The sequence below is a fragment of the Quercus lobata genome, chromosome 11 (genome assembly GCF_001633185.2).
Source record: "Quercus lobata isolate SW786 chromosome 11, ValleyOak3.0 Primary Assembly, whole genome shotgun sequence".
NCBI classification, from domain to species: Eukaryota; Viridiplantae; Streptophyta; class Magnoliopsida; order Fagales; family Fagaceae; genus Quercus; species Quercus lobata.
Window position 1 is genome coordinate 13,875,732 of NC_044914.1, and position 71,208 is coordinate 13,946,939.

At 32.5% G+C, this 71,208-nt stretch overlaps 6 protein-coding genes across 10 annotated transcripts in view; all 6 read left to right on the plus strand.

The window, feature by feature from the left end:
* The window catches only part of LOC115967139 (MADS-box protein FBP24), a 6,035-nt gene extending 2,133 nt beyond the window's left edge, over positions 1-3,902 (plus strand). Inside the window, exons 3-8 of the mRNA XM_031086215.1 lie at positions 1,626-1,698; positions 1,787-1,951; positions 2,188-2,229; positions 2,375-2,422; positions 2,655-2,886; positions 3,769-3,902. Of these exons, the coding sequence (XP_030942075.1) occupies positions 1,626-1,698; positions 1,787-1,951; positions 2,188-2,229; positions 2,375-2,422; positions 2,655-2,886; positions 3,769-3,773 (565 nt within the window). The 3' untranslated portion in view covers positions 3,774-3,902. The remainder of the gene's footprint in view (positions 1-1,625; positions 1,699-1,786; positions 1,952-2,187; positions 2,230-2,374; positions 2,423-2,654; positions 2,887-3,768) is intronic.
* Positions 3,903-6,426: 2,524 nt separating this feature from the next.
* Positions 6,427-17,759, plus strand: LOC115968816 (cyclin-dependent kinase D-3-like). Its single transcript, XM_031088325.1, has 8 exons — positions 6,427-6,765; positions 7,472-7,770; positions 7,858-7,966; positions 9,078-9,203; positions 10,360-10,595; positions 10,680-10,988; positions 17,164-17,295; positions 17,428-17,759. Exons 1-7 carry the CDS (start codon positions 6,661-6,663, stop codon positions 17,219-17,221), a joined length of 1,242 nt encoding a protein of 413 aa, XP_030944185.1. The 5' UTR covers positions 6,427-6,660; the 3' UTR covers positions 17,222-17,295; positions 17,428-17,759.
* A 10,996-nt stretch (positions 17,760-28,755) lies between these two features.
* On the plus strand, positions 28,756-36,099 carry LOC115968837 (coatomer subunit delta-like). The gene is made up of 12 exons (XM_031088349.1): positions 28,756-28,857; positions 29,608-29,682; positions 30,727-30,766; positions 31,198-31,421; positions 32,229-32,471; positions 32,561-32,738; positions 33,095-33,399; positions 34,002-34,200; positions 34,290-34,443; positions 34,828-34,890; positions 35,018-35,114; positions 35,750-36,099. Exons 2-12 carry the CDS (start codon positions 29,680-29,682, stop codon positions 35,837-35,839), a joined length of 1,596 nt encoding a protein of 531 aa, XP_030944209.1. The 5' UTR covers positions 28,756-28,857; positions 29,608-29,679; the 3' UTR covers positions 35,840-36,099.
* Positions 36,100-41,474: 5,375 nt separating this feature from the next.
* Positions 41,475-46,622, plus strand: LOC115966227. 3 transcript variants are annotated; one of them, XM_031085472.1, is made up of 3 exons: positions 41,475-41,631; positions 42,416-42,719; positions 46,324-46,622. In XM_031085472.1, exon 2 carries the CDS (start codon positions 42,430-42,432, stop codon positions 42,700-42,702), a length of 273 nt encoding a protein of 90 aa, XP_030941332.1. In that variant the 5' UTR covers positions 41,475-41,631; positions 42,416-42,429; the 3' UTR covers positions 42,703-42,719; positions 46,324-46,622. The 3 variants fall into 3 exon arrangements, with proteins under 3 accessions (XP_030941332.1, XP_030941334.1, XP_030941333.1); XM_031085474.1 differs by lacking the exon at positions 41,475-41,631 and adding an exon at positions 41,737-41,760; XM_031085473.1 differs by lacking the exon at positions 41,475-41,631 and adding an exon at positions 41,762-41,785.
* A 5,041-nt stretch (positions 46,623-51,663) lies between these two features.
* Positions 51,664-53,776, plus strand: LOC115967459 (pentatricopeptide repeat-containing protein At3g18020-like). The gene has a single exon (XM_031086558.1). The coding sequence runs from the start codon at positions 51,723-51,725 to the stop codon at positions 53,751-53,753; it is 2,031 nt and encodes a 676-aa protein (XP_030942418.1). The 5' UTR covers positions 51,664-51,722; the 3' UTR covers positions 53,754-53,776.
* On the plus strand, positions 52,061-55,384 carry LOC115967461. 3 transcript variants are annotated; one of them, XM_031086561.1, is made up of 3 exons: positions 52,061-52,135; positions 54,825-55,128; positions 55,272-55,384. In XM_031086561.1, the coding sequence occupies exon 2, from the start codon at positions 54,839-54,841 to the stop codon at positions 55,109-55,111; it is 273 nt and encodes a 90-aa protein (XP_030942421.1). In that variant the 5' UTR covers positions 52,061-52,135; positions 54,825-54,838; the 3' UTR covers positions 55,112-55,128; positions 55,272-55,384. The 3 variants fall into 3 exon arrangements, with proteins under 3 accessions (XP_030942421.1, XP_030942420.1, XP_030942419.1); XM_031086560.1 differs by lacking the exon at positions 52,061-52,135 and adding an exon at positions 54,066-54,152; XM_031086559.1 differs by lacking the exon at positions 52,061-52,135 and adding an exon at positions 54,157-54,244.
* Positions 55,385-71,208: the final 15,824 nt, after the last annotated feature.

Genomic DNA, 71,208 nt, shown 5'->3' on the forward strand with positions numbered 1-71,208 from the left:
GAAGAGTGAAATGAACATATAACAAATTGTGATGGGTAAAATACAAAGTGGAACATCTAAAATAGAATAGAAGATTTTTATTCTTACTCGTCACTAGAAAGATTATAATTTTTTTTAAGAATCTAGAAAGATTAGTATTTGTTTGTGGAATTGAACTAAGATTTATGATATTATTGGTTCAACTAAGGACTCATATAGTATGATATAAGAATTGATCTCCTGTACTTATTTCTTCCACTACTTTTTTCCTTAATATACTTCTTTTTAAAAGGTCAAATATAAAGAAGAAAATAAATATTTAGAGAGAGAAGGAGAGAGCAGAATTAAAGGCTTACATGTTTCAATCTAGTATTACTATTTTGTATTGTACATGTATTATAAGAACTCAATATAGGGTATATATACACACAATGATTGACCTATAGGGGCTATTGATTATGTCTTAATCAAGACATATCAATTACCCTTGATTCATGACATAATAAGGGGCTATGACTTAATTAGGTACAAAGTAAAACATAGAGGGCAAATATACTAAGTCATATAAAACATGTGCATATACTAACATCTCCTTCAAACTTAAGGTGGAATCTTAAGTTTGGAATTGTAATCTAATGAATGAAACCATGAAGGCAAATGACAGAATTAGATGTAGAATGGACCAAATCGACAAAGAATAGGCCAGATAAAAGTGTAGAATGAATTGAGAGCAATTATGATGATGGCAATGGACAAAGACGACTTATGAATGTCGACTACAAGGGCCTGAGAATGGTTGTACTAGTGAACAAGGAGTGGTTGCTATGGTTAGAGATGCCACACTTATGGCCGGAGGAACGTTGATGGATAAAGAAGTCGTGGTGATGCATGGGAGTGAGTGACAGAGATGAAGCATAAGCACAAATGAGTGACAGCCCAATTTGTGTGACTTGGAAGCCTTAAATGGGAGAAGGAATCCCAAAATTAGAATCTACACACGTACGCGTGAAAAGAAAGTTATAAAGTGCCCTATCTATAGAGAAAAGTAGATTGTGAAAGATATTTTGGGACAATAGCTAACAGTGACTAGTCCAAGCTTTAGTTAGTTTTGCTAGCCCGTATGATGGTTAGTAGTGACTGAGCCAAGTGATGCTTGATGGTGGGCTACTTGAACCCTATTGAAAATTATAGAAACTTGGCTCTAATTCCATATTAAAATAATGAAAAGAAATAATAAATTTGTAGAGAAAAGGAAAGAGCGAAAGTAATGTAGCTTACAAAATGTAGCGACCTAGAATCATACAGTAAATTAGATATAGCTCTATGTCCTCTATTGCATCCATTTCAGTAATGATAATTTCCAAATCAATAGATTTTAGACTCTAATTTGTTAAGAGTGAGACAAAGTGCAGGGCTTTCATTTGATTACTGCTATCTAGAATGTATTTTGATATTTTATTGATTCCCTTAAGACATCTGATGTCAAAATATTTCTCGTGGAAAATTGTTTTCAGATATTGCCATATTTCCATGTTAATGGCTTTTGCTCCAACCAACCCATAATACAATTATATTCAAGATCAATTTTTTTTTTTTTAATTATTATAAATATTCAAGATCAATGTTTTTTTTTTCTATTACTACAGAATGGAACATATCATAAGAAGGTACAAGATTGCAACAGGGACTGATCAAATTCCAGAAAGCAATGACCAGCTGGTACGTACATCGCATCCCAGTTGAAATAGATTATAAACATGACTAAACTACGTTAAGGTTCTAAGGTTTGTCTCTTTACTACGTGTAGGAGCAGATTCATGGTGAGTTGAAAAGGATGCAAAGAGAAACCCTGAGTCTTGAATTGAGTTTGCAACGTTACACTGGTGAGGACTTGAATTCTGTACAATTTGGAGATTTACATGAACTTGAGCAAAAGCTGGAAAACTCAGTCAACAAAGTTCGAGAAAGAATGGTATAGTGTTTTTAAATATTCTTATGGGCTTAATTAGCAAATATATATATATATAGAGACAATTTGAATCACATCATTTTATTGCTTAACATTCATTATGGAAGTTATTAAGTTCTAATTGTGTTAAAATTATACATGAAAGTGTTGCCTAATATAAGTTTGAGAAAGTTGGCTAATATTAGTGAGTGTGTTTGACATAATCTTTTTTTTTTTTTTTTTCATACTGGAAATTACAGTTCGAGCTCTTACAACAACAGATTGACAATCTTCGAAGGAAGGTAAATTGTGCAATCTGTAAAATCATCTCTCTCTCTCTCTCTCTCATACACACACGTACCATTATTATTATTATTATTGAACCTTTGTCATCTCATTACCTTCTGTTATATCTAAACATTAATAATCCTTCTTGTTCACATTTAGGGGAAAATGCTTCACGATGAAAATGAAAATTTGTACCAACTGGTGAGTGTAATTCTTATATGAGCTTATATAGAGTTGAATGCTACTTAGTTGTATCATGCATGGCCCTCGCGCATGGATTTGGCAAGAAATCCATCATTCTCTCAATCAATTAGTACTAGAGCCAAAAACATTTTTACAATGGCAGCTCTTGTTTTTTAAGCTTACTACTAGCAGACATGATGAAACTAATAAAGACTAAAATTGTTTTAATTCTTTATCATTGCAGAATCAGCTTAAGGAGAATCAGGTAGCTTTGGATCATCAGGCAGAATTGGATCAACATCAGCAAATGACCATGGTACATAAGACTGAGGATCGTCGACACGTATTGGAATCATTCCCATTCTCTGGGGAAGAGCAACCTAGTAGTGTTCTTACTCAGGCAACCTTGCCTCCACTCTTTAATCCATATCGTCTACAGCCTACTCAGCCCAACCTTCAAGATTTCAGTCTCCAACTCCCCGACTATGGTACTTCAATGTCATCATGATGAACTTATTCTCTTTAATATTTGAGTCAAGCTAGGTGGTTTATAAATTGACAAAATAGTGTTCATTTTGTTGGGCTCTAATATATATATTGAGGTGTAACTCTAAACAATGTTACACCATTCAATAACTTGTTATTGAATTAATATTTTGAAAATTCAACCGTTGAATTACATGTTCTATATGTTCTTAACATACATAGCAATTTTTATATCAATCGAATGTTATTTATCATTTGATCCATAAACTCATATTTTATGCATTATTTTAATCTACAAAAACTTGAATTTTAACAATTAATTAATGGCATGACTATTAATTTTTTATCACCTTGAAATTTGTAAGTATGGAGAATGTGTGAAGATAATGTAATCTAACAGTGGATTTGTCAATATTCGCATCCAATTAAAAAATATTGAGTGGTGTAATATTACTTAGAGTTACACCAGGTGTAACTTGAACCTAACTCTAAATATATATAATTTTAAAAAAAAATAAAATAAAAAAAAAACTTTTTTGTACTATTAGCATTAGTGGTGGAAAGTGTAATTTATAACCTATTATTTTTAAGTAGAACATGTAATTCTGAGAATTTCCCAAAGAGGTATTAGAGATTGTTAATGAAAATCTATCTTTATCCAAAGTACTGATTAAGATTTTACAAAAAGACCATCTTTCATTAGAGCAAGTACTGCAGTATTTCAGTGATCATAGATTCTTCAGTTCACAGTCCTTGCTACATCATCCATTCAATGCAATCGTTAATTTGTTTGTAAGTTGCATATTCATCTATTATTACTTACAGTCATAGATATATATATATATATATAACTAATTAAAGTTTGCATTTGCACCTTTTTGCAGTTTGACAATGACTGGTAAGAAGGCTTCTGGTTGGAGACTTGGCTTGTATCGTGTTGGCATAACATGATGCATATAATTTCCTTTTAACGTACTTATATATATAGAGAGAGAGAGAGAATAAAATGTGTTTCTGTAAGTACTTAATATGGATGTTTCTTTCTATGTTGTGTTTGTGCTATAAAGAATGATGAGGATATATGTTTGACCAATAATTAAACAAGTTTAAAACTTATTTTATTAATTTGATATCCTTTATGAGAAAAATCATATTCAAATTCCTCTTCCCCACTTCTAATAATTGAATTAAAAAATAGTTAGAACACTTTCATAAAACGCTACTTGATTAATTACCTTGTGTTTCAAACAAATATAAAGCCATCTTTTACAAGTTTAATCCATTTTTGCATGGGATTAGTTTTAAAATGTAGCTTAAACGGTTTTGTGATTTATCAAACATCCTTTAGCTTTCAATAGGATTGATTATTTTGGTTCTTCAAACCATAGCACAATCGTGTCTATACTTTTTTTGGATATTAATATTTTATACTTCCTTAAAATTAATACAAATGTAATATGTTAAGAAATGATTTTATATGTTTGAAACTAAACAAATTTAAAACTTATTTTATTATTCAGACGTTAGCTAAGTTTTGTGTTTTTGCAACTATTGGCTAAATTAAATTAGTTCAACTCTTAACTGGTTTTGAGAGTTGAACTAATTTCGATGCAGTTCGTCTAAAGCCTAAAATGATTGAGGTTTTAGCCTTTATTACATTGATTCTGTATGTGAAGAAAAAGGTTAAGAATCAGTTTCATATACAAACTGTGTTAAGAATCAATTTTACATCTTAGCTATTGAGAGGGGAAAAAAAGACAGGAATTATACAAATATTATCCATGAACTTTGAGGTTAGTGTAAATTTGGTTTTTGAACATTCAGTTTGAACAATTAACTCCTAGACATTAGTTATATAGCAAAACAATATAGAGGCTACATAATGCACTTTTTCCAATGTTTTCTTAGACCCCTATCCTGACCAACCAACAAATCACATTACTTCTGGTCCACTAGAGACATTGAGATCCAGATGATGAATTAGGCACATTGTCCTTTTAGGTTATATTGGGGTTGCCGGTATGTACCTATGCTAAATTGCAATTTATCATCTATTTTCAAAATGGTTTCCAAATCCTCAAACTATATATTTTTTTTCAAGGTTTTAAACATAGAAACAACAACAATAACAACAACAACAACAACCAAGATTTAATCCTAAATTCTTAGAGTTAATTATAGATCCTCAACAAGTGAATAATAGTCTGCCGCACTACACACATATAATATATATATATATATATATATATATTTTTTTTGTTATATCTAAAATCATACTCTCAATTCAGTTACATGTGTTTTAAACCCACACACTCCAATAAAACCATTTGTCAGCCATTTACATCATTCTTTCTTTAGACATGACATGATGGAGCATTGCGGCTGGAATGCTAAATGCTCATAGGTCAATTTTATTTGTCCTTGTGTATAGTATAAGAATATGTCAATATACCCATCAAAAAAAGAAAAAGAAAAAAAAGAATATGTCAATATAAGATACCATTCTGAGACAACCATCATGGGTGTCTAATACTTTCTCTGCGTAACCGAACTACTAAATTTAAACTCATGTTTACGGATCTTGACATAATTTTAACCCTTATTTGAGGTTCGAAATTAAAATAAAAGGTGACCTCGAACATATTAGAATTCCAATAATTTGTGGTAACACCTTAGAGCATATACATCAGTCTCACCAATTTAACATTTCAACAAAAATTTATCTAAACTTAATCGAAACAAGCGTGCATCAGCCTCACTAAATTAACTAAAGTTTTTAAAGAGAAAAATCTCATCTTTACATGTGATGAGCATATGTTCTTACTACATTAAATTTTAAATGGCTAAACAAGTAAAAGTAGAGTTTTTATTTATTTATTAGTTTAATTAAATATTTGAGGAGATTAGTGTGAATGCTCTTATACACTTTAAAAATAAATGTAAATATATGAAGTTAATCCTAATTGAAAATGTCAGCAATTGAATAATGTTAGAGTGGTGCTATGTTCACAACATTTTCATAATATTTTAACAACAAATTATAGATAATTAGTCATTATTGGTTCTAATTTGAACCTATCATTGAAATTACTTTTCTACTCTACTAATAACAACATGTAACAACCTGCCAGATATAATTTATTGTGAAAATATTATGAACATAATATTTCTCATAATGTTAAAGACACGTGTCTTCCTACACATAAACCCATACTCTACTTAAGTCTCAGCTATTAATTAGTGCATAAATTGACATAACATGCATAAATATAATCTATGTGAAGGTATTAAAATCCCATCACAGTTGACACAAGCAAAGTATTGGAAGAGATGGGAACACTATTTATTTATTTATTTATTTTTAAGAAATCTTTTTTCCATGACAATGATTTATCACAAAATAAACAAGAACAAAAGGGGAAATATATATATATATATATATATATATATATATTTATATATGTATGTATATTTATAAGAACAAAGAGTTGTCACTATTACCAAAATATCCTTAGAAAACCATAAATAGACAATAGACGTTAGCTTTACTCTTCTGTCTCTCTCTCTCTAAGCCTTCAACGGCTTTTTTTCTCTCACTATAAAGGCCCGTAATCGGAACCCTAACTTTCTCGGGTTTTCTCGAGAAAATGACGATCCACCTAGAGAGTTCTCAAATTTGAGCCCCACAAAGCTAGTTTTCCAAAATACATACCAAAAAAATTAAAAAATTAAAAAAAAAATTCGAAACTCAGAATTTTTTAAAAATAAAAATAAAAATGACGGAACTCGATTTCTCAAAGAAAGTCGCCGATAGGTATCTGAAGCGCGAAGTTCTCGGAGAAGGTACCTATGGAGTCGTCTTCAAAGCCATTGATACTAAGGTAGTACTTTCTCTCTCTAGTAATTTTTTTTTTTTGGTTAGGTTTAAGAACTGTCTGTGCTGAAGAATTTTAGTTATTCTCTGTTTGGTTTCTGAGAATTTTTTTTTTTTTTTTGGAAAAATGAAAATTTTGAGTTCTGTAAAGTTTGGTTTGATAGCTGAAAGAAGTTCAAGAAAATGAGATTTGTGAGATTTTGTGGTTTTATGCGGCTTGGATTTTTTTTTTTTATTATTATTTTTTTAAAAGTTTTGAAATTTTAAGTTAGATTGTATTTTGGGTGTGGGGGCACCAAAAAGAAAAAAACCCGGATTGAGAGAAAAAATAATTTATTTGGGGAAAGCTTAATAATCAATTTTGGATATATATATATATATATATATATATGTTTTTCAGGAGCTGAATTGACAATTAGACAGTCAAAATTGTTTACTTGAAACTTCTAACTTGTTGGGTTGAAGTTAGTTTTGTATTATTTTACGAATTTTCATCTGAACTTATGCATGCAGCCATTGAGTCTTGAACTTGTTTCTATTTGAGCTGGGGCTTATTGACAGTGTTTTACATTAAGTAAGCAATGTGCAATTATAACTTGAATGGTCTCAGCGGTTTTTGGTGTAGGTTGGATCTTAGAGAGAATATGTTAAAAATACATTTGGCTTTGAAGTAGACTTATTATAATGAATAATTTTAACCATCGAGTGTGCAGACAGGACAGACAGTTGCAATTAAAAAGATTCGGCTTGGGAAGCAAAAGGAAGGGGTAAATTTTACGGCGCTTAGAGAAATTAAACTTCTTAAAGAGCTCAAAGATCCAAATATAATTGAGTTAATCGATGCGTTCCCTCACAAGGGTAATTTGCATCTTGTGTTTGAGTTCATGGAGACAGACCTTGAAGCTGTTATCCGTGACCGGAATATATTTCTATCTCCAGCTGACATAAAATCATACCTTCAAATGACACTCAAAGGACTTGCTATTTGCCACAAGAAATGGGTTTTACATAGGTATTCTTTTTGTGCTGACAAGCTTATTTGTAATGTTGTTTACTGCTTGGCAGGATTTGTCTAAGGTGTGTGTCTTCTATTTGACAGGGATATGAAACCAAACAACTTGTTGATAGGATCTAATGGACAGCTCAAACTAGCAGATTTTGGTTTAGCACGAATATTTGGGAGCCCAGATCGCAAGTTTACACACCAGGTTTGCTTCTCAATGTATAATTGCGTGGTGATTTCCTTAATTGTTCAAGCTCTAGTATCATGAGTTTGAGATCTTTTGGGATGAATTTGTTACTAGCCCTTCAGGTACTGCCTTTGTTGAAAGAAATCATATTTGGTGTGGTGCTTAAATAATTGTGAAGTTAGCTGCAGTAGATAACAAACTTTTCCTGCTTTTAATATTGAACATTTTTCATTTGAAAGTTGGCTGTGTTCTTCTTTTGTTCATTTGAGGGATTCAAAGCAAATTTTTGATGTGTTCACTTCACATGACAAGAAAGCTGTGATTACTAAAACATTATTAGATTTTTTAAATATCTAAGTAACAATAATGCGCTAATACTGATATTATAATTAACTGTTATGAACTTTTTCCCTCTTTTTGTTAAATTACTTTTTTCCTTATTGCTATATTATGGACATTGTGCTGATCGTTGTTGTGGGTAATATTATTAGTGTTGTTGCATATGCCACTAGTACGATCAAGTTTGTGGGGAGAAAAGAGTTGATTGTTTGGGAAGTGGGAACTACAAGTAGCATGCTCATACATTGCATGGGTTAACTAAAATTCATAGGTAAAATAAGTATAGATTTCATAAATTTCATAAAAATTGCAGAATTAAAAAGTTTAATCTACTTTATGGTGTGGTGAAACTCTTTTGGGATCAAATGTCTTATTTGTATAAAATTAAGGGGTAAGGACTGTCCACATGGCATAAGGGGGAAAAAAGAGGAGGAAATATATAAAGAAAAAAAAGGAGAAGACATCCACTTGATGCAATCATAACATGTCAGACACAACTTTATTATATTGTATATGATTTTGCCATCAGACTAGCTTTCACTAGTTCTCTTATTCAGACATGAGCTTCATTGGTTGTATATTAGGGATGAGTAGAACTATGATCTTGTAAAATTTATTTTGAAACATCTGTTTTACAATGTCTAAATCACCAACCCCCCCCCCCCCCCCCCCCCCCCCGGCCCTTGTTTTATAAGTTTTTTACCTGCTATAAAGATGAAAAACTATGTATTTTTGTGATTTACCTCTAATTTTGAAATCTAATGTAATAAATCCATACTCTTATGAATAGGTCTTTGCGCGATGGTATAGAGCACCTGAGCTGTTGTTTGGTACCAAGCAATATGGCTCTGGGGTGGATGTTTGGGCTGCAGCATGCATATTTGCTGAACTTCTCCTGCGTCGACCTTTTCTGCAGGTAAATTGAAATTTTCATGCTTTCTAATTCTAACAAGTTCTTTACCTATCCAAAAAAACTAATTCTAATAAGTTCTGGCTTGTGGTTTTGATTCTTGCAAAATTTTTTGTTGGTTTAGATCTTTTACTTTAGCATCTATGCTGTTAGTATTTTGTGAGAATATATGTGTGGCTAGGTATCATATCTTATAATGTAGTTTGCATTTATGCTGATTTCTTTGTGGCTAGTTTCATATCTTTTGATAGTGTTTCCCATGCATGTACTATCGTTTGAAAGTGGATGATTGAATATCTCTTATTTATCTGTTAAAATATGTTTTTGTAAAGGGAACATGAGAAAGTTGTACATCAAATTGTGTTTGGATTGTCAAATATAAGTTTGTTTGTGCTGCTTGCAAGTTGTTTTGAGCTGATTTTTTTTTTTTTTGGGGTGTGTTTTGAGCTGATGTTCACATTGAAGGAACTGCTTCTTTATAGTCAATCTCTTTCTAGTATTGGATGAAGATTAGATACTATGTGGTCTTTGTGTTGTCAGAATTGATCACTGTACTAGATTCACTAGTAATTCTTCAATAGGCTTGCATACTGTATGATTCAATGATTGCTTTACGCAGTATCCAATGCCATTCTTTTTTTGATTTCATTTATCTTTTTAATTTTAGATTGTAACTCTTGGAGATCTTCTTGTATCCTATTTGTATCTTGGTTTGTAGTGAATTGATTACATATAAAAGAACTGTATTTTCCTTTCATACTGATGATTGTTACTTCTTTTATTTACAACTTTGCTGGTCAATTTGGCTAAAATTAACATGGGGGGTGCAAGTAGTAAAAAGGCATATGATAAACATGAAGTTGTGGAGTATAATTGCTTAGACAGTCAAAGATACGTCTGGCCAACTCCAATTAGTTGATAAAGGATCCACTGCCACAATTAGTTAGGATTTAGGCTAGTAGTGTTGAGTTTTCTGACTATCGTGACTTCCGTTATTATGTTATAAAATATTTTATTCTTCTTTAATTCAAGTGATTACTTTTTATATCTTTCATGGCTTGATCTTGTCCGCTTTTACTCTCTGCATGTGCCATCAATATTTAAAGAAATCCAGGCTTGTATTTCTGATTCTCACATCTGCTTGATTTTTAATGTTTCATAGGGATCAAGTGACATTGATCAATTGGGAAAAATCTTTGCTGCATTTGGGACTCCAACACCTTCTCAGTGGCCTGATATGGTGTACCTTCCTGATTATGTGGAGTATCAATACGTTCCTTCTCCCACTTTACGGTCACTCTTTCCAATGGCTAGTGATGATGCCCTAGATCTGTTATCGAAGATGTTTACTTATGATCCTAAATCTAGAATATCTGTGCAGCAGGCATTAGAGCATCGGTGTGTCACTTTTTCTTTACCATTCAATTGGGAGACCTATGGTTAGTTTTGGTTCTCTGCTCTCATCTATATTTTCCTATTTAGGTACTTTTCATCTGCGCCTCCACCTACAAACCCAGATAAACTCCCTAGACCTGCACCTAAGAGGGAATCTAGGGCCTCAGATTCACATGATGGCCCTACTGTCTTATCACCTCCAAGAAAGTCCAGGCGAGTGATGCCAGAACGTGATGGTTTTGAGGGAAATGCATACCAAGTAGGTAAGGTTGATGATCATGTTGGTGAAATGAGACAGGCAGCTGGTGAAAATACAAGCAGGAATGAACCAGTACCAATGTCAATAGATTTTTCTATCTTTGGAGCAAAACCTCCAAATAGACCTACCATTAACAGGTAAAAAAGCAATAATTATGATGTTATTTCATAATGGTTTTAAACCTTTGTAAGTTACTCAAATGTGCATAATCTGTAGTTATGCTTGAAGATAGACTTTAAACCTTGTATCAATATTCTTGAGATCAAAAATAGTTTGGAGACATTTTAAAGCTGAAATTGAAGAATAACACGACATTTAGTATTATTATTATTGATAAGTTACACACACATCCAGTGGGTCTTGAGCCAACTACTTTACCACCCCCACCTAGCACTTATAAGGGGAGGCAGTACCAGTTTAGCTAGAGCTCATTGGCTAGCATAACATGACATGGTTATTCATTATAAAGCCTTTAGGATATTTCTGGACGCAAAAGTCCTTTTTTTTTCTCCCGTCCCATTTTGTTGGTCCATTTTTCGGATTCCAATTTAAACATTTAACTTTAAGGTCAAAATGTAAATTGAAAAAATTAACCCTTGAAAGTTAAAAATATATTTTCACTAATTTGTTTTTAGAAAATCTCAAAATTTTCCCTTCTAGAGGTAATTTTTTGACAAGGAATAAAATTTTCTCTTATTTTCTTGAAGAATGGGAAATCCATATGACATGTGAAGATACAATCTTTGAAGCTGTAAAAGTGAGTTGCTTGGGTGATTTTTGGATCACTTTTTGATAAGTCTGATTTTGAGGGTCACTTATCTTAGGTGTAGAAAGATCCTGGTATGATCGCTAAACATGCCTTACTCATTTGGGGACAGCCGGCAGGGGTTTTGTTAGTTTTGGTTTAAAAACCTTCTATCAAGTTAATAAGTTATGATAGATTAGTTTGCTATTGTTTGATTAGGTGAGAAATTTTTAATTCTTTGATGGCATACATTAGGTAATACAACTCTTTTCAAGAATATAATTAGTTGTTATGGTATACTGATCAACAAATGCATAATGGATTTATCAAAAATAAAAATTCATAATGGGGAATAAAGGCTGTCTGAATTGCACTGTTTAGGTTATTTTTCTCAATTCTTATTGCAATTAAGCCTGGAAGGTAATGAAGAGTTATATTATTGCTTGCTGATTACAACTTACAAATTAAAACAAATAAATCTAGTACATATTGAACTATGCCTCATATTGGTACAACTATACCTCAAATGCTTGAAGAGCTTTGGACACCCTTGTTAACCAAAAAAAAAAAAAACAAAGAGCCTATACCTTAGATTGGTTGAGCTTATTAAAGGTCATCAAAAAAGTAGGAATGTTTCCATAGGTGAGGGGCTAGCTTCTAAATACGTGCATGTTAAAATTTCCAAATTGGTTGTAGCATACAAATTATGGATTGGGAAAAGTTATTAAGCCAGATTTGATTTTAATTTCCTCATTTGGCCAAATGTTGCAAAATTTACTCCATTCTTTATCCAAGCCCATTAAAAAATCAATAACAATTTTTTTTTTTTAATTCTTTAAATATATTGCTTATTTTATCCTAATATAAGGCACCCTCATTTGGACAGTTACATAAATAGTGCAGACTGTGGTGTCTGGCACTCTTTAGTTACACACATACACGCATATGTTTGTTTAAGACTATGGTGTGCATCACCTTTCTTTCTTCCCTGTTCAAGTTCTGTCTATGGGCTGGGTGGCATGAAATGATCTATGTGGCTGATCCAGTTGGTTGGCATTAAAAGCTTGGTTGAGACTGTTGAGTTCAGAGTTCTTTACTCTTCTCGTCCACCCTCCTACCCCATCCCCCCCCACCCCTTTTTTCTCTTGCCTGAGTATATTCTTCTTCATTTATTAACTTCCTTATTTGGCCATCATGGGAGATAGGCTAGATATCAAGGATAATTTGTCCAATCTTGTGCATGGGAATTTGAGAGATGTGACTTAGTCAGAAACACAAGCATAATTTCTACTTGGTTTTTAGTTTTTGAATTAATGGCGAAATATTTTAAACCTGCCATAATTTTTGAAGTTGTATTTAGATTTAAGGTAGTGTTTGGTTGGGGTGATAAGTAGGAGGATGGAAAAAACGAGAAAGAAAAGTGGGGAGAAAAAATCATTTTTGTTGTTTGGTTGAGAGTGGAAAAGGGAGTGTAAAACTGGTGGTCTGAGGTATTTTCCACCTTGGCTCACAAAAAAATTTTCTCCCTAAACCGGGGAGAAAAATGGGAGAAAAATGTGCATCAAGCTAAAGTAATTTTTACCCTTGCTACAGCTACCTGCTCACCCTTTTTTTGTCTTATTCAAACTTTGGTTTTAGTATTTTTTTTTTTTCCTTGCATTTCCTATTTAACATTTTTTTTTGTCCTATCCAACATTCATCTGCTACATCATTTTTCCCCCTACTTTTATTTTTTAAAATTATTTTATTATTTAATAGTTATTCTAAAATCTGACTTTTAAAAAAAAATATTTAACTAATTTTGTTAGCCACATTATTTTTTATTTATAAAAATGAATTGATAGAGAAAGAAGTTAAATTAAGGTAATAATTTTGATGTGTCATTTTTATAATGTGTCAAATTACTTCTTATATACCATGTAATAGGGACATAAGAGTACATTTTTACAAACTTCCTTTTTCATTTTCTCATTTATCTTCTCAACCAAACAAAGGATTTATATTAGTTTTCTATCCTTTCATTTTTTTCATCCTCCCAACCAAACACACATGATGAAAAATGAAATATTTTCTAACCTCTCACTTTTTTATCCTCTTACCATTCTCCATCTCTCCACTTTTTCATCTTCTCAACCAAACAGAGCCTTAACACGCATTTGGGTGGGTTTTTTTTTTTTTTTTTTTTTTTTTGGGGGGGGGGGGGGGTTAGAACTATTTTTTTATTTTTTATTTTTTATTGTTAAAATAAAAGCTAACCATTATCATGGTTGGTTTTTTTTTTTTTTTTTTTTTTTTTTATTTGTTAAAATAAAAGCTAACCATTATCATGGTGATTTAGCATTATAGAAGTAGCAAAGATACTGGTGAGGTTGGTTCCAAGTTGGTTAATGCCTTGTATGGCATATTCTGTCTTGACATGCAAGCCAATGAGCATTAGCTAAAATTGCACCTACTTTTCCATAGAATACGTGGAGGATGAGTTTGTGGGTTTGAAACAACCCACTGTGTGCGTGTAACTTACTAATAAAAAAATTACCTTAAACGCAAAAGCTACCTGTAATGGGGTTTTGAACAGAATCAAAAGACCAAACCTATCATTATCCATTTAAGACGAACTGTAACTGACCTGGTTGCTTTGGAATTTAAACTCATATTAGTTACGGAATAAATTAAGGTCTCATACTCATTGTGAAATTTTCTACCTGAAAGTACTACATAACAAACCAAAATTAACAAATTTAAAAAATTTACAATAAAAGGCTAGATTAATGTAAAATGTGTAAATATTGGCTTAAGATTATAAAAAAAAAAATTACACACACACACACACACAAGATAATTACCAAAATTTCAAATATATAAGTAAAGTCTAGATTAATGGAAAAAGTTTAAATAATTTTTACACTAGAATCTTAATATTAAGATTTTTTTTTTCCTCCGAAAATTTATCTACATATTATGTCCATGTTATCTGGATTATAAACTTGGAACTGAAGAATAAATGTGGATTCAACTTCGATGATTTGAATCTGACAATAAAACTTTTGCAAACCCAGATTTTGCACAAGAATAGGAGTCTTTGGAATGAATATCCCTGATTGGGATGAAGTTGGTTGGATAGGTAGAAAAAAATCTTTACCCTATTTAGAGATCTGATTTAAAAATGTTAATTTCTTGAAAACGTGCAATTTTAGTGTTTTTGTTTTATTTTCTTTCTTTGATTCCCAAGAAGAATAATGCTTTGAATATCAAAGATTTTCAGCCTATCAGCTTAGTGGGCAGTGTGTATAAGCTATTGTCTAAAATTTTGGCTAACAGATTGAGGGGTTGGTGTTGGATAAACATTTTGGAGTCGCAGTATTCTTTTGTTGGTGGCAGGCAGATTTTGGACTCGATGCTTATTGCTAACGAATGTTTAGACAGTAGACTGAAGTGTCGTACTCTAGGGGTGCTGTGTAAGTTAGACATCGAGAAAGCTTATGATCATGTGAATTGGGACTCCTTGTTTTATTTGTTGGAGAGGATGGGTTTTGGGGGTAGATGGAGGAGTTGGCTGAAGACTTGCGTCACTACTATTCGATTCTCAATTTTGGTTAATGGATCTTCTACTGGTTTCTTTGGTAGCTCTAGAGGTCTAAGACAAGGTGACCCATTGTCTCCCCTCCTCTTTCTTTTGATCATGGAGGTTTTAAGTCGTATCCTGAAGAAAACTGAGGAAGGTAGTCTCATTAAGGGTTTTCATGTGGGTCCTAATAATCATACTGGTATCTATTTCTCACCTATTATTTGCTGATGATACTATTCTCTTTTGCAACGCTTCTAGAGAGCAAATCTTTTCCATTAGGCTGGTTTTGACCTGTTTTCAAGCTTTTACTAGTTTGAAGGTGAATGTGGGGAAAAGTGAGATTGTCCTTATTGGGGAGGTGAGCAATATCTAGTCATTGGCTAATATTCTTCAATGCAGGGTGGGTAGTTTGCCTATGATTTACATGGGTATGCCACTGGGTTCTTTTGTATAAAACAACTGCTATTTGGAATCCGATTCTTGAGAGGTTGGAAAAGAAGCTTTCAGGCTGGAAGTGGCTTTACTTGTCAAAGGGTTTTAGACTCACTTTGTTAAAAAGTACCCTTTCAAGCCTTCCGACTTATTACCTTTCCCTTTTTACTATCCCTAAAGCTGTGGTGACTAGATTGGAATGTATTTAGAGGAATTTTTTGTGGGGTTCTTCAATTGAGTGTTTCAAATATCCATTGGTGGCTTGGGAAAAGGTTTGTTTACCACACGAGTTGGGTGGTTTGGGAATTCGGAATTTGGCGTTTTTTAATCAGGCCCTATTAGGGAAATGGCTGGCTTTGGAGGTATGGTCATGAAATCACTCATCTATGGCGGAGGGTCATAGCCATGAAATATGAGGAGGGGAAAGGGGGTTGGCGCTCTAGAGTTTGCAGAAGGGCTCATGGTTGTGGTTTATGGCGGAGTATTAGTGAAGGGTGGGAAAGTTTTACTAAGCATTTGTCTTTTGTAGTGGGGGATGGTTCTCGTATTCTTATTCCCTACTTCATTTCATCCAAACCTGGATTCCTAGGGGTGATGGGGGTGACAGGCTTCGTTGGGGTCTTAATGGAAGTGGGAAGCTTGACATTCAGTCTTTTTATCATAAGATTCAAAATGCAGCTCCTTCCACTTTCCCTTGGAAGGGTATTTGGAAAGTCAAGGTTCCTAAAAGGGTGGCATTTTTTATGTGGACAACAGCTCATGGTCAGATTCTAACCTTGGATAACCTTATGCTTTGTGGTCGCCTTTTGGCGAATCGTTGTTGTATGTGCTGTTGTAACGAGGAATCTGTGGATCACCTGTTACTTTTCTGTCCGATAGCTCATTCTTTGTGGACTTATATGCTTCGGTTGTTTGGGATCGATTGGGTAATGCCAGGTTCAATAGCGGACTTATTATTTTGTTGGTACCATTGGCTTGTGAAGCATAGCTCCGATATTTGGAATTTGGTTCCAGGATGTCTAATGTGGACTATTTGGACTGAACAGAATCGGCATTCTTTTGAGGATAAGAGGAAAACTGTGGTTCAATTATTAGATTTGTGCCAACGGATCCTCTTTGATTGGTCTCGGTGTTGGGGTTTTTCGGATTGTTTTATCCTTATGGAATTTCTTTCGTCTATTAGTTTTTCTTAGTGGCTGCTTGTGTCTTTTTGTTCACTACCGTGAACCCTTTGTATTTTCATGCTTTTCCCTTATTAATAATATTTTCTTCTTACTTATCAAAAAAAAAAAATTTAATAAGTATGAACCCTCAATAGCTGCTATTATCTGGGTGCTTATTGATATGATACAATATCTTTACTGGAATCCCTCTCCATCTTTTACCTGATGCCAAAATTCTAAAATCTGGAATATGTTTTTTAATTAAACAAACAAGTGGAATATGGCTTCAGAATCACCTTTTTCATGAAGTTGGAACATGCAGAATGTGTCTATGTTTGTTATGTATAGCAAACCTTGTACTTAAATGGTTGTGTTATTCTTGATTCTTTCTTTTGCTTCTTCTGCAGTGCTGACAGGACACATTTGAAAAGGAAATTAGATCTTGAATTCCAACACCCTGAGTAAGAACATTTTATATCAAGTATGCTCAAATCCTGATTTGGTCATTGTCTACTTATTGATGGGCTAGCATTTATGAGGTATGTGGTTAATCTTTCAAGGATGTTTTATTAGCTGGCTAGTCAGCATCTCATTTTCTTTATCTGCATGCATGCCTTCTATTGGCTGATTTCTGCTTGAAGATTATAAGAAGGAAGCATCCATTTTTGTAGGATTGAAGTTTTGGTGGTCAAAAATAACTGTTGAAGGAGAAAAAGGAGATGGCATGAAATAGTGGCTTCCTTGTCACTTTTAAAGGGAATTTGTACTATAGTTCATGGAAGACCAAAATTTTGGAGGAAATATATTTTTTTATAAATATCTTATTTTACTATAGTTGATGCTTGAGAATGGTAGAATTATGGTTTGAGGCAATTCAGAAAAAAACATTAATTTGAGTGTACTTTGTATTTCACTAGACGAGGAAAGTGTGATAACCAAATTTACAGTTAATTTTTTCATGAATAAGTTCTGTGAGAACCTCTAGAAATATTTTTCATGGCAAGGTGGAATCTTCTACGTATTTTTCATTTTTTGGTTGAAGAATGTGAGTTTCTGTATGTTCTAGCACTCACTGCAGGTTTTGTATCTAGTTTTTCTTTTCTGAAGGGATAATTTTCCAAATTATTTTATGATTTTATGTACCATTTATTTGTTTTTAAGATGAACGGATGACTCTGGCTTAGAGAACTGTTGGGGAAACTGGTTTTCTGGAACCCGGTGTTTTTGGTCAAAGAGAACTGTCTGGGAAATTGGTTCTCTGGATTGTGATTGTGATCTGTCCACGTGCAAGAGCCAGTTGTCCATTTTTATGTTTCTGTTAATTCAGTATAAATAAATGTACTTTGGTGAGTTCTAAGAGACCTCTTTCCTGTCGTGAAACGTGAAGGAAACTGTAATTTTTATTTATTTTTTTGGTTAGTGAAAAAGGAAAGTTGCCACTGTAAATCTCCCACTTTTTGGTTCTTGATTCCTACCTCTGTTTCATTTTCCCCCCTCTATATTCGTTTTAATATCTGCTTTTGTAAGATTAGGTGCTCATTAGACTTTTGTAGGTGTTCAAGTAATTTGTGTCATTATTGAGTTCCCCCCCCCCCCCCCCCTTTTTCTTTTGATTTTTTTTTCCCTTATAAAAAGTAGGGGAAGGGATTCAAACCTAGGGTCTTCCGGGAGATTAGGCAATGCCACTAAGCTACAAGACTATTGAGAATGATATTTATTGTGCTTTGAGCAAAGAATGGCTAAAAACTTAATGTTAAGGCCTCTAGAGTAAGAAACGAGTGCCTAAAACTTCATATCCAGACTCTCATGCAGGAATTTTTTGGCGGTGATATGAGACTGAAAAATGCACCAGGCTAACATGAAGGCCTGCCCTAAATAATAAGGCTCAGAACCAAACTATGGATCCCTGGCAATGTGTTTGATTATAGTTAAGGAAATAGAAAGGGGGTAGTCAGTTAATAATATAGGCATGCACTTCCCATCCATTTAATTGATACACGGCCTTCCAGTTCAACAATAAGCTGAAAGTTAGAAAGAAATGAAAGTTTCAGAGTTGGATTCAGAAGAAGACCAATCAAGCTTGAGTATGCTTACAGAAAAGGAAAGTATAATTTAACTTGTCTATAATCAATCCCTTCTGAAAAAGTGGAATTCTTAGCTTTTAATAGGGTTTGTACTTTGCCATTCATCTCTCTTAAAATATTGGCACAGGTGCTTTATATTCCATGTTTCAAACGTATCAGCTAATGGCTTGTGAAGATTTTTAGTTGGGACTTGGGAGATACGGTTTTGGTTAGATAGTTTAGTGTAATAACCCAATTTGGGAAAAGACCAACATAACAAATATTGGCAATTATCATTTGCTCGTTATCTCCTCGTGGTCCTACCTACATGCCACAAATTCAATGTTTCCAATTTTCCATAGAAACTTCAGTGGCTTTCCTAGGTGGTTTGGGCCTTACTTTATACTATGTGAGTTTCGTCCCAAGAAAAAGAGAGAAGATTTCAACCAGTGGCCTCCTCCTATAAGTGAGATTCTTCGTGTAACTCAACTTATTGCAATTGAAAATGTAATGAGCTGTCATGGGTTTGCTAGCATTCCAATGGTATTTGCAAGGCTACTCAAGTAACCCAATATCTTCCCCAAGAAAAAATGCACAAGGATTTGATCCATTAAATTGGACATTTTGTGTGTATAATAAGTATGACAATAGATCCATAAAGCACAAAAATGCATTATCAATAATGAGGAGCGCTAATGAAGGTCCTTGTAAATAAATATACCGACCCACAATTATTTAAATATTTTTTGGTTGAATATGACTCAGATGTCAATTGAATTTCCACAAACATGAATATAGAAGAATAGTATGCAAATCTAATATCATGAAAGGAATTTTTTTTTTTTTTTTAAATAACAAAATGATAGAAAGGCCTAGCCAATGTTGTCAATGAGACTAACATTTTAGGTAGGTTGCAAAATATATATAAATATTTTTCATCAAACCATCACTTTTATTTTATATCTTTCGGATAATTCAATTGTTACAACGAAAAATGAGATATTTGAACCCTAACATCTTTATTGGAAAAATTAGGACGATATGTAAACTTTTTACCACCTTTATATTTATATTTCCTAATCATGTTGCTTGACGTTGTCATTATGTTTTATTTGATATTAGTAGAATCCATCATCTTGTGCCATCCAAATACAGTGATCTCCACCATAGTCCAAGCGATGATCAAGCACTCGTGTATGACCATTAATATCTTATGACAAGCACCATGAATGGTCATCACCATAGATTTTTTTTTTTTTTTTTTAATCCAAACGGGAATATTCTTTTTATTTTGCAAATGGAATGTTTTTATTTGATGTTAGCGAGCACCTGTTTTCTTTTTCTTTTTTTAATTTATTAACACGATAAGATTTGAAACCCATAACGTTACTTACTCACTTTTCATGATACCTACTTTTTATCACTATGTCAAAATATCAATAAGTTTCTTTTTTATGTAAATAGATTTGAACCCAAACTCTTTTTTCAAGAACAAAAGACTTCACTGGTTGAGTAGACAAGAATTCATTGTTAATGGAAACTTGATTGAGCTTAACAAGAGCTTATTTTGCATCAAACGATGTTTATTTACTTCAAAAAAAATGAATATGTTTATTTTAACCAAAAATATTTCATTATTTAGCAAGGAAGGAAAGCTCTTTGAGGAGTTTCAGGTTTGGTTTGAAGAAGTACTGAATGATGTTGTTTCATTTGTAATTTGTGACATTTCTTAGTTTCTCTGCAATAAAATTGGAGAATACTTTTTTCATAACAAATCTTAGATAATAGGTTGTTACTAATAAGTAAGAAAGAAATTTCAGTGATGCATTCAGATTAAAACTAGTAATATTTTATCACTTAGAATTTATTGTGAACTATAGTATTTCTCATAAAATTGTGTCATTTTTCATTGAAAAAAAAAATTGTATGCCATTTTTTCTTACCAAAACATGTAATTTTTTTAATGAGAAAAAAAAGTCTCGTAAGAGACTTCTCACTCATATTTTATGGCCTTTTTTTGTGTGTGTACGTTTTGCTATCTTTACAAATAATAGGCGGAGATTAAATCTCAGATCTCTTATACAATTATCAGAGATTTTATTAGTTAAGTTAACTGTAACCCACATGACATTTGAAACTTAAGTCTCTCTTAAAGTGGTAACTTAGGGCTTGTTTGGTAGTGGCTTTTAAACAACAGTTTTCAATATTTAAACAATCATAACACTTCTGACACGTATTTTTATAATACTCAAACATATATTTCCACAACACTGAAAACTAAACAGCAATACTTAAACACTGCTATCAAATGGGCCCTGATTCTCAGAAGATCGAGTTTTACCTATGAGAAAACATGAAATTATATCATATTATATTATATCATATCATATTATATATAATAAAAGTTGAGTTTAGACGCCGCGGTTGCGCCACGTGTCTTCACTAAATTGCAGAAATTTTAATAAATTTTTGAAAATCTAATGCTTAATCAATTTTTAGGATGTACACAAAATCTTAATCAATCATTGATATTTATCAATTTTATTTAAATCACCATACCGACAACATTCATAAAAGAACAAACTCATCAATAAGAATTTCAAAAGATTACCTTCTTATGGTTTAATCATTGAGTAAAACTAAACTCTCTATGAGATTAGTTGTGTAGTGCTCCAGTAAAATATTTTCAATTCCAAGATCTTCAATTCTAAGATTGTTCTCATTTAAACTCTCGAGGTCAAATAAAAAGAATCGATCAGAAGAAAATGGCCTGATACTTGAAATCATAAGTTCATCACTGCCCATGCAGCCAAAGATGCTCTTAAAATTCACCAATGGTACAACTTTTTGAGTCAAAGATTCAGCAACACCATAATCTCCCTTTTTTTTTTTTCTTTTTCTTTTTTTGTAATCTAAAACCCTTTTTTTTTTTTTTTTTTTGATCCACGCTTTGCTTTTACATATAGGCTTTGGTTCACATGGCTTGCTTTATATATGGTTCACGTAGCTTACTCTTATAGATCTAAACAGAATTTGGTTGGAGTAAATGCAAAGCAAAAGCAATGCACATATTAGAAGTTAGAACTGGAAATGCTCTTGAAAAGAAGGTAAATATTTGTATGAGAAAATTTCATCATTATTGATCCTTCAAATTATTTGCAAGTGCAGATACAGTTGGAAGGATGATATAGCGATGACATAACAAAAAATCAATAAGTACTAAACAACTGTGGTGGATTTGGTGGTATCTTTTAAAATGTCTCTCATTATATATAACTAGTATGTAACCCGTGCTACCACACGGGAATGAATATATTATTAATCATGATTTTATTTATGTTTAAAATGCTCAGTTAAGTTTAAATTCATATTATTAATCAGAAAATTTCATTCACAAAACTTAGCAAATATGTTTTTATGATACTCCCAAGGTATTCAATTATTTTTCTTCTTTTATGACATGAAAAAGAAAAGAATCATTAAAATTTTCTTATTAAATTAGAGCAATGTTACACTATAAACATTTTTTACAATGATTGAGTTAGTAAAATCAAACGCCTTTTTGACCTTCTAGCTCGTGCCTCATCCATAACTATCTCAAATAATATACTTGTATTATCCAACCACTAACACAACATTACCGCTAAGTACTCACCATATTTGTTAATTACTTGAAAATTTATTAACTGGGAAAATACAAAGTTCTGGTAGTTTGTGATTGCTACTAAAACAAAAATGTTAAAACCTATAACGAAAAGAATATTAACTATAAGTCATGTAATTTATCAATAATAATAACAACACTATGTAAAAGAGTAGCTAACCTTTTTCAAGAAAATAAACAATTATTAATATATTATCATGGATAAATACTTACCATATTTTTCTAATCACAACATAAGTAGGGGGAAAAAATTACCTTTGTTAACAAAATAAGCAGGTACTATGGAAAATCACAACTAACTACTTGTCATATATATATATATATATATATATTTAAAAAAAATTGTAGACATCTTACGCCTTGTATGTATAGAATTCTTTAAAGGTATGACTATTTGAGAATATTTATATGCATGCATTAATCGTTAAGGGTAAGTTTGATATATATATATATATATATATATATATAATGCTAAAAATTGTAGAACTTTAAAATTTTAGATACCAAAATATTATAAAATCAACTAAAACTCAAATATCTTAAATTTCATAAATATATATTATATGTGTTAGGATTGAATTGTTAGATTTTTTTTTTATTTTTTTTATTTTTTTTATAATATTATACCACTTGACTATTTTGTATAAGATTATTATTTTTAAAATCTTTCCATTATAACGTAGATTTTCTTTATTGAATACCATAAAATATTTTTCATTTCATTTTCAAGGTCAATACTAAATACGAAAAAATAAGATAATTTTCTTGAATTCATTTTTTTGAATAAGAACTCATTTTTTTGAAAAAAAAAAATTATTTATGTTGAACCAAACATAATATTTTGGAAGTGTAGAGTGTATAGACTCTAGAGAAGCAACGTATTTAAATCATTATAGTTGCATCTTTAATCTCTACCTTACCTTTTCTTTTTTGTTTTTGGCTATTTTTCCTTTTTTGGGCAATTATCTGATCTGTGCCTTCGGTGTCAATTCCTTGAAAGCACTTGACATGTTTTGACTAAAGATGAAACGTGGATTGATGGAAATCCCACCACGTGAACACTTAGAACAATTTTCACTTCAATTGAATTTGGGATAGATGTTTATACACACTTTTTTTTCCCTTTTTTAATGCCATATAGATGTTTTGATTTTCAGATGTAAGAGCCGTTTGGTAATGTTATTCTAATAATATTATTTGTATTTTTTTTAAATATATGTGAGTGAAAAAATGTGTGAAAATATATGTAATGTTATATAAAAATTGAAAATATGTTCTTAAACTACTCTACAAAACGGGGACCTTAGACTTTACACTACAACACATATTTAGTCTACATTTATATCTCTAATAAATAGAATATGAACAACCTATCAAATAATTGACCAATAATAATAACATAAACAATAAAAAAGAGCTGACCTTTGATAAGAAAATAAGTAGCTAAAAAACCTCAGTTCGTTCGCAATAGAGTTTCCCAATTTTACGACAAGCTGGAGGGAAAAAATCACACAAAATAAGGACATGAATTGTAAAAACATAGATGACCTTTGTTAAGACAATAATCTATTTAAAGACCCTTCATCAATCAAATATTGCATATTTATAAACAGTAACTGTAATAGTAAATGAACAGTAAAAATATTGGCTTGAAACGCATGCCAAAAAAAACAAAAAACAAAAAAAGCGCACAAAAAATAAAGATGTGAAATTCTACCTTATGATTCTACCAAAAAAAAAATCTACCTTTTTTTTTTACTGAAGAAGGGAGAATTGATATATTAAAAAATGGCAAGATTACAAAAGTATAACAATAGGGTCATAAGCCACTATCCACCTAGGCTACAGGACAAGAAGCAGACTAAACACTGCCACAAACAGAACACATGACTCAAGGTAATAAATAAAACATTAAAGTTATAAAAAATTCTACCTGTTCACTTCCGTCTACTTGTTATAAAGGTAAGCTTGTTGTTTATTTTATATATATATATATATATATATATATATATATATAATTATTAATTACTGTTTACTTTTTATGGCCCATACTGTTGCCTGACCACTTAGGGGCTCTAAATTTTGAGACTTCTACTTTCAACCATACACGTGGGGGAGGTAGATGGGTAGTTGATAAATGATGTTTGGTACAATCAAAACTCTCTGTGCTTCATAAAAATGAAGGAAGAACTGGCGAAAAAATAAAGAAAGAAGAATGGGAAGAAAAAAGGTAGAAGACTTAGGATGCTGGAGATTTCTCTTCAAAAAAAAAAAAAAAAGGATGCTGGAGATTTAGAGATGAGCTAAGAAAAGTGTGAAGACTACTTATTTAGCAAGTGCCTACCCAGATGCATCTGCCAGCGGAAGTTAGTATGGTGGTAAGTTGCTAAAATTACATTAAGCTTGAAGTTTTTTTTGGGAGGGCAAGCTTGAAGGTGGCTCCGCCACTGGACAGAGGGCAAGCTTGAAGAGGTGGCTCCGCCTGATCACCACACTCACGGCTTCGCCTCACTGTCCACCATCGGTTGAGGCTTCTCATGCTGACGGATCAGCTTCTTAGTCTCAAGACTCAGGTATATTTTCTTCCTTTTTCATATATCTTTTTCTCTATTTGGGAATATGATTTTTTTCCTTTAAATTTATGTACATTTCCTGATATTTAGTTTTATCTTTTTTTCTTTTTTTGGGTGTTTTCATTTGCTTATTCACAAAAACGAAGGAATAAGAGTAATCAAACCTTTTGTTTTGCAGAGCAGCACCTTTAAAATTGTGAAGAAAAGCACAATCGGAATAGATGGAGAACCTCTACCTATATAAGATACAGAAATACATGCATCATGGACACCGAGATATTCTTTTAAAATTCCATAGCATTAATTGAAGAAGAGGGGAGCTGTATATTGAAGGAGATGAAGGATTTTGGGATTTGATTACTGTAGAAGGGGTGGTGAACCTGAAAATAGGGAGTGAAAAGCAGGATGTTTTATTCACCCAAAAAAAAAAAAAGCATAGCATAATCTGATCCCACTTAATTTTAGACGGATTGAGGGAAGACACGTCACACAGTTGAAGTTGTAATTTGAAATTATAAGCTGGACACGTGGCATAAAATTAGAGATCTAATTTAGAATTGCAATTTGAATTTCTCTCTGCTTCACCTATTATTTTATATATAGATGATTTAATTTTGTAAATAACTCTATTTATTTACTATTTCTCATGTTTAAATATTATTAAAAAAAGTTCTAATCTATTTAAGTGGAATAAAAATGTTTCAGATACAGGCTTGAATTGTAAGTTGGTGAGACAATAAAAATTGCAAATTTGTGTAGTGTTTGACAAAAAAATAAAACAGAGGTTTTAAATCAAGATCAAGTACCCGCAACTCTCCAATATGAAAGAAGAGGTAAGAATGGTAGAAATTTTATTTATCAAATTAAATGAAATTGATTGTGTTAGATTGAAAATTGATGTTTTCTCTCTTTTGAGACCATATAAAATATTTAAATGAATTAAGCTTCTTCATTTTTTTTTTTCATGTCTAGATTATATATAATCATTTTTCCGCAAAATATGTATAGATTCAAAAAATTGAAGCCATCAAAACGAGAAATATAGATTTTATAGAAACTTAAGAGATTAGGACTATAACCAAAAAAGGAAAAATGTTGGGTTCAAGTGGACGTAAAGATTTAAAATATACTAAAAAAAAGTGATTTGCTAACTACTAATTTAATTTCAAGATAAGAGTAATGCTATAAACACAAATTATTTTACAATATTTTTACAAACTGTTGATGTGGCTTTAGCATTTTCCAAATGGTTATTGTAAATAGAAATGTGATGTTAGTGATCAATAAAAAGTCAAAGGCTTTGGTTTTATCTATATATCATATCATATATTATATTATTATATAATAAAAGTTAGACTTAGATGCCATGGTTGCGCCAAGTGGCTTCACCAAAATGCAAAAATTTTAATAAAAAAAATGTGCAAACTACTAGACTAATATGTCAGTGAGATTGTTTTGATAGTTATTATACCGATACAATTTGTTCATTTTCTTATTATAATAATTATTTATTTCGTTATTATTTATAAGATAAAATATATTATATCCTATAAGTAGATTTTAAAAAGAAAACATTTATATAGAAAAAAAAAAGTCTAATGCATCTTAAATTGCAGCAACTTAGACATAGTATAATCTAATTCTTCTTATTTTTTAGTTACTACACTAAAAAAAAGAGGTCTAATGAATTCAATAATTTATTTTTTAGTCAGATTATTTTTAAGATTGATTTTGCAAAATTGTCATTATTTTAAAATTTTTTAATAATTTAGGTTGTTCTTAATTATTGAATTGAGGTTTCCACTTAAATATGATTTCAATTATTATTTTGGATAGTTTTTAATTATTAAATTCAAGATTTTTCTATTTAAATATACGTTGGTGATTAATTGAGCCTTAAGCTCAATATCATATCATATCATATTATGTTATATTATATTATATATAATAATAGTTGGGTTTAAACACCGTGGTTGCGTCACGTGGCTTTGCCAAATTATAGAAATTTTATTAAATTTTTAGATTTTTAAAGAACTAAAAAAGAATAGTATACTACCAAGACTCTAATTTATTCTTATCATTAAATAAAATTAGATTAACATTATTTTTTTGGTTAGGATTTATTTCTTAAATTAAGGGATAATATTAAACATACAAAAATTTAATTTAGATAATATTTATCATCTAATTAACATTATTTTTTTATTTGTTAGGATATATTTCTTAAATTAGTAATTTTAATTTATAATATTATCAAGATTATATTAATTTTAGATTTATCAAATTTTTAGTACTTTTTTTAAAAATAATTATCAATTTAAAATTCAATTTGGAATTATCAATTTAATTTAGTTTTAGAAAGAAATCTTATATATATATATATATATATATTAAAATTCCTTATAGTTATCAACCACGTTCTCTTTCTCTCTTTTTAAATTTTTTTTTAAATTTTTAATTTTTTATATGTTACGTTATGTTGAATCATTTTTTTTTTCATATGACCTTTTTTTAATTCCAATTTTGATGGGATAAAAACAAACACATTAATTAGATATCTTTAATTTCAATAAGATTTAAATGAATTATATTTCAAATGGAACTCTACCAATATATATAACCCTATATATCCTTTTTGGAGTGAAGTTTATTTCAATATGTAAATGCCTAAATCCCATGACAATACAGGTATGCATTCTTTCTTCTTTTATTATTATTATTTTCATTTTGTTTATTTTCTTTAGTGTTATTATTGGTTTTTTGTCTTCATGTAATTTTAATTAATGAATTCAAAACATTCAAAAATATTGTCAAGTTTCTAAAGGCTTCTTCTTTGTTTTTGTATTTTGTTTTTATTAAATTGATTAGGTTTTGTGTATTGGTTGCCTTTTGTTTAAACTAATTTTCTTAACTTTGATCTAATTTATATGCTTAGGGTTAGGGTCTTAGAATTAATGATTAAATATGGTTAGAATTAATAGATTAATTTTAACAATTTTCTTATTTGATTTTTATGTTACATCAAATTATCAAGATGTTCTACACATGTATTCTTGAATTATTAACTTTAATTTTAATTTATAATATTATCAAGATTATATTAATTTAGATTTATCAATTGTTTAGTACGTTTTTTTTAAATAATTATCAATTTAAAATTCAATTTGGAATTGTCAATTTAATTTAGTTTTATGAAGAAATCTTACCCCTTATTTTAGTGAGATAATTATTTACACTTGATAATATTTTCTTTTATCTTTATTGAATCTATTAAAATATATAATTATTTATACATTTATTTTATAAGTTTTTTCATAAAATCGTGCAATGCACGACCTATAACTAGTATATATATATATATACCTTTTATGATACCTTAGTTTCACACAATATGCATCAATTATATAACTTAAAAATAAAATATTAATTTATTTTTATTATCTATTCCATTATCTAATTTTAAATAAATTAATTTTTTAAAAAACTATTTACATATGAATTTAGAATAAATCCTACGTCGCACGGCACAGGTATAATACTAGTATATTTTTAAAATAGCATAACAGGAAAAAGAAAAAGTAAATATAAAAAAAATAAAAAGAAAAACCTTTTTTCACTAAACGGCAACTCGTTTCATAATTGATATTCAACGAAGAGTTATTGCCACGTCACCATCTTCCTCTAAAAATTAAATTCCTTCTTGAGTCGAGTCGAGTCGAGCTCGTTATTATTACTTCCGATTGCTAAGAAGAAACTCTTAGAGTCTCTCAACCATCTCTCTTTGCCCCAGATCGATTCGAGGTAAGCTCTTTCTCAGATCAAATCTCAGCCGTCTCTCTCTTTTATTTCCATTTCTCACTTCAATTTCTCTCTCTGTTTGGTTCCCGAGAATTCGATAGAAAACATTAGAAAAAAAAATAAAGTGAGAAAACCGAAATTCTCTGTTTGGTTACTTTTTAGAATAAGCTCAGACTTTGATTTAGCTTCTGTTGGAGTGAGATTTCCTCAAACTCAGATCTAAGACTCCATTTTTTTTATATGTTTCGTTAGTGATTGAATTAGTTTCTAGTGATTCTTTCTGTGATTTTTTTTTTTTTTTGGTACATGTGAATTTAGATTTGCAGATCTGAGATTGGCGTTGCATAGATCTCTTAAATATGTGTTAGGCTTTGTTTGTTTCCTAGGAAAATTTCTTTCATTGAGGCTCTGTATATGGAAATTGTACTGTGAGTCTAAGATCCCATTACCTGAAAATTGCAATGTTGCAATTCTCTCAATATTGTGAATAGTTGCACAGTACTCTGGGTTTGATTTGGAATTCCCAATTTGGTGTGTTGTGAAATCTGTTTCATTTGTGGGTTTATGGAATTGGTATTATTTGTAATAAATTCAATGATGAATAAAGAATTAGACAGCGGAATTGGAATGTGGGTTTCAATTCCAATTCAAAAATGCTTGAGTTGTGTGTGTGTGTGTGTTTCATTATATTATTTGGGTTATTCTTGGTTGAACTTCTTATTTATAGTGTAAACCGGATTTTTCATTTTGTAGGTGCTTGATATAACCTTTATCGCTGCCTTTTTCAATTGGTGGTTTCTGGTTCTTATTTCTCAAGAAATCAAGATGGTAAAGGCTTTGACCTCTCTTGGTGTACTTTTCTCATATACTGTATATCTCATTGAATCTAGAAACTTTTGCTTGCATTGTATTATTTGGTCTATGTATTGGAATTGATACATTCAAGATTATGCAAGATTATACATGAAAGATCCTTTTTTGGCTCTCTTTTTTGCTAGTTTTTTCCTTATCTTATGTTTGTATTCTGAATGAAATTGTGGGGTTTGAAATTAGTCATTTACAATAATTCAGTACTTGTTATGAGTCGAATCTCTTTACAGAACATTTCATTGGCGCTTTCTTGAATGTTGTTGAATTTTTGAATACCTGAATCTTGATGTTAATAAATATTTGTGTTGCCACAAAATTATGCATGATCTTTAATACCATGATTGATTGATAGTTGTGTGAGTTCATATAGTAATATTTGATCTGGATTTATCAAAAAAGTAATGAAAAATTCATGATATACTGATAAAGGATACTTGAATGTTTTATTTAATTAAAGTAGCCTTTTCTGTTACCAAAAAAATATATACTTTTTTATTTTGTTAAAATTTTATATGCATGCTTCGTCCCCTAGAAGAGGGGGGAGGGGAAATTTGAATTAGTGACATTAGATTGATATTACTACCAGTATTGCAAGTGGTTGATTAAGCGTGCCATATCTGACCCTTATACAAACTCGAGATATTATCGATAAATAAACAGATTGAATGTGTATATATATAATATTCAAGTTAGACATACTGTGTACAAAGGAAGGATGTCCAATTTTCTTTACTGCACTTTATATGTACAAATGTAATGCTCTAGTTCCTTTATTGAAAATAAAAGGCAAAGGCCACGTTACTGCAGTTTTTATATTTTAAGCTTGCTCAATCCCAAGATATTAGCTTTTATCATTTATATCAACTATGTTCCAACATGGAGTGAGAAGTCATGAACTTGCTCTAATATCAATATGAGAAGTAGCCTGCTGTTATTTTGATTTCTTTACTTGTTTAATTGTTTGTGATAGTGCTGCTAAATCACCTTTTATCTGTGATATAGGTTGTTCTTGCTGCTTCCATTGTAGGCAAGTCTGGGAAAGGTGAGTCTTTACTTGTTACTTACACTTAACACATTTTTTATTTTTTACTTATCAAAAAAAAAAATCTCTTAAGTTATATTATGGTTTTTTGTTTTTTTTTATGACACTTTAAATATACATCTCCCCAATCATTCACATTGATTTATAATGTTTCTATGATGCATCTCATGAAACATTAGTAGAAGTAGTAAAAAAGGACATGACAATTAAGGAAGTATGCTCTGCGACGTGCAGCTAATCTGAGTGAAGTTCTCCTATGTCATCAAAAAAAAAAAATAAAAAATTAAGGAAATAATTGAGAGTATAACTTTGGACAAAATAGAATGGTAGAAAAGAATAGATGTGACTGACCCTGATTAGCCTGCTGAGCATTTATCTTTCTACTTTTATTTTATTAATGTTTATTCTTACATAATTTTATTTTTTGGCAGTGCTGGTTTCTAGGCAGTTTGTGGATATGTCTCGTATTAGAATTGAGGGCCTTCTTGCAGCTTTTCCCAAGTTGGTAGGAACAGGAAAACAGCATACATATATTGAGACAGAAAATGTGCGCTATGTGTACCAGCCCATCGAGGCTTTGTACTTGCTGCTTGTGACAAACAAACAAAGCAACATCCTTGAAGACTTGGAGACTTTGAGGATGCTCTCTAAGCTTGTATCCTTTTCTTGACGGTTTAATATTATCTTTCAATTTCCTAAAATTAAACTTGTTTGTTTGTTTGTTTGTTTTTCTTGTTTGTTTGTTTTTTTTGTTTTTGTTTTTTTTTTTGTTTTTGTTTTTTGTTTTTTTTGTTTTTTTGTTTTTGTTTTTTTTTTTTTTTTGTTTTTTTTTTTTTTTTTTTTTTTTTTTTTTTTTTAAATTCTAAGATTGCTTTCATCATTGCATGGATGTAGGGATTTGCTTCTCTTGATCCTTTTTTTGTGCCTGGCATGTTCATACCTCTCATTCCTTCACAAGTGTGTGATGCATACCTTTTTTTTTCCCCCTTCATTTTAGGGACTGTTAGTTTCATCAATATAATTTGGCCCTTTCCCCATGGTTGCATTGATAGGCCACCCGTAGAAACCTAAACTTTCTAGATTGCCCCTAACATGAATATATAATATTTGAAATCATAAACAAATCTGTATCTGGGGAAAACTATCTTAGAGAAAAATAATGATATTTTGAGACTATTAATTACACTAGACCATTAGAGATCCTAAATGGTCCTTAATTGAATTTTGACCATTATTCTAGACTTATTTTCTCCCTGCATTTTATTTCCCTTGAGCCTTGTGTATTTTCATCTCTTCCAGCATGCCACAGCAACTTCACTTCCAATTTTTACAATTTCAGAAGTGAGGTTTCTGTGGCATGCTGATTGCTTTTTAAGAAATTTACATCTGAGATGCTAATAAAATAGATTGATGTAAAAAATGTTGACAGAGGAGTTGAGTTTATTCCTTAAAAATATTTTAGGTACCTGAATATTCTTATTCTCTAGATGAAGAGGGTATATGCAAGACAGCTTTTGAGCTGATTTTTGCTTTTGATGAAGTCATCTCTCTTGGGCACAAGGAAAATGTAACTGTTGCACAGGTTAAGCAGTACTGTGAGATGGAGAGTCATGAAGAGAAGTTGCACAAGCTGGTATTGCAGAGCAAGATTAATGAAACTAAGGATGTTATGAAGCGCAAAGCCAGTGAGATTGACAAAAGCAAGGTAGGTTTTTTTCCTAATTATCTTCCTTCTATTAATTTCCTTTTTTGATTAGATCCGTCCCTTATAAGATTCTTGTACATATTCTGCAGATTGAGAAGGGCAGAGGTGATAAGGGAGGGTTTATGTCTTTACAGTCGATGGGCTCTGGAAGGATTGAGAATAACTTTAGTGATATGAGCATATCTGGCGGTGGTGGTGGTGGTTTTGGAAGTGGTTCTGGGTTTGGATTGAGCACTGATATTGAATCCTTTTCTACCAAGTCAAAAGGTTTGTGCTTATTTGTCTGCATGAATTCTGCAAAAATGCCCCACTTTTTATCAGTTGGGGATGGTGTTGATGTGTGGTACATGCTTAAGTTTGTGTGGGTCACCTATCAGTATATGTTGTAAACAAGTAGGTCATACTTTGTTCATTTAAAATGGTAGGTATGCATTAACCTCTAGAAGCAAGGATTTTGATCCAAGTACATTTTTTCACTGTGATCTTAACGTTTCCATTGGCTTCTCTTTGTGATCTTAGGTCTACCTTTTCTGGAATCTTTTTTATCATTATTTTTTTTAGGTTGGATGCATATTTATGAGTTTAATTAGAATACTTCTGACAATGTCTTCCCCAATCCTTAGGCCGTCCACCTTCATCAGCAACTGCTCCTCCAAAAGGTTTTGGCATGCAGCTTGGTAAATCTCAAAAGACAAACCAGTTCTTGGAATCTTTGAAAGCAGAAGGCGAAGTCATTCTCGAGGATGTGCAGCCGAAAGCTAGTCAGTCCAGATCAGCTGCTCCACCTCTAACTGATCCCATCACTTTGACTGTTGAGGAGAAACTCAATGTGACACTGAAACGAGACGGTGGAGTCAGTAACTTTGATGTGCAGGGAACATTGGGTCTCCAAATTCTTAACCAAGAAGATGGGCATATCCAAGTTCAGGTACTCTGTGTGTGTGTGTCTGTCTCAGTGTTTGTGTGTTTATGGATGCCTGTGTTCATTATCTTAGTATTCTGTTACTGTAATATTATTGTTTGAACAAAGTTTGGCTCCAAAAATGTTTGGAGCTGTATTCTCCAACCCATTATGAGGCGATTTATAAGTCTATTTATGTGTATGTTTTAAACAAGTCACATGACTCATTAACAAAGTCATGTGACTAAAATTACACATGGATGGTCTCTTCAATAGCTACATAGTGAGTTGGGAAAAAAATAGCTCCGAACATGTTTTGAGCCAAATGTTTTCCTTATTGTTTATAGTGAAATTAACTTAAGCATGAAACTTCCTCAAATGACTAAAAGTAGAAACAATCACCAGTAATAGGAAATTGGGTATACTTTTGGTTTGTATTTTAAACACTATATGGTCCTCATCATGAGAAACTTCTATAGTTGCATTTTATTTCCAGATGTTAATTTGTAATGTGTTTTCTGCTATATCTGTTTTAAGAATCTGTTTCTGGTGCATTATGTGAGCAATCAGTGGTCGGCATTACACTTTTTCTTCATTGCATTTATGTTTTTTCATGCCTTATTTTACAGATTGAAACTGGTGGGAATCCAGGCATCCTTTTCAAAACGCATCCTAATATGAACAAAGAATTATTTTCCAATGAAAATATTTTAGGCCTTAAGGACCCCAATAGGCCTTTCCCCACTGGTCAGAGTGGTGATGCAGGAGGTGTTGGTCTTTTGAAGTGGAGAATGCAAACCACAGATGAGTCGATTGTGCCATTGACGAGTGGGTTCAAATCTTACACTTTTCATCTTCTGTGTGTATTATTTGTGTTGTATGCTTTAAATCTTTACATGAATCGGTGTATGTTGCAGTCAACTGCTGGCCCTCTGTTTCTGGAAATGAAACTTATGTCAGCATTGAATATGAAGCTTCATCAGTGTTTGATCTGCGAAACGTTGTGATCTCGGTACCTCTTCCAGCTCTTCGGGAGGCACCTAATGTCAGACAGGTTGATGGTGAATGGAGGTGAGAAATTCAATTTTTTTTTAATAGATTATTACTATAACTTATAGGTTATGGATTCCTTGACTAAAGGTTTCGTTGTCATCTAGTATTATGCGATGTGTGCCACGAGTTTGAATGCTATGAAATACTTGTAGGTTTTACAAGAATGTTCAAAATTCATAATTATGGTAGCAGAGATTTGATTGACATGAAATATTGTCCAATGCCAAAATCTTCTTTTGTTACATCAGATTGAGAAAATATTGTTAAAATTGTATAATTTTTTAATCATTAGGTGGATTCAAAACATTGTAACATATTTATTTTCCTTTCCTTTATCTGCTATAATTACTTTATGTTTTTCTTCAAATGAAGCATCATGTATTCATTGCTTTTGACTTGCAGGTATGACTCAAGAAATTCCATTTTGGAATGGTCTGTACTTCTTATTGATGACTCAAACCGCAGGTCTGTAAACCTCGGATGCCTTTCTTCTCTTCAAAACTTCCCATGTTATTAAAAAAAATCCATGTTATGGATATCTTATATACTGGTACTTATGGTTTGTTCTATCTCATTATTGAATCATTGACAGTGGATCGATGGAATTTGTCGTTCCCCCAGCAGATTCATCTGTGTTTTTCCCCATTTCTGTGCAATTCTCAGCTACTAATACATTCAGTGACCTGAAGGTTTGCCTTTCCTTTTTATTTGATGTTCCGATTTGGTATGGTTTTAGTCATGGTCATTGCTACATCTGATCTTTTAGATGACCTTTTCTATTGGATCAATCTTAGTCAGTACACACTGGTAGGCCTTTGTAAAAGTACTTTGTATATAATTTGTCTGTTTTTATTTCATGAATCTCTGGTCTGATGCAAATATAAGGTTGAACCTCTTCTGAACTCTCTGAGTGAAAATTAAAAGATTCAGTTTCTCTTTATCAAAGACCATCTTGCATCAGTGAAATTAGAACTATATGTAAATTCTTTGTTGCATGAAATTTCAACCTCAACATATATGTTCTCAATGAGTTTCTTGTAGATCTTTATTTTCAATGGTGCCATTATGAGAAATGGCACCATTTGCGTGGATAGCTTCGTTTTTTCATTTGCTTTTTCATTTCTCTTTGAAGTACTATTTGGGGCAGTAGATATGTACTTTTAGATGCTATTAAGGAAAAGTTGGAGCCATATCTCCACAAAGTGTCTATGTATATATGCTAGTGGTTTTCTTTTGATTTGCTGATTTCATTACTGCCCATCACCTATTCTTCTTTACATTTGAGGCCCTTTATGAACTTTTCAAATATAAATTCCTTGTGCAGGTTTTGAATGTCATCCCCATCAAGGGTGGAGCCCCTCCCAAGTTTGCTCAAAGGACACAGTTGATTACAGACAATTACCAAGTGGTGTGACATGTTTTTATATGTTACTGGATTATGAGTATTTCAGCAGTTTTCTTCCATTTTTGAGATCTGTGATGCTGGACTTGTTATTTTCACTGATATGAACCTCATTCTTCTCAATTTAGGATGCTTATGTGGGTTCTTTCTGGTTCCTACTTTCTCGGTTGTTGTATATGTGCGACTCATTCTGCATTCCAATTCTGTCAAGTCCAGATTCTGTGAATCAATTTTTTGCTATACAGTGTTACAAACCTAAGCAATTTTGTCGAGTTCATCTCCAAATCTTTATTCTTCAAATTATTTTGCCTTCTTCCTTTGTTCAGCTTTGTCCTAAATTTGAATCCTTGTCTATTGCAGCTGACATACTGTGAGTACGATTGAACTAAATAAAAATGCACAAAAGTCAAAACATGGATCCATTCGTTGAATATTAATAATCCTCTTAAAAGAAAGTATTATCATATGTTACTATGAATGTCAACAATCATTCTATCTACTTCTCAAAAGTAGTCGTGGTGTTTACATTTATGGGAAATAGAAAACCTAAATTACTCAATTAGTTCATGAATAAGTTTGAGATCGTTCGACAAGAAAATGAACCAAGCTGGAAGATAATCTAGCTTGACAATGAGTTTGAGCTTGACTTGTGTTTGAAATAAATATAAATAAACCAATCGTAAATTTTTAATGCTCGATTCAGTTTGACTTGTTTATAGCCTTATTCTTAATACACCCAAAAAAGGGATTTTATTTCACAGAAATTTAAATGCTGTCATGTCATGTGCCCAATTATAACCAACAAATGATATACCCCAACATAGAAGGGTTGTTTGCAATCTTTGGATCCATGGTCGTTTGTTTTTGTCAAGATTCTTAGACCTGGATTGGATCGGAAGGTCGGACCGTGAAAATCGAAAACCAGATTGAAATCCCATTTTTTAAGTATAGAGAACCGGGCATATGTGGCAATTCTGTGAACCTCTAAAACCGAGGTTAGATTGTATAGTTCATGCAGAACTAGTGGCAAGAATTGTGTGGTCCAATCCCTTAGCAATTTTTTTTTTAAGTTTTTTATTTTTATTTTTTATTCATAAAAACAACTTAACACAATTTTATTTTACTTAATTAAATTATCCATCTCTTACAAAGAAAAAAAAATTCATATATATATATAAATAATTAAAATCCTTCAAAGATATTCAACTTTATTTCAAAAATTAATCATAAATTTTAATGTTTTCATGGTTATTATTTTATTTTATTAACTTTCTTATTTAATTATTAAATATATGCTTGAAAATCATTAAATTTTCCTCATATATATAGATATATTAGTCAATTTTGCTAGTTTTATAAATTTAATATCTATATTTAGGCTTTAATTAATTATTAAATTAATTATGACATCATCACGATTCGATCTCAAAAACCTTAAACCTCTCCCTTTTATGGTTCAATAAAACGGTCCAGGTCTAAACACCTTTGTGGGGGATTTTTCCGTGCACACTCAGCTCATTGTCCGCTTTGGGGAGCTAAGCCCGCACGAATTTGTCCTCGTCCTCAAGTGTGGGAACCTTGGATGGACGGATCTTTAGGCCAAGGGCTTGCCTTGTAGCATTTTACACCGCATCCTTGGAGTCCCACATCGGTTAGAGAAGCGCCCCACGAATGCCTTGCTCCAAGGGCTTATAAGGCATGCGTGGGGCGCTTCTCTAACCGATGTGGGACTCCAAGGATGCGGTGTAAAAGGCTACAAGGCAAGCCCTTGGCCTGAAGATCCGTCCATCCAAGGTTCCCACACTCGGGGATGAGGACAAATCTATGCAGACTTGGCTCCCCAAAATGGACAATGAGCTGAGTGTGTGTGGAAAAATCCCCCACAACCTTGGTTTTTGTTAAAATAGCAAATGTTACCGTTCATAATGTAGCCTCTTAGCAATGTCTTATATTGCTATGGGCCATCATAATTTCTAGCTTGCCTCCTTGGAATTTTGTTAGTCAAACCGTTTTATATACAAAAACATCGAACTTTGTAAAACCCAAATGTTTTGGACCAGTATGATTGTTTTCAGTAACTTCTAAAATAAGTAAGTCAAGAAAGTTCTATTTTTCTTTTATTTTTTTTATGGGAAGAAATTTTTATTCATTAACTATATTTGTATCAAAGTAAAATATTTCTTAAAATGGTTCTTAGAATGGTAAAACATGTTGCGTTACACATCATCCAATGTGACAAATTTTTTTTTTTTTTTTTTTTTTTTTTTCTCTCAAAAAAGTGACGAATGTTTTATGATTCTATGAAAATAAAACATTTGTCACGATACACATCATCCTTAATCCAACGTGACAAGATAAATAACCTATAGAAGGATTACATTGGCATCTCAATGTATACCCACTAAGCTCAAGCCGAATACTAAAATGTTTGTGATTTAAACCGAGCCCCCTCCAACATAACCCGACAATTTGTCTAGTGCTACTTCTTTCTTTGCTAATGGTGTTTGCCAATTAGAGTCATACCATGTGATCAACAATGATAGCTCCTTAATTTAGACTCTTAACGTGTGTTAGCATAACTTTAGACTCTTAACCTTGTGTTTGGATAGAGAGAGATGGGGGAAGAAAAGAGGAGGGATATTAGGTAACTACTTGTACAAGTTGTACTCCTCTCCCCCATCTCCCTCCATTCCAAACATATAGGGATGTGTTAACTTTGACAATCAACTTAAAATTTGCTTCAAGTAGAGGTGAGTGCAGAAACCATGGTAAATTGGTATTAAGCAAAACACTTCAAATATTCTAATTGCATCTCTTGTTGGATGATTGCAAACAATCATTATCCACCCTCAACAAATAGCGTTTCTTAGGTCATCATGAAATTGAACTCTTGCACTTATCTTCAAGCAAAAATGGCCAATTTGCAAGAGAAGACTTTGTAATCAACGATAACATCTAAAGGGTGTTTGTATTTTGTTTAGGCTGCGTTTGTTTCGGTGGTAAAGGAAATCAAGAAAACGTTTTACACCCTTGAAGGTGTTTGGGTGCGCATGAAAATTTGGTCAAACTGAAAATAAATTTCAGTTGACAGTAAAATAGAGAGCCTCACACATGAAAACCAATTACACTTTTATTTTACCTTCAAATGATTTCCGGACTCACAGACACCCAAAGAGAGAGAGAGAGAAAGAGCAAGAAGAGAGAGTACAGAGAGTGATCTAGAAACACAAACAAGCACAATCCACCTGAAGCACATCCTTGCCGGACTCTCACCTAGAGAAAGAAGACCTATCCCTCAAGCCGAGCAAGGAGAGGGTAGTCCGCTGACCCATCCCTCACCCTCACCGATCCATCCCACTCAGCGACCCATCCCACTCCGCCGACCCATTCCTCATCGTCACCAACCCAGTGAATGACCCACCCTTGAGCCAATCGAACTGCCATGAGCAACCCACCCCTGAGCTGATTTGTCCACTGTGTGAGCAACCCACTCCTAGATCGGACCACCCAGTGAGTGACTTTAGATCGAGCTGCCACCTTTAGATCGACCCACCGTGTCCATGTCACCACTACCGTCACCACCAGCAAGTCACCCACGAATCGATCTCTCTCTCTTAAGTCCCTCTCTCATGATTGGTCTTGGGATTTTGATTTTTGTTTCTTTGATTGTTTATATATTTTGATTCTCTGTAATAATATATGTTTGGATCCTAAGAAAATGTGAGAAACATGATAAAAATGAGTTTTCTAGAGCATTTTTAGGAACACAACCAAACACTAGAAAATATTTTCCAAAGCATTTTTTGGAATGCAACCAAACACTTGAAAATATTTTCCTTTCCCAAAAATATTTTCCCCTGCATTCATTTTACACTCAAAATTTGATTTACATCGAACCAAATGCAGCCTCAGTAACAACAGCCCTGGCATCACACATTCTACTCTCAAAATTTTTTTTTCTCTATTAGTGTTATTTATTAAATTCATTTTCTAATAAAAAAAATATATGGATGCATGTTATACCAAGTAAGAATATACCAGCCCATGTACTCAAACCTGACCTTGGAGAAAGTATCTCCTAAGCCCGTTTTATGGAATGTGTTACTCAAGCATGCGAATTCCACATTTGTAGGACGCATAATTGTGAGATGCCCGTTCCATGAGCTGGCATATAGGATAATTTTCATTGCCCCTATGGCTGGACCAATCATTCCAGGATATAAGGTCATCAATTCCCAAGAAATAGGGGACAAAGTTTATAAACATGACACCAAATAGAATATAAGTGATCTATTGTCATATACTCATATGGACTTTTTGATGATTTACCAAATTTTATATAAGAAAATCCTTATACCAAAAATAATTCCATTGCTTCATATCCATAAACTATTGCCTCAAAAAGTAAAGCCCTTATACATGGAGTTACGACATAAAAATGATTGGTAGAAAAATTATCTTGTGGAGTAGTAAAGCCAAGTGAATCAAATAGTCTAGAATGACATCATTTAGTAGTGATAAGATTGAATGTATTAGCCAAGAGCCTTATAGCTCAAATGACTAGTATTTTTAATGAAAACATCTATGTTTTAAATTTCTCTCTCCTATTGTAACTAATGAATTATAAAAAAAAGATAGAATGTATTAGTTTTTGGTTAGGATATAATATGCGTATGTTGCATGTTGAGCATAAGTTTGAAAATGTTGCAAGTAGGTATTAATCAATGAGAAACTTAACCAATTAAAGTTAACTTCCTAGTGTTTCTAATGAAAACTTTTCGGGTTCAAATCTTTCCCTCATTATAACTGTCGAGTTTACGAATAAAAAATAAAATCCGATTTAATACTTTTATCTAATATTAATATTTTGTACATAACATGAATTTTATTCACAAAGCTTCTTAAAAAAAGATTTATTAAATGTTTTATGTACTAAAATAGTAATATAATTAAATTTAATCCTAAAAAAATCAGATTTAAGAAGAATAAATGTATAATATATAATGAAGAACAAAGTTTTCACCATTGGTCGGATGAATTTTCCTCCAAACTAGTTTAGAGACAAATTTTTTCCTTTAATAATGTGTTTATAACTATGTTTTATTGTAGGTTCTAGTTAACTCAACTGGTAAAATCTCTGATGGTTGTATAAGAGATCTGGGGTTCAATCCCTGCCTACACCAAAAACTGATTGGTGTCTTGGTCTAATGATAAAGAGCTATCATCAGGAGCGAACGCCATAAGTTGAAACTATCTCTCAAAAAAAAAAAACTATGTTTTATTATTTATTTATTTATTTTTATGTGTGTACCTATGTTATATAATTAAAAATAAATAAGAAGACGAAAAAAAAAATTGTTACCAATTTAGCAAGAGCAATGCTAAATACACCAAAAAAGAAGAGGAGAAGTTGATTACATTTTTGTTGTCAATGTATTGGTTTTTATCTAAGTGCACCAATATGTCATTTTTTTTTTTTTTTTTGAATTCAGAGAATTACTCATCCACCAAAAATAAGCAATACATTCCCAAAAATTCACAAACCCCTGAGGCAAGGCTACTTCAGACATTTCAACCGGCTGAATACAATCATAAATTCATATGGTAAATAGAGATGCCAAATCTGGACCGTTGGATGAAATCAGGTGGTGTACTGTACATTACAAACTCCATTTGCAAATTACAGTCGCTCTGCGACCTCTGTAGCCTATACCTGTTTTTTGTTGTTTGGTGTCGCGTTGTTCGAGCTTTCTTCGCTAAGCAGTGATAGTGAACCCTTCTATCTCTCTCTCTCATTCATCAAGGTAACTAAACTGTCTTTGTATATATTTATTTATATATATATATATATATATAATTTTTTTTCCACTTAGATTAGATCCATTCACTCATTCATTCCTTTTGTTCGATCGTGTTTGGTGTTTTCCGATTGGGTATTCATAGAGCAAAACATTACGAGTACAATTTAGATTTAAAGGGGTTTTTCGTTTGTGTGTGGTGTTGGTTATTGTATGAGATGATTGGACTTTTTCTAATGTTTTAAGATATTCATTTGCTTGTCATTCCGATTTGGTTAAATGGACATGGAATTAGAAATAAACGGTTAGATTATTTTATATGGAAAAATTTTACATGGGTCCCGTTTGATTTCCCCAAAAATGGGTTTTTTTGTTTGGTTGCTGGGAAAAAAAAAATGTAATTAGAGAAGAATATGAACATGGGTTTTATTGTTTTTCTTATTTATTTTTTTTGTGGATTGGATTTTTCGGGAAATGGGGATTTTTTCTTTGTTGGATTGATGGGGAAATAGGAGTAAAAATGAAAGAGTAGAATTGTTTTTATGACTAAGTTTTTATGCCCAAGAAAAATTGACAGGTTTTGAGAAAGTGTTATATTGAGGCACAAGGGACCTAGATTCTTATTGTTGGAAAAATGTTTCTTTCTTCAGTTTTGTTTTGATGGAAATTCTTTGTGGGTTTAAAGTTTTTTCGTAAAATAAAAAAGGAAAAATTTTAGAGTGTGTAATGTGATAAATCATAATTGAGGCGTTTGGGGGAAATGGCTTTTCTAATGTTTTGTTTTTTGCAGTTCCTGTGTAGCAAATGGCGATGAGGAAATTCTACAGCGAGATCAAGGGCCTGAAGGTGAAGGAGGTGCCTGGACATGTGAAGCCGATGCTTTCCATCAACTATGTGAAGAATGCATTTCAGAGATGGCTGGACAACTACCATGCCAAGTACATTCAAACCAGCTCCGTTGAGCCACTCTTCCATGTCTGCTATGGTGGATTGATCTTTTCCTACCTGGTTGCACTCCCTGAGGAACGCCGCCACCTTGAGCACCAGGAGCATGCCAAGGAGCATGGAGGGCACTGATGATCAATTTATTGCAGGTGCTTACTCGAATGAGTAATTATGGGGTTTATTTTATTTTTATATTTTTTTGGTGATAGATATATGTGATTTTTGATTGAAGGCAAGTATTAAATCATTGATACTTAATTTTTGGGTTTTGCTGGTGTTTGTGTCTATTTTAGGAGTACTGTGATGTTTTGTTGCTTTGATCATTGGATATTATTGACGAGGTATAATGATATTGGATGAATGCATGTTTTTAGTAGAAATGTTTGATTATTGTATTTTGTTTTATTGGTGGTTTTTGAATTTGTGAATGTGGATTTTGTGACCTTGTAGAGAATTGCATTTGGTGGTGTTGTAGCTGGATATTGTAAATGCATGTTGGATATGATTGTCAATAATTGATTAATGACAAATTTAAATGGGTGATGGCATATATATACACATCTTTAAGGCCTGTTACTTGGGTTGTCATCATACCATTTGGACAAATGAGGGAGAAGCTTCTTAGGACATAAGTTTGATCTATTTAAGCTTTAAATTCAAGAAGAAATGCCAAATATATTCTCACGTGTCCCATGTTTAGTTTCTAGGTGGAGAAGAGTCCATTTTAGATTCTTTGCATTGGTTGACAGATTTTGATCCTGCAAGCGAATTCTGTTTCCAAAGCATTATGTTAGTGTTAGAGCCTCTAGATTTGGGCTCTACTTACAATGAGAAAGGAATGAACATAAAAGGGAAAAGAAATGGGCAGATTTTGACAAAGTACTGAAGTAATCGTGAATTACTTGTTATTTTGCTGCCCAAGATGAGTTATAGACAAAGAGAGCAATGGTAATGTGTAAGGATTTCACAATATCAAAAGAAGGGGAGAGCTGTTCTTAGAAAAGAAAAAAGTTGGTCTGCAAAGGCGATGTGAATAATGTTTCTAATACTTAGAGAACTTGTTAAAATTGACATTTAAGTTTGCAATATTAGCATGCTGCATGCTGAAGACTGTTCAGGTCTTTTCTCTTTCCCCTCGTCAAGCTAGGTTTAGTGCACACTGGACCTTACGTAGACCATTTCAATGAGTTATAGCCTTCTTCTTTTCCCCTGCTAAGCTAGGTTTAGTGCACTCTGGACCTTACCCAGACTATTACAATGAGCTATAGCTCAATTAGCACTTACTTTTCCCCTGACCTGTTCAGATTTTGCAGGAATAAGGAGGCTAGTGTGGCTGAGCTTATGAAATCCCCCAATGGTGTCCTTTTTTGGGATGTGAGTTTCTTTAGGGGTGTGCATGTTCGGGAATTAGAGGCTTTGCCAAGCTTCATGGAATCCATATATGGTTCTTCTATAAGGGGGTTTGGTGAGGATAAGATGTGTTGGATTCCTAGCAAAGCTAAGGGGTTCTTGGTGAAAGATTATTATAGAATTTTAGCTGGTCCTTCTATCTTTGGTTTTCCTTGGAGAAGTATTTGGAAGCAGAAGATTCCCTCTAGAGTAGCATTCTTTGTATGGTCTGCTGCCTTAGGGAAATGCTTGACGATTGATAATTTGCAAAAAAGGAAGGTGTGGATTTTGGATTGGTGCTACATGTGCAAGAGTAATGGTGAATTGGTTGACCATCTCCTCCCTCATTGTCCCATTGCCATGGATCTATGGTCTATGGTTTTGGGGTTATTTGGAGTATCTTGGGTTATGCCACCTACTGTTTTGGGGCTGTTAGGGTGTTGGCAAGGCATCTTTGGTCGTCATCAAAATGGTTATATATGGTCCATCATTCCTCATGGCTTAATGTGGTGTCTTTGGAGGGAGAGAAATAGCCGTTGTTTTGAAGATATTGAGAGATCTATTCCGGACCTCAAGCTTTTCTTTTTTAGAACTTTGTTAGATTGGTTGTTTGCTTTGCAAAACAAATCTTTCCCTTCTTTTTTTGTTTTCCTAGGTTCTTGCAATTTTTGTTCTTGATTTGTTGTCCCCTTGTTCACTCCCTGTGTACTAGGGTGCTTCCTTTTTGATATCAATATATCTTATTACTTATCAAAAAAATAATAATGGGATGGAGGGTGAGGTTGTGGGTTCAAGACCCACTGTATGTGTGTAATTTATCAGTAAAGAGAAGGAAATGTGTTGTAATTTATAAGAAGCTAGTTAGAGAAAGTGTTTTGTCTTTTGGTTACTGTTGGTAACTATCCCTGGAAATCCCTTTTTTAGATGTCAATTATCCTCAAATATTATTTATCTTGGATTTCTCAAAGATTCAATAACACTTTAGTGATATTCTATATTGTTTCTTATTTACAGCTCAAAGCAATTGTTTTGAATTGTGGATTACAATTCCATTAAGCCTTTAGTACTTGGTTCAATGACCTTGTGTGTGTGTGTGTGCACGTGTTTGTTGAATTCCCTTATGTTTCCATTTCTGGTATTTTCTTTGTCTTCGATTTATATTTAACTCAGTTCATTCCTTTTGTTAGGGGTGTGGGTAAATGCTGGTTGTCAGTTTAAGTACATACGACTTGCTGTCAATTGGCATTGAGGATGATCTGAAGCTTAAGGCTCACCAAAGTAAGGGTTTTTGGAATTTAGTGCTAGGGTGAGGGTGGGATTGTGTGGGCCCCAATCAAGCCTAGCTGAGCCAAGTGTTTGGCTCATGGGCTTAGCTTGTATAATAGATTAGTGTTTTCAAGCTCCACTTGAGTTTTAATTAAGTCTAGATATGCTTGTTTAAACTTGGCTTTGCCACTGCTGAGCAATCTCTAGATAATTTAATTAAGTTGCTTGAAATTTTCTCAAGTCCTCAATGAGTTGTCTGGTTTTGATTTAGTATTCCAGAAGTCATAGTGGAAAAGATGTTATGATGTGCAGTTGATAGCATCATCATGTGAGAGGTCGTGTTATATTTGTTTATCATCACTTTATGGCAGCTTTTTGGTGAGAAAATGCTTATATTTATTTGGCAGAGGATGTGTATTACTGCTAGAAGAGTTCTTCGTTGTTATAACATACTAAACTTAAATTTTTTTCATATCCCTAGGGGCAGTATAATCAGCTAGGGACCTTGCCTCTTATAGTGTGGAGTCACTAGTTCGAATATCCCCTTCTCCCTCCCCTTTTGGCCAAATCTTGTTCTTGAGCCTTATTTGATTTTGAAGAAGTGATTTTAGCTTGGTCATTTACTAAATTAGAAGCTTGTCATAAAGATAGTCCTAGGCATTCAGCATCTCAGTTTTTTATGCAGCTCTAAGATTAATTTTGTGCCTTGATTGAATTTTTAAATATCTTGTTAGTGCTCCATTGATCAAAAGAGAGAAGTTAAGACTCGTAGAGATGTTGACTATTATGGTTGTGATACATCTTTATCTGAAACATGTCTATATCATTTGAAATTTCAGTGTAAAAAGAATGGAGAAAATCTGTATTTGTAGATGCATGTTCAACAAATAAATTTTGATAAAACCAAAGAGGTCTATGATATGCAACAGTAGAAATATGTCTCCATTAGTCATTATAATCAAATGAACAACTAACTTGGTTTTCATGCCTTTTACTTTACTGTGACAGAAATCATTCTTATTTCAGTTCTTTCACTCATGTTTTGTTTGGCTTGTTACAATGCGTGTACTTGATACTTTTTGTTTCTTCTATGTGCAGGTTCCCCAGTCTTGGTTGGGAGACCATTGAAATGCTTATCATTCTTTGGTCTTGATATCTGGAAATTGTTAACAGAGAAATACTGTTCTTAATTGCATGGCAGCATTAAGCACAATAAGATCCACATGAACGATGTTTACAGTACTTTATTATTTTAGTTGGATTGTTGAAAAAAATGTGTATCAGGGGAATTATGCTTTGTTACTTTATTTGTTTTGATTGCTGAGTCCTGTTGATTAGATGATATTGTCTTGTTGCTTCTGTTGTTACATGTTTTATGTGGGGTTTTTAAAACATTCTGCCAAAACTTGTATTTTGGATTTTGGTACTAAGTGGTGATTTGGAGGTAAGAAGTATTTACGGGTATGGTAGTTCAGTCAACAAGACGCTAAACAGGTAGTAAAATTGTTAGAGAAAGTATCAATGAAAAGCAAAAAATAGGTAGTGATGTTTCTGAGTTACGTTGAGTGCTAGAAATTGAGTATAACTAATGTGTAGCTTTCTCATCTTTCGGCCTTGTTCTGGTGCCTGCTCTATTATGGCAAAGAATGGGAGTGCTATTGGCCTTATTTATATTCGTATACATTTTTTTTTAATATAAAAAAGAATAGGAATTTCATAGAAAAAAGTACCTAAGTACAATCTTAATTCACGGGATATATCATATATGTTCGATTAAAAGACCCCCCAAAAATATTAGTATAAATAAGATAACTCTCCATTCTCAAACTCAAACGAGCTGCTTTGTGGTTAGGTCATTTATTTTTTCGCAAATGCACTGCATTGATCATAAATGAATGTCTTCCTAAATTTTGGGGTTCTCTCTGGGGAAAGAGAACAGAAATCTAAAATACATCTTAGTCCCGTCAGCTTTGATTGTGGTGTCTTTGGTCGTGGTCTATGGAGTACGGAGATTCAAACGTTAGGATTGCTATATCGTTCGTTCAATATGCTTCATAATTTACAATTAGCTCCCTAAATATTCTAACTGTGATAAATTTGATCCTTCCTAGTTTTAATTTACCATAAAATTCTATAAGATAAATCCTCTATATAATTAACATTATAAATATGTGCAGAATTTTTTTTTTTAAATTTATTAAATTAATTTATTTTATAATTCGATAATTAAATGAGGGATTTAGATCCTTTAGACGTAAGTTTGTGTCTCTGGCAGGTTTTCCATTTGTTTCTAGCCCCGAGACGTCGTTGGACACAAGCCTAGTGCCATGAGATCTTCCCTTCAAATTTGCGATTTAAAAAAAAAAAAAATTTAAGTTTTTAAAACAAATTAAAAGAATAAAAAAAATGTTCCATGTAAATTTGTTTTTTGTTTTTTGTTTTTTAATAACTGATGTGGCACGATTGTTTTAAAGTTTTAATTAGTGGAATAATAATATGGCATCATTTGAACCATTTATTTTAAAATAAAATGTCTAGATTAAAATAACTCTAAATGGTAAATTTTCCTAAAAATTCTAGAAACTAGAGAATTTGAATCCTTAAATAATGGGTATTTGAATCATGCATGTCTTTTTTGGAAACATCAAAGAGGTGCCAACATGTTGAGTTACAAGATACTTAGAAACACGTCAAAAGCTTTATGATCTACTTATTCTCATGGGAAAATTAATGATGGTTAGAATTCCCTCTTGTTAAAATAAAAAATAAAAAATTCTTATATATATATATATATATATTTTTTTTTTTTTTTGAGGGGGAAGGTTCTTATATGTTAATAAGCCATTCCCTTCAAAATTCTACGGTAATAATTTATAGTAATCTTTCTTTTTCATTCTTTAATAAAAATTTATTATAGACATTTTCCCCCGAAACTATCCTAGCATAAGACACAAAAGGTGAGAGAAAGGCGGAAAGAAAAGGGGAAAAAAAAAAAGAAGGAAAATTGAGATGTCAAAACAAACTTTTCTTACATAATTTCCCTGAGGCTTCTCTATGGTCAACTCCCTTTAGAGAATGGATGCCTTCAGTTCCTGGTTCCTGCACGTCTCAAAAAATTGGGGGGGAAAAAAAAAAGAAAGGAACGAAGAAAATGTCACCAAAATAGGACCAGTCTTTCAAGCTAAAGCTGACCATTTAGAGAAATATTTCATTTTCCACTTACCAAAATAGACATTTAACTTTTAATTTAATGAACATTGAACATTATAAAATCATCTTCTTGTAAATTTAAAGGCTATTTCATAGGCTGCATAGTAATTTTTATATATATAGAGAGAGAGAGGTAAAAATGTGCAAACTAGGTTCAAGATATTTCAAAATTAAACAACTTGGTCCCTAAAAACAACTTAGTCTCTAAACACTGCTAGGTCTGTTAGTCTCTTTTCTCAACCGTCTTAGAAATCAAGTTGGTTTAAGGACTAAATTAATCAATTTTGAATTTTTTTTTTTGGTTAAATTTGTTGAAATATTTTAAACCTGATTGATATTAGCTCAAAACTAAAAGTATGTTACTGAAATTTACCTTTATTAATTTATTACATGCCAAAAAACCAGGTAATACGGAATTAATAAACAAATCTAGCTTTTTCCTTGTTTGAGTAGTGAATTCCACTAGAATTTGTACCAAAGAAAACTTTGGCAAGGAGACAAAAATATTGTCCTAGCAGACAAAGGGGGAGGAAGGACACCTTTGCATGAGAACGCTATTTCCGAAAAGGCAAAATTAGTCTATTCCCAAAGAACGAATAGCGCTATATATTTTAGTGTAATTGTCCTGTGGGGTTCTTTAGGCATATGTATTAGGAACTTTTGGCATTATTTAATTTCTGAAAGTGTATTTCCTTTGCGTGTTCTTTGTCAACTTTACTTAATTGAATGCTCTGGCTTCTCCCAAGCCCACGCGGTTCCCAGTTAAGCTAAGGAAAATGAGTTCCAGCTGAGCTATCTAAACAATTTCCATATGATATAATATCACTAGAAAATTATAGTCATGAGCAACACTTTCTGAGCTTTTGGGACTAGTGTTCGTAAACATTTTCCAAGAGATGGTAAATTGATCTTACTTTTGAAATTGAGGGAGCCTGGTGGTTTTGGCATATTGGGAACTGTCTCATCAGTGTTTTTTCCCTGCATCTTACTTCAAGCCAACGATTTCAAGAGATCCATCAAATGGAAATTTACATACCAGTTATGATTTATGAATGCTTCCTATATTTAGTTGATAATCTAATTTAAATGGTATTACAAGTACAAAATTCGTAAGATCCACTATTTGTAAACTCTTTTTAAGTGTCTAAAATTCCTGTAATTAATGTGAACATGACAAATAACTTTTATATGTTCAATTGTATAGTAGGAAGTAGGAACTAAAAAATTTCAAATTAATTGCTTAGATGCATTTAGTAATAATTTATTCCAACATTACTTGACCTCTTCCTTGAATCTTCTCAACAATTTTATTCTTCTAGGTATGCAACTTTTAAGCTATATATATAATGTATTATTTACTCATTCTTCTTCATCAAACCCTAGACTCTGAGCCATATCACTTAGTAAAAAGAAACTTGAAATATACATCATTTTTCTCGATTGAAAAAAAAAAAAAAATGTTCTTTTCTAAGAAAACTCTCTTCAACACTGCAAAGGTGGTGATACTTGTGTTCTTGATTTTTAATTTTATCACCACACCTATTGAGGCTGCTAGGCCTAGGCCTAGGCCTTTGCATGACATGAAGCCAACACTTGTTGCAAACAAGGCACGATTTCTACAAAATCAAGAAACACTTCCTATTTCTAGCCCTAACCCCTGCACTTACATCCCCGAACCCGGTAAGGGACATTGCCATTAATGAGCAAATGGAGCTTTTCTCCTTTTTTTCACATGTAAATTCCACCATTTACCAGCGTTCAGAATAGTAGTATTAGGATACAAAAATGTCCTTGCAAAGTCCGCGGAGAGAGGAAGAAAATTTACCATGTCACTAGTGTTCCACCTTTGCATGGGTTAAACGCTACTTGATTAGTTTGGAAAGTTTGTTGTGACCCATTGTCGCCTACAAATTCAAAGTTTTTTTGGTCTCTCTTCGTCGTTTTTATTTATAACACTTATGTATGTTATTGTAAAAAGTCTTGTAATTTATTGATATTGATTAGTTTCATTTATGAGGAAGATCAAGGTACAAATCTTCCCTCTTTACTATGTGTAATAGTTTATAAATAAAAAAAAGTTTACTACTATGTTGGGAAAATTCTTCCTATCTTACTTTAAAAAAAATGATTTTATCTTCTCCATTTACTTTAAAGTGTAAAATTTTAGTCATTAATGAATTTAAAGGCATGCATGGTAAGTTCAAGTTATAGTTTAGTGGTAATGATATTTTTTTACAGTGCCCTATGTTTATGATTCGAATCCTATACCTACTCCTTTCCCCCTATCTATCTATCAAATAATAAGAAGGCATGCATGGCATTATTTCATTTAAAGTCTTATCTCGTTAAAAAGAATATATTATTGATAATTGATTTAAAATGACATGACATTATATACACATTCAATTTCGTGGAAAACTAAATCATCACCCTTAACTTCAGTTGCCCAATCCATGCTCATTTGTTTGACATCTTTGGCACTCAGACACATTAACAATGGATATCCACCTTAGGAACACCATTCATCCGAAAAAAGCTATTTGGCAACATATAAACTTAGTCATTCGTTGTAAGATCCTACTTGTCCAATTATCAGGACGATCACTTTCCGATATTAGCATAATTATAAAAAGGTTTTATTAACGTATGTCTTAGGTATAAGTTAGTAAACCATTTAAGGAAATTTTTTATGGAAAAATAAAAAAGTAACTAATTAATTTGACAGTTTTTTCAATTTTTCATAAAAAAGTTTCTTATTAAGAATGGTTAATGCATGTCCTTAGGACATACATTAACTGGACCCATTATGGGTAATGCTACAGACACAAACTATTTTATAATATTTTTACAAACTGTTGATGTGGTTTTAATAATTTTCAAATAATTATTTGTAAACATAAATGTGATGTTAGTAGTGGATCTATATTATAACTAATAAGAATTTATCACATTAGCAGTTTGTAAAAATGTTATAAAATAATTTGTGATTGTAGTATTACTCTACCATTATAAAATCTATATAAAAAAAAAAAAAAAAACCCAATAAATGTTCACTATAGCAGCTGACACTCACTTTTTTTTTTTTTTTTTTTTTTATAGGACAATTATTGATTTACATTTAATGTTTATGTAAATGGTACACATTTTCATAAAAAGTGTCCAATAATATACACGACTCATCAAATGTTTACAATATTATATACATTTCCTTCTTAATATTCGCATACAAGAAATGAATACAAATAAATCAGCAGATTTCAGAAATATTTGCATATGATAAATGTTCAATGTTCCGCTTCATCGCCCCATCACCAAAGTTCCCAATCCCACAAAACCACAACCACAACCACAACCACAAGACCATAACCTTAACTCTTGCTGCATTCTTCTTCACTCACACTATCATCGACCAACCACCAAAACGTGAACCAGAACACGACATCAGCATCACCAACAACCCCTCGTACTGGACCAAAAAGATTCACAGACTCTGCGCCAAAGATCGCAATGTCGACGAGGCGCTTCGCCTTCTCGACGGCCTCAGCCTCCGCGGATACCAACCAGACTCTCTCAACATCAACACCATCATTCACGCACTCTGCCACTCCCACCGCTTCTCCGAAGCTCACCACCGCCTTCTACTCTTCTTATCTTCTCATTGGGTCCCTGACGAGCGTACCTGCAATGTTCTTATTGCCAGGTTACTCGATTCTCGAACCCCATATACCACATTGCATGTTATTCATCGTCTGATTTATGTTAAGCCTGAGTTTGTCCCGTCTTTGCCTAATTATAACCGTTTGATGAATCAGTTTTGCTCGTTACAACGACGGCCTGATGAAGCTCATAGGTTGTTTTTTGATATGAAGAGTAGAGGGCATTGCCCAAATGTTGTTTCTTATACTACTTTGATTAATGGGTATTGTAGAATTGGTGAATTGGGTAATGCCCACAAGGTGTTTGATGAAATGGGTGAGAATGGTGTGGTACCCAATTCGCTAACATATAGTGTATTATTAGGTGGTGTTCTTCGGGAGCGCGACATTGAGCGTGGGAGGGAATTGATGTGCAAACTTTGGGAGAAGGTGAGTGATGAAAAGGACCTGTCTGTGAGAAATGCTGCTTTTGCCAACCTGGTTGATTCTTTGTGTAGAGAAGGGTTTTTTAACGAAGTGTTTAGGATTGCGGAAGACATGCCTCAAGGGAAGAGTGTGTGTGAGGAATTCGTTTATGGACAGATTATAGATTCACTTTGTAAAGCTGGAAAGCATCATGGGGCCTCAAGGATTGTTTACATAATGAGGAAGAGGGGGTTTCTTCCAAGTTTGGCATCGTACAATACTATCATACATGGACTATGCAAGGAGGGAGGTTATATGAGGGCATATCAGTTGCTGGAAGAAGGAATTGAGTTTGGGTACCTACCATCTGAGTATACATATAAGGTTCTAGTAGAAGGTCTTTGCAAAGAATCGGACCTCTACAAGGCAAGGAATCTTCTCCAATATATGCTGAATAAGAAGGGTGTGGACAGAACAAGAATGTTCAATATATATTTAAGAGCTCTTTGTCTTATCACTAACCCAACTGAGCTTTTGAATGCACTTGTTTTTATGCTTCAAAACCAGTGTCAGCCTGATGTCATTACCTTGAACACAGTTATAAATGGGTTTTGCAAGATGGGGAGGATTGGAGAAGCTTTGAAGGTATTAAATGATATGATAATAGGCAAATTTTGTGCCCCGGATGCTGTGACCTTCACTACCATCATACAAGGTTTATTAAATGTTGGAAGAACCCAGGAAGCTTTCGACTTTTTGTATCACATAATGCCAGAACGAGGTGTTACACCTGGTGTTGTGACATATAATGCAGTTCTTCATTGCTTGTTTAAACTTCAACAACCAAATGAAGCAATGGGGTTTTTTAATAGAATGGCAAGTGATGGTGTCTCGGTTGATTGTACCACTTATACTATAATAATTGATGGATTATGTAAAGCCAACCGGATAGAAGAGGCCATGAAGATTTGGGATGATGTCATATGGCCATCAAAGTATCATGATAATTATGTTTATGCAGCCCTTCTCAAAGGGCTTTGCTGCTCAGGCAAATTCAATGAAGCTTGCCATTTCTTATATGAATTGGTTGATTCTGGGGTCTCTCCAAACATTTTCAATTATAATATTTTGATTGACAGTGCATGCAAGTTGGGCTTAATGAGAGAAGCTTATCAAGTTGTGGGAGAGATGAGAAGGAATGGGCTGGCCCCAGATGCTGTAACCTGGAGGATTCTTGACAAATTACATGATATGTGAGAAAGAAATTCTCTGTTGAGGATGCAGCTTTGCAATCCAGAGGTGAACCACAGGATATAAATACCAAAGAAAACCTGATGAAGAAAATCTTACTTGAATTTAAGTAGCCATAAGGAGGAGACATTTTTTAAAGGAGGATCCAGGTAGTATTGACGAAGATAAATGTTTTAACCTTGTTATGGTGATGACCTCCTTGACTTTGAGAAGAATCATCTGAAGGGGTTAATAAAATGCAAATGTAACAGAGCTCTACTCCAAAACACAGAAGTGGTCATGCAAGGTTGAGATGCCAAATGGGGCAGGAAAAGAGACCATGTCACTAACAATTATTTTTATGTGAAGGATGTCAAAAAAATTCAGGGGCATGCGATTAATGGAGAATTTTTCAACAGCATAAAGGTATTCTAGACAGAGAGAGTTTGTTATGCTAGAGAGTACTATCAAAGGATTAGTGAGTCGATTGCTGTAGGTTGTGGATATGTTGTGGATTGGTGAGTTGATAGCTGTATACAGAAATTAGATAAAAGCTGCAAGCAAATCACAAAATTTGCATTTTATTCGGGTTGTTTGCAGTCTACAAGACCATTTTTAAAATTTTTTGTTTGTTTGTTTGGTTGCTGGGAAAAAAAATGTAATTAGAGAAGAATGTAAACATTGGTTCTGTTTGTTTTTTCTGGTATTTTTTTGTGGATTAGATTTTCAGGGAAAATGGGAATATTTTTTTTGTTCTTTGTTTATTGGATTGATGGGGAAAATATGAATACAAATGAAAGAGGGGATTTTTTAAATTTTTTTATTTTTTTTATGACTAAGTTTAATTTACTGCTGGGAGTATTTGGAGGCCTTTACAGCCTGGCTTGGGAAAGGTTTTGAGAAAGTTTTATATTGAGGCACAGCGGACCTAGCTTCTTATTGTTGGAAAAATGTTTCTTTCTTCATTTTTGTTTTGATGGATTTTCTTTGTGGGGTTAAAGTTATCTCGTAAAATAAAAAAGGAAAATTTTAGACTGTTTACTGTGATGAATGGGGTGTTTGGGGGAAATGGCTTTTCTAAAGTTTTGTTCTTTGCAGGTCCTGTGTAGCAAATGGCAATGAGGAAATTCTACAGTGAGATCAAGGGGCTGAAGGTGAAGGAGGTGCCCAACCATGTGAAGCCAATGCTTTCCACCAACTATTCGAAGAATGAATTTCAGAGATGGCTGGACAACTACCATGCCAAGTACATTCAAACCAACTCCATTGACCTGCCCTACCATGTCTGCTTTGGTGGAATGGCCTTCTCCTATATGGTTGCACTCCCTGAGGAACGCTGCCACCTTAAGCACCAGGAGCATGCCAAGGAGCATGGAGGGCACTGATGATCAATTTATTGCAGGTGCTTACTAGAATGAGTAATTATGGGGTTTATTTTATTTTATATTTTTTTTCCTGATAGACAATTGTGATTTTTGATTGATGCAAGTATTAGATCATTGATGCTTAATTTTTGGGTTTTGCTGGTTTTTGTGTCCATTTAAGGAGTACTGTGATGTTTGGTTGCTTTGATCATTGGATATTATTGACGAGGTATCATGATATTGGATGAATGCTATGTTTTTAGTAGAAATGTTTGGTTATTGTATTTTATTTTATTGGTGGTTTCTGAATTTGTGAATGTGGATTTTGTGAGCTTTTAGAGAATTGCATTTGGTGTTGTTGGAGCTGGATATTGTAAATGCATGTTGGATATGATTGTCAATAATTGATTAATGCCAAATTCAAATGGGTGATGGCACATATATACACACTTTAGGTCCTGTTGTTTGGGTTGTCATCATACCATTTGGACAAATGAGGGAAAGTTTATTAGGATATAAGTTTGATCTGTTTAAGCTTTAAATTCAAGAAGAAATGCCAAAATCTTAAACTGCACACAAAAATATTCTCATGTATCCCATGTTTAGTTTCTAGATGGTGAATCCTGCAGAATCCATTTTAGATTCTTTGTTTTAGTTGACAGATTTTGATCCTGCACTTGAATTCTGTTTCCAAAGCATTATATTAGTGTCAGAGGGTCTAGATTTGGGCACTACTTACAATGAGAAAGGAATGAACAAAAAAGGGCAAAGAAACAAGGAGGAAAAAGATAAACTAGGTCACAAAATGCATGAATGCATGAAAAAAAGAAGAGAGAGGGATTAGAGAGACTTACCAATAAATTAATTCTTGGAGGAGGTCGAAATTGAGGAAAGAAGATGGTTTTTGGTGAAAGAAGGAGATTTGAGTCGAGAGAAATGAGAGAGAGATTGAGAAGTTTGTGTGAGAAACAAACCGGATTGAAACTAGAATATAGAAACAGGTACCTCGATACATCGAGAAGGTATCGAGAACTAAAGCTTGATAGATCGAAGAGATATCAAGGAGGTATCGACGACAAAACAGGCTCAATAGATCGAGGAGGTGTCAAACTATCTATCAAGCAGATAGAAACTTTAGAGAAGATGCTTGATGGATCGGGCTATCTGTTGAGAGGTATTGAGAAAACTCAGAAAATCTCGATCGATCAAGGAGGTATTTAGCAGCTATTGAGGTACATGCTGAAAATGTGTTTTTCTTGAGCAAATTTTGTGTTTTCAACTTGGTCTTCAATTACAACTTTAAGACACATTAAAACTCAATAACAGACACATAATTTGACATGGTTAACAATACCAAAACACATGACCCAAACATTAATTGCCACAACACTTCTTAAGGCTGCTAGGTCTAGATCTTTGCATGACATGAAGCCAACACTTGGCACAAACGAGGCTCGATTTCTACAAAATCGAGCACTTATACCTATTTCTGGCCACCTTAATATGCATGCGCTTACCTCCCCACATCTAGTAAGGAAACATTTCCGTTAATGAACAAATTAATGGAGCTTTTCTCCTTGTTTCACATGTGAATTCCACCATTTACCAGCATACAAAACAGTAGTATTGGAAAACAAAATGTCCTTGCAAAGTCCGTGGAGAGGGAGAAAATTTTCTACATATGTCACTTTTGTCCCACCTTTGCATGGGATGATGGGATAAAGGCTACTTGACTGGTTTGGAAATTTTTTGAAACCAGTTGTTGCCTACAAATTCAAGTGTTTGTACCTCTCTTCGTCATCACTTTTTTAACCCTTATGTACATTATTATGTTAAGTCTATTGTGTCAAGAGGCTTGTAGTTTATGAGGAGAGTTAGGTTTAAAACTTTAAATCTCTCGTCCTTACTACTTGTTCTAGTTTATAAAATAAATAACAAACTTTACTACTATGTCGGGGAAATTCTGCCTATATGCTTAAAACCTATTAATAAATTCTCCATTTTCTTTAAAATGTAAAAGTTTAGTTATTAATGAAACTAGTCGCTAACCCGTGCGATGCACGGGAAAGTTCTTAAAAATACTAAAATTTTCCAATTAAGGAGTGGTCAATCTAGTGAGAAAATGAATGTCACTATTAATGTTTTTGGAGGTTTGAGAGAAATTTAGTTAAGATAAATGGACATTTTCGCTACGGATTTTAAGGAATAAGTCACACAAATGGTTAATTACAACACTAATATTCAAAGGAATACACATAATTCATTAGAATGTAAAGGATTTGAGTTGGTGAGCCAAGGGGTGTGTGTGTGTGTATATTTAGTGATCTTGTCTCATATTTCTTAGTCTACCGACAAAATTTTGAAAAATAATATGATGTTTAAACATTGGTTATTGCCTGCACAACAAAAAAGGTAAAATTTCAAATCAAAATATTACATATCACGTCTTAAAGAAACAATAACAAAAAGTAAAATTATACGACATGCACTAATAACAAAAATTTATAATATTTGAAGAGTTTTGCAAATCAACTCAACAAAATCTTATTAAATTGGTAAGGGATAGCTTCACTAACTATATTTTATCAATATAAATAACTATTTTCATAAGACTTTTGTTTAAATTATCATACTAAATATGAGAAAACAGGTGCAAGCATATTGTTGTTGAATCTACACTACATCCCAAAGAGTTTCTCTTTGATTGCTTCGTTCTTCTCTGGCTATACAACGAAAGCTCCCCATCATAACGTTCCTGCCTAGTAAAACTTTGCAGACAAAGGCAGAAACTATAGTACATATACAATATATCTTACTCCCATATTCATGTGCTAAATGGTCTTGCTTTAATATATAACATAATAAGGATTTGTGTCAATACTAATATGCTACAAACCTAATGTCGATTTTGCTCTCATATATTTTGTGCCTTAGTGACAAAATTCACAAAAGTCCCATCCAGTAGTTTAGGCTATTGTTTCCATGTTTTAAAAAACAGAACCTAATATTTATTGAGAAAGGAATGAAATAAAAAAAAATTAAAAATCACAAAATAAAGAACCAAAAATCAAGAACATAGAGGGAGATTGTTGGAAGCAGAATTAACGAACCTAGCATGAATTGTGAAGAGTCAATTGGTAAGATTTTAGACTCGATTAGAAAGGAAGCAACTCTAAAAGTTGAAGCTCGCCAAGCTCTCTTGCATTGTTTTTGTACCTCCTGAGGTCAGATACCAAGGGTTTTAATGGATGAGCAGCTAATAGACTAAACAAATTGGCCCGTATTTCAACCATCAATAACACACCCAAAATGACAAAAATCTAAATAGATTAAAATGGAAGATGGCAAAAGAACTTAACAATTTATTTATAACTGCTAAAAATGTTATAGGATTTCCAAAATATCTATTCATTTCTTTATTGTTACTATTATTATTCTAGAAAGTATGGTTCAAACATGGATGGAATTCTTTCCCACAAGAATTCGATATATTTTGAAGAAAAATAGCCTTTTACCTTCCACAGCCTTAGGGTGTTATCTTTAGAAGTAGCAGCCACAATGATATCTTCAACACCTGCATATAAAGAACAACTTTAACATTGATAGTGTAAAGAAGTAGAGTCACTGAAACATTTACCATTTGAAAGAAATAGATATCGGCGAACAAAGAATAGATGAAAAAAATATCTTCAGAAACTAAGTAGGATTAAAAAATGAAAATTATTACCAAATTGCTTCAGACATACAAAGTTCTAAAACAATTCAATCCATATAGGTCCCAAGTTCAAGTGAAACAGTTATTTTTGGCATTTCTGGGAAGTAATAATGGAGAAAGAAATACCCTTTCTTTATCTCAGATTTAGGCTTCTTATAAACTTCCTTTTCCTCTTTTTCTAACAAAGACAGTACCACCTTCACAAAAACAGTTCTCATGAATCAAAATTCCTAAGCAAATCTAAATATCCCCATAAGCAGAGCACTCAACAATAGGAGTGTAAGACTGCTATATTAATAGGAAATTTTTTCCTTAAAGTGAAAGCTTATCTGAAAAAATTCAGTGAAGCCTTCTCATTGAAGTTAAGATTCAAAATAACTTTCAGAAAGGATGGAAAGTTTTCTATTAGATTTTTTTCCTTGTACTTCCTAAGTGATGGAAAGTTTGGTTTAGACATTTTTACAAATGCTTTGGGGAGCAAATAACATAGTCACCAACCAAAATCTTCAACTTGTAGCACAACTTTAAACAAAATACAAATGTATATAAATAGTTACTAAGTATTTAACATCCAACCACTGTAATTTATCACACACACAATGAAGAATACAAAAAAATTCCAATACCAAGAGTAATATAAACAAAGAGAAAGTAAGTAAAACACAGAAAGGACACTCACAATGTGGTTCATGTGGGTGTGAGAGATGCAAATGAAGTCTTGCTGTATCGCCTGCTAGGGACAATGACCAATATTGAAAGCCAAATTAGGAGTATGCAAATCATTAAACCCTCCCTAGAAAACGATTTAAGAAGATGATGCTAAAATCATTAAATCAACAAATTTGGTCAACTAACAGAGTTAGCAGCTTCAACTAAACTTGAACAAATCAAACCTAAAAAATAAGAGAGACATATTGAAACAACACTGAGGCCAATATTCATTCATAATTCATTTACTAACCCAAAGCAAAACCCAAAAAAAACAAAAAAACAAAAAAACAAAAAAAAAACAAAAAAAAACAAAAATTAAGAAAATTAAGATTAATAAAGACAGATTCAGGGGTTAACCCACGATGACAGCAACAAAGTCAGAATCGCCTTTGAAAAGGCTCGCACGGCAGAATCTTCTTAACTTTCCCCTCATTTTCTTGTGTATTTAACACCAATAACCTAGAGGTCAGAGGTCAAAATCAAACCAAATCCAAGTACCTAAATCTAAGATAACGAAAATTAAATCATATACAACACCAATTTTCTTGTTTAAAAATACCTGCACTTAGCTTTGGCGATATATGACGGTGGCCGGAGGCTGGCACTTTTTGCCATTTAAGGAGTGAGAGAGTGCCCATGGGCTATGATTTAGGGATTTTGAGAACTGAGAGAGGTAGAGAGAACGACAAAGAAGAAAGGGTATTTGGTCTCTATGGAGTGGGTATAAAACCTAAAATAAAAGGAAAAATAAAAGAGTGGGAGAACGCAGAGCATCGACTGAGAGCGGCAGAGAGAACGGCAAAGAAGAAAGGGTATTTGGTCTCTCTGGAGTGGGTATAAAACCTAAAATAAAAAGAAGAATAAAAAGGGGGAGAACGCAGAGCATCGACTGAGAGAGGCAGAGAGAACGGCAAAGAAGAAAGGCTATTTGGTCTTTCTGGAGCATCGGGTTAGGTTTTAAAAAAAGTTTTATTATTATTATTATTTTTAATATTATGCTGATGTGGAAAATTGTAAAAGCTCCAAAAGCTTCGGTTTTATATATATATATAGATTAAAGGTATGCGTGGTAATTAAGTTAAAGTAATAACCCAGTAGTAATGATTATTTATTTTTATTTTTAATCCATATATGTTTTTGAATCCCACATCTCCCTCCTCCTCTCTCCCCAATATCTATATATCTATAAAAATAATAATAATAAAAAGGCATGCATGGTGTTATTTCTTTTAAAATCTCATTTTGGAGTTAAAAAAAAAAAAAATCAAAATCTCATTTCATTAATAAAGAATGGTTGATAATTCATTTAAATGACATGACATTATATAAACCTTTAATTTTGTGGAAAACTAAACCTCTACCGGTTTGCCCTTAGATTTGTGTATACAAATTTAAGCGAAAAATTCTCTCAAGTCTTGACATAGGTCAATATGTAGTGAAAAATACTAGAGTTATAAATTATTTTACAAACTTTTTTACAAATTATTGATGTAGTAAATGATTATTGATAAGTGAAAAAGTGATTTAATAATGGCTCAATTTAGGAATAATGTTTGCATATGAAAATTGTTATTCGATCTCGTCAACGTAAGAGTAGAACCATATCCAGAAAGCTATCGTAAAGATGATTTTAGACTTTTAGTCGCATACACCCATCGTGCTACACTTTAAAGGCTTTTCTGGCAAGTTTCCAATATATTAACTTCTTACTTCAAATATTCTCCGTCCTTGTACAGCTACTACAAAGCAGTCTTCTCATATATAGTAGTCTACTAGTACTACAGGGGCTGTGTGCCCGTTTTTCCGCATATGTAAATTTTAATATTTGTATTTGGTTAAACTTTAAGTGGTTAAAGTATCAAATTTTAAGCTGCAGGTAAGTAACTTAAATTTCGGCCAAAGTACAAGTGGATAAGTTGTAATTTGCCCTTAATGATGTTAAGAGTCCTATAGTTTGATAACAAAATTTTTCTTTTTTAATAGGAGAATCAGGGCAAATCCCTTTCTCCCCTTATACTATTTAATTTTTTTTTTTAAAATTACAAACATTTGCAAAATTGTTGAGATGACAAATTGTGATTGTTGTAGAATAAAAATATAGTTAATGATAATTCCAATTAAAGTGATGCTGCAATAATCATAATCTATCACTTAAATAAATTATAAAAAAAAAAATTATTAAATTTTTTGTGTGCATTGTTGTTTATACATTTCCCTAAGTAGAATTATAAGCACTAGAGGGACAGATTCCCACAATTATAGAAACGCTAGAAACTTTTTTTATTCTTTTGGTTGCTTTCAATTCATGCACCAAAATTTCCAACAACTTGTTCAAAGTTGTGCGTTAGGCTGTGATTCAAAGTTCCGTATAGTATTGCATTAATGAAAATAACATTTTACCAGCTAGCTGGATTAATGAATATCTGCGGCGACCAGATATTCCAATTAATAAGCCCTTCAATCCCAAATGATTCTTTGAAGAAGAAAGCCAAATAATAAATACTATTAACACAAATATACTACTATGAGAATAATTACATTATATTTTCTAAAAAATAAGTGTGCATAATATTAATAACCGTGGTAAATTCTATTATCATCGAATATAAAAGTTGAATTTCAAACACACGCAAAATCAATTGATGTTTGAAGCAATTATAAAACAAACAATTAGCATGAAACAAATGCCATAATTTATGTTAAAATTATATAGATAAATTATTAAATTCATCATTTTCTAACAATCGGTTAAAAACCGATGTGTTAAAATTATATGCTTAAATTATTAAATTCACAATTTTCTAATAACCTAAAGTTTTAAGACAGTCAGTTATTAAACAAGTTCAAATCCATTGTATCTATATCTATCGAGTAGTGTTACCGGTACTACAAGCTTTATTATATTGAGCTTACAAACTGATGTGTTCCAATCATGGAAAGACAATTCAAATATTCAGTTATAAGATGATTAAAATAGTAAATTTGTAGTGCCTTTAGCATTTTCCATATCTATATTTTTTTATTTTTTATTTTTTTAGAAGCCATATCTATATCTATGATTCTCTATCTAGAGAAACATTTCAAGTTTTCAACAAAAGAATATATAAACATAGTTAAATCTCTTTTGACTATCAAATTTATGGGAACAAAATTTTATTTTTAAAGTTTGTAAAGAGCAAAAAGAATCATGCATACTTCCACTGCAGTAGATAGTTTATATATAAATTTGAGAAGTTGGTCCAAGCAAGACACAAACTCTTGAAGAGAGAATAGTCCATACAACAATGAAAGCTTGCAGAGAGAATTTCGGTAACACTAGGAGAATAATTTTTGTTTTGTTGATTCTCACTGCCGTAACTTTTGCAGGTGCAAGGCCCTTGGATATTGAGAAGCCGAGTGTTGGTGATAGAACCATGGAAGTTGGTCCACTTAGTAGAGGCCCTGTCCCGCCGTCTGCTCCTTCTCCATGCACTCACATCAAACAGTATCGGTGCATAAATTAAAATCGCTTTTGCTCTGGTGCAACTCCCTCCCTAATGCTTAATAATGCATGTAATATTATGGTACTGTTTTAATTGTAAATTTGGTCATCAGAGCCAGTCTGGAATGTAATATTTGCAGTACTTATTCTATCGTCATTAAAAGTTAATTTTAATGATTATAGTTGAAATGATTCTAAAAGTTTCATTTAGTAATTTGATTTCTAAAAGTTTATCTAGGATATATCTCTGGAAATAAAGATGATTTACTTTTGGTGAAGTGCTTTTCTTTTTCTTATTTTGGTCTAGTATCAATTTAAATAATAGATTTTAGGGGAAATAAGGTTCCGGATAATTTTTTCAAAAAAAAGAAAAATTGTTTAGATTCCCATGCATGGCTTACTACTAGTTTTAGCAATTTGTCAATTATGCTCCAATTAATTATTTTGGTTCATTACAACTCTACATAGGGGTTAAAGTTGGTTGTTAGAACTAAATCAGGTGGCAATACTAAAACCGTCTCTAGCCAACTTAGCTGAGACATACTCCTAGAACCTAAGAAGTATGGGTGTGGCTCTAGGGCTGTCGTACCCGCACCCAACATGCATGGAAGCGCCGTGCGGTGGTCGATGCTGCTGACCACACGTTTGTAGCGTGTCTTTTTTTTTTTTTTTTTTTTTTTTTTTTTTGATTTGGGCCGATTCAGCTCCAATTTGGGTTGATTTGGATCTGATTTGGGCCGATTCGGCTGATTCGAAGCCAATTCGGGCCGAAACGGATGCTGAAATACGTGTTAAAAAAAAAAAAAAAAAATTACAAACCCAGGCCGCCATCATGTGGCCGCCTCATTGGCTGCCATTCTTCGTCATCTTTTCTCCATTTCATCTTCTTCTTTCTCCGTTTCTTTGTTTTGCACCGGTTTTTTCCTCCTTTAATTTATGTTTCTGTCTTCTACTCTTCTTAAGTATCAATTTTTAGACTTTTAGGGCCCATTTGGTAGGGCATTTCAAGTAACCTTTTGAGCATTTTAAACACATTTACACACATTCCCATACTTTTTCACCCACATGTATATCAAAAACACCAAAACAACATTACTTAAACTCCTCTACCAAACACCCCTAAGTCTTTACTAAGACCACACTTTATTAGCTTTGGAAATGACAAAGAAACATTAGAAAAAAGTATATCTAAGTAAGTGACAGAGTCTTAGACTAGGTATATAATATATATTAATGTTTATTTATACTAAAAAAAGAGGTATTATTATTAGGAGAAGCAATTGTTTCCAATATTTTCACAACAAATTATAAGTTAAAAGTTTTTATTTGTTCTAATTTGAACTTAGTATTGAAATTATTTTTTTGGTCATCAATATCAACTCATAATAACCTGTCACTTTGAATATTTTGTGAAAATATTTTAGACATAATATTTCTTTATTGTTATGTATTCACTTTATTATCTACTATTGTTCTTAAATTGGTATATATTTACCATTATATGAAAAAAATATGTTTAGCAATATATAGAAAATATAAATAAAAACATATTTAATATTTTATTAATAAACGTATCCCACCGCACTCGCACCCGCACCCTACTTTTTCAAAAATGGCAATGAGTCACTGTACCGCACCTGCACCCACACCCACACCCGAACTCGAATCCACACCCGTCCTTCCTAGCCTAGAGCAACTCCTATGGTGCAGGGTGTATAATGACAACTTCATTGGAAATAGACAAATAGATTCTGATGTATTGTTAGACTATAATTAAATAAAAAATTTATTAATGGAGCCCCACCCATTTTATTTTCTTTTGGACATATTTGCATGCTCTTTACCCTATATAGTTCATGATGGAGGTGAGTGGGGGACCATAATTGCAACAAGGGTTTAAGCTCTCTAAACCTCACCACTTAGCTCACAACCTATGCCATTGCTTATAATGGATTATTAGTAAGTTAACAAGCTGATTTGCCAACCCTTTAAGGTTCCACTTTGCTTGGGTTGGAGAATGGATGTCCCTAGCAAGTTGTGGGTGACCATTTGAAGGAGGAGGAGAAGGAGACACTATTATCCTTACCCAGACATAGATATATAACCTTTGAACCCAACTTGTAGGGTTAACCCAATTATGTTAACCTTAGAACCCAACCAGTAGAGTTAACCCAATTATGTGTGCCTTTGTTGGGATGACATGTAGCATTAGCCTAATTGTAATTGCATTGCTTATTAGGTCTACCCAAAAGAGTCAACCACTAGGCAAAAAAGTGATCTACATTTTTTTTTTCAAATAAAAAAAATGATTTTTTTTTAAAAAAAAATCTCTTTTAAAAAAAAGGATTTTTTTTTTTTTTCAAATTCTTTTAAATTTTCAAGGGATTTTTCCTTCCAAACAAATTCTCATAAAAGTTTCTTTTTATAAAAAGAAAAATGATGATTTTTTCAAAAAAAAAAAACTTTGAAATAATTTTTTATTATTATTTATTTTAAAGATGAATGTTTTCAAGAACAAAAATGGATTTCCCAAACAAAATGAAAAAGAAAAATAAAAACCAACCTTTTCCCCCCAAAAAATACAAATGGAGTTTCCAAAAAAAGAAAAAGAAAAAGAATAATAATTCTTTCCTCACAAACAAACCTTCAAAGACATTCTCAAAATATTTATAGAGGTTGACTCAATCTTGTGACCTAATTTTTTTGATGATTCAAGTCTTTCCTTTTTAGTTATGTGATTTTGTTTAGGGGTCTTATTTTCTACTTTTTTTTTTGGGTCGTAAGCCCATATTTGTATCATCTAGGAGCATTAAGTCCATTTTGTACTTTATCTAGGGGCTTTAGGCCCACCCTTGTTTCGGCTTGGGGCCATAAGTCCATCATTGTTTTGTCTAGGGGCATTAAGCTTATCCTTATTTTCTGTTTGGCCTTACGTCTATTATTGTTTTGTCTTGGAACCTTAGGCACATTTTGTATTGTCTTTGGGCCTTAGGCCCACATCCTTGATTGGTCTTGGAGCCTTAGGCTTGTCCTTGTTCGACCAAGGGTATTCCCAACCTTGTCTGTCTAATTTCCATAGGCCTATCCTTGTTTTGTGTTTAGACCTTAGGCCTATATTTTCTCCATCTGAGCCTAGGTCTATCTTTATTTTGTCTTGGTTTTGAGCCTACCTTGTTATTCACTTAGGCCATATAAATGCTGTTTAGGATTATTAACTTGTCTTATTCAATGTGAGGGCTCTAGAACCTCTATCTTGTCAAAACTGAAAGTAGAGCTTTGGCTGATATAATTGATTTCTTCTCTGCTCAATTCACAAACAAAGTGTGTTTACCATAGCTTTCCTTGAAAATCCTGTATAATTTGCATACCACCGAAAGTTTCACAATGTCAAATTTGAGTGTTCCCACCAAGAGAGACAAGAAGTAAAGCAACAGAAATTACACAAAATCAACATGATTTTTTCAACGACAAAAAAAGAAAAATCCCTATTATTCCATAATTACATGTGATTCACGCATTATGTATTCATACCTGATAGGTCAATCCTATGCCGTAGCCCCTTTAGTTCCATTGTATGTTGTATCTAGGTCACTCAAGGTGGATGATATTATTGACTCTCAAAAAAGAAAAAAAAGTGTGGATATTACAATTTATTAATTAGTTTTTATGTATATTTTACGTAAATATTGAATATTTATGTGGAATGAACATGCCCCTAAGGCTTCCATGATCAATGAGTTAACCGCATTTTTTTTTTTTATCAACTTGGATTTTCCTAGATATTTCCTAAGCAATCTCTAACTTTCTTAGACATGACAACTGGTGGTCTTTCGTGGCGTCGTCAGACATACCCATGAAGCTAAACCCAGAAGTTGTGCGGTTTGTTAAAAAGTAGCGAAATATATGGTTCCGCCATCTTTTCTTCTTAAAAGAATGATTTACAATCAATAATTAAATAGGCTTACAAGAAGTCCCGGTCAGATAATACGCAAGCAATGCTTTCATTGCATGTTGATGTCACCGATCCAGTCAGGCTTTATTGCATTGATTATTTTGCTGCCTAATATTTTGTAATGTATGAACACATTGTGCACTGACATCTAAGATTAACTTAAACCATACAACTTAAATAAACTCTCAAAGCTAGCTGTAGTGTTTCAAGTGGAGATTAAAGTTTAAATATTCACACCTTAAAGATTACGAAATTAGTGCTGCCTCTTCTAGGTTGTCAGAAAGCAATCATTCATATATTCGTCCACCATTCTCCCATTGATCACTTGTGTGTAATAGATTTTGGATTTTTAACCATATCCATTGTTGAAAAAGTCCTTTTCAACAGTAGGTGTTGTAATTGGTAATTGTATAATCTATAAGTACATAACAAATTAGTTTATAATTCGTGCATAATTACGGATATAATTAAAAAAATATACACACAACATATAATATATAAATAAGTTTCTAATAGTATTAGGTAAAAAGTTAATAAATTTGAATTCTTTTTACCTAGACAAACAAAGGGTTGGAAAGCATAATCTTTCAAACTCTTTTTTATTCTAATTTTAGATATAGAATTAAATATATTATTAGATTTCTTATGGTTCATTTATATTGTATTCATCGTATTTTGCTCTAAATGAACTTATTTGATAAAAGAATTAAGAAACTTAGATGGGTAAACCATTGTATGACACAAAACATCAATTGTAATCTAATTTGAACTTTAATTGAATTTAAATGTGCATATATGATGAGTATACCATATATAGTTTTTTTTTTCTTCATCATTTTAGTAAGTTGTCTTACCGTTTTAAGTATTAAAAACTCTTTAATTGACACTACAAAAAAAGCATCCTATAGCCGTGTTTTTAAACACGGTTATAACTAATAAAAATGTGGCTATAGGTCCATTTGGTCTATAGCCGCGTTTCAAGATGTGGCTTATACACCATGACTATAGGTTCGACAAGTCTATAGCAAAAACATGGCTATAGGAGCAATTTTAGCCGCACTTTTAAAACACGAATATAGCCTTTACATAGGCTACGCTTAACAAATGCGGCTATATGTCCTTAACCTACAGCCACATTTTAAAAACGCGGCTATAATTCAAGCTAAATTTTTTTTAAATTGAAATTTTAATTTTTAAAACTAATGCTTTCAAATTTTAAAATTTCAATTTTAATTAAATTAAGAAATTCAAAAGAAAAATACAAACCTAGCTAATTCAAATTCAAACAAAAACCCAAAAAATACTCAAACAATTCAAAATTAATCAAACACAACATGCTCACAGTACAAACACAACAATCTATTCAAGGAAAACAAAAAAATAAGCCCACAAACACAAAAGCATAGGCTCAAGAACACAAACCCATTAGTCTACCTGAAACCCACATCCAAACTCACTTTGAAATCATACACAAATTCAAGCTAAAAATGCGGCCTTTCAAACCTCCAATATCAAATCCCAAACAAAAATTAGAAAATCCCCATAACTGAAACACAACCAAAAAGAGTCCATATTCTCAAACCCAAAATTAATCAAAACACAATCAAACAAAAGAAAATAATTTTCGGCCATGGGTCAGAGAAAAATAAAGCAAAAAGAAAATGGAAAAGGATGGGATGGGTTGGGTAGGCATGGTTCTAGAAGAAGTGAAGAAAGAAAAATTGAAAGAACAGGGATTAGAAGGTGATGTGATAATTTTTTGAGGCACTTTAGCTTCATTGATTCAAAATCTTCAAATCTGAAGTAAAGAGAGACTCAATCTTCAGATTTACTGCAAAGAAAGACAGAAAGTTAAAGGGAACAAGAATGAGAAGGAATAATGAAATATGACCAGTATTTAAAAGAAAAAAAAATCCAAAATAAATGATGTCAGTGGATAAGAATAAAAAAACCAGATAGCTCGTATCCCCATTAATTGTTGCCTTTGATAGGACACTAACCCACGTGAACTTAATTCAAAGTTTTAAAAACTTTTATTTTTTTAATTATTATTTTTTAAACCTTAAAAGCCCGGCAGCAGGTAGGAAAAGACATTAATTATTTGATAATAATAATAATATTATTATTATAGGTTCTTCAAGGTGCTACTATAGGACCTATAGTCACGTTTTTAAATGTGATTATAGACTTAACTTGTAGTCAGGTTTTACAAATGCGGCCATAAGTTAGCTATAGGTCCTCCTTGAAAAGAAAAATTATTCAACTGGACCAAGAGCCACCACATACATCGATCTTTTGACACATACATCGATCTTTTTACTATTGGAGTCTCCCTGACGAGTTATTTACCACGTATATCGATCTTTTTATTCCGGAGCATTAGACGATCTTGTAAGACCTACAAAATAAATGAGAGATTGATTGAAGAGACCACCGGATTGTACTCGTGGGAGAGCATCCGATGCTTAAGTTAGTATTAACTCATATCTTTCGTATATAGATAGTGTTTTGTAGTAGTTTTTTAACATACCTTAGCTGGTGAGACAGATTGTCTCTTTTATATGTGATTTAGGTAGTTGTTGTACATAAATTAGGGTGATTATTATCCTAATTGTAACATTCTTTGTCTTGATGAGAGTTTAAGACCTTTGATGGTCATTATTGAATATGTTGAACAGTTACTCATCTATTTTTGATGGTTTACTAATGACGTAATGATAGTCCATTAAGATGGACGATCTTAATGGTTTTTATGGATTCATTAGCTCTTAACTATTATAATTGCTTTGGCTGGTGCCCCAATTATTTTGTTTGTTTTGCTACATTTCAAACTTTGGACTGTTATCATCCAGTCCACATACTTGTCTTGGTTTCTTTTACGGCCTCGTAAAAATACTCTCTTAGTGGATGTGGTTAATTGGGCAATTGTCTGTGTTTGTCAAATTAACTTGCAAGTATCATGTTTTAACGTTTCCAAGAGTACCAAAGTTGTTTGGTAAATAACAATAAATTTGTGTCTTTGAGATTGTGCTCTGATCCGATTTAGTTTGTATTTTATGTTTATTCCAAGCTTTTCAATTGTAGTATGTGAAATTAATGTACATTGGGAATTAAATATTATATACTACATAATAAAAGTTGGTCTTACGAATTGTATTGGGCTTAATTTTTATCTTTTTCATGCAATAAGTGGGGCTATAATTTCTTCCTTAAAAAAGAAGTGGGGCTATAATTTCCTCGTGTCAAGTGATTACGCTTTACTAAAATTTTGAACAAATTCCATAAAAATAAAAAAAATTGAATAAACTCAATAATTCTCCAAATAATTTGGATGGTTTAAAGTTACAAGGAAAGACTCGCAGGGAACTCTCAATCATGACCTCCTTCATTGGAATCACTATAATCTCATTTGTTAGCCATTAAACCAGGAAAATAGAAGCTTTGGATACTAGCTGACGTAGTGAGATAGCCATAAGAAATAAAACACATCTATTTATTTATTTATTTTTTTATAAGATAGAATTTTTACTCTAACTTAATCTAAGTGTATATGTGTGTGAAGCTCTCTCCTGAAAACTTGAACTATAAGATAGAATTTTTACTCTAACTTAATCTAAGTGTATATGTGTGTGAAACTCTCTCCTGAAAACTTGAACCCTGACCCTTACCTCCCACACTCCACAAGCATTTATACTTGTGGACTGGAGTGACCATTGCACTAAGGACCGAGGTTCAAGTCTCTAGGAGGGAGCTTCACACACATATATATTTAGACACTTTCCCCACCTGAGGTTAGTTTAGTTATAGTTTTGTAACCCATCTATGTTAAAAACTGGGCTAAATATGTAATTTTGCTTTACTTTTAGGTTTATCTCTTTCAAAAATACGAAAAATATAAAAATACAAGATCAAATAAGATAAAAAAGATTTCAATGAAATATTTGTATCATGAGATTTCAAACCACGGATAAGCAATTTAAATTTCGATTAAATCTCAGGTTGGTAAAGTGTCAAATTTCAAACAATACAACTTAAATTTCGGCCAAATCATAAATGGGTAAATTACAAATTTCCCTTGAACTAATTAATCAAATTGGGTAATTAGTTAATTAAATTTTTTTTGAGATTATAGAAAGTTAATTGGGGTCAATCTAAATCCCAACAAATTGTATAAATCTTCAAGTTGATCACGACAAAGTTACTTGTGAGTTGATCAAGGCGAGTGCTAAAAACAAAGAACACATCTCGATTCTCCTTAA

Bases quoted from the DNA above. Each gene is read 5' to 3' on its own strand.
- LOC115966227 (XM_031085472.1), top strand. From the start codon at position 42,430: ATGGCGATGAGGAAATTCTACAGCGAGATCAAGGGCCTGAAGGTGAAG.
- LOC115968816 (XM_031088325.1), top strand. From the start codon at position 6,661: ATGACGGAACTCGATTTCTCAAAGAAAGTCGCCGATAGGTATCTGAAG. The intron at 6,766-7,471 runs GTAGTACTTTCT...TCGAGTGTGCAG, and splicing joins TCAAAGCCATTGATACTAAG to ACAGGACAGACAGTTGCAAT. The intron at 10,596-10,679 runs GTGTGTCACTTT...TTTCCTATTTAG, and splicing joins CAGCAGGCATTAGAGCATCG to GTACTTTTCATCTGCGCCTC.
- LOC115968837 (XM_031088349.1), top strand. The intron at 32,739-33,094 runs GTTTGTGCTTAT...CCCAATCCTTAG, and splicing joins CTTTTCTACCAAGTCAAAAG to GCCGTCCACCTTCATCAGCA. The intron at 33,400-34,001 runs GTACTCTGTGTG...CTTATTTTACAG, and splicing joins ATGGGCATATCCAAGTTCAG to ATTGAAACTGGTGGGAATCC.
- LOC115967459 (XM_031086558.1), top strand. From the start codon at position 51,723: ATGTTCCGCTTCATCGCCCCATCACCAAAGTTCCCAATCCCACAAAAC.
- LOC115967461 (XM_031086561.1), top strand. From the start codon at position 54,839: ATGGCAATGAGGAAATTCTACAGTGAGATCAAGGGGCTGAAGGTGAAG.